Here is a 72089-nt window from a genome sequence, read left to right on the forward strand (position 1 = left end):
CCTCCAAACCCATTTTATTGTAAGCATCCTGCTGTACAAGCCATTTTGTAAGCCATTCATCATATTCACAAATGAGGCCTTTACTCACAGAAAATTTTGAAGAACAGAAAGTTCAGAAGGAAAGTCTAGGTTGCCTAATTATGTGGTCACTCCGGGGTCTTTTACACATACTGGTGCCACTGTCATCGCAATGTGTCCTTCAGCAAGTATCTGCATGTCCATAGAGCACAGCCAGTAAGGCGTGCCTTACTTGTGTACAGTGCTTTAAAGCCTCCAGCTCTGCCATGCTGTAAGAGATACCTGTTGTGCTGTCATCTCACGGTCATGGGCTGCTGTGCGTGTGTGTTTGTATGAACATATAACTTAAAACAACCAAACCCAGGAGTCAGTTCTAGGAATTAATACAGCTCGTGTTTCAGCACTGGAATTGCTATGTTTGGACTAACTTCCTGGGGATTTTTCCAGTAGTTGGTTTAATCAGTCTTGCTGGTAGTCTGTCAGCCCCAGGCAGCATTTCAGCAGAGCGTATTAGTGAAACATAAAGCTGGAACAACCTCTGAGGGCCACGGACAGCAAACTGCGAGGCTGTCCCAGCTTGGCTGGTTCTGCAGAGGCATAAATCCACTGTTATTTTCTCCCTTCATCCCTTCTGCACTGAGCACACACCAAATTCTGGGCTATACATAGTGCCTAAAAGTTCTACCTTCTCCATGCTTTCCTGTTAACATCCAAGGGAGAGGATTTGGGGGTTTTTTGGAGCTCCCTCAAACAGGTATGTATAGGCTTGGCACATAACATACGCACACATAATCTACATTAAGCTATAAATTTCAAGCACCTGATTAAAATGCATATTGTTAAAGGAAGGCAGAATTTAGGGCCTAAATGTTTTGATAAAGCCTTCTGTAAGATGGAGCTTAATTCAATTTTTTTCCCCTTAATGATATAAATCAAGAATAACTCTCTGGAAGTCATATCCTAAAAAAATGGATGTCATTGAGCATCTCCCATGAAAATAGATAGCTTTAATTGAAGAATTTGGCTTCAGTGCAAAAACATGAAGGTAGAAATCAACACAAATGAGAGGTGTGTGTTCCTGTGGGAATAGTCCACTTTTTCTCTGCATACATAAGATGAGGTTCTCACTTGGACACATACAACCAAAACTGGATATAAGGAAGAAATTTTTACGATGAGGGTGCTGAAACACTGGAACAGATTTCCCAGTGTTCAAGGTCAGGTTGGAGAGAGCTTTGAGCAACCTGATCTAGTGAAAGATGTCCCTGCCCACGGCAGGCGGGTTGGACTAGATGATCTTTAAAGGTCCCCTCCAACCAAAAGCATTCTATGATTGTATGAAAAATTACGATCTCTCTAAGTTGCATGGATTCATCCTTTCCCACCAGCTTTTCTCTGGATGAGACATTATGACAGCCACGGGATTCACCGAGTTGTACAAAAGATCTTTTTTGCTACAGTGCCACTGGCAAATGGACTCCCTCACCAAATCCCATGTGTCACAACTCATTTGGGGCTGGGAGAAACACTTCCATAGTTTTAGGTATCTTTCCTCTGGTTTTGGGCACTACCAGAGAACAGACTATAGGGTCAGACAAGCTCCAGGTCTGATCTAGTATGGACATACCTGGGCAGTATAGATTTAAAATTTCCCACACCACACTGACGACCCTCCTCTTCACGTGCTCACAGTAGACTAATTCCTCAGTAGCTTTCTTTTTAGCCTCTTTGTGGCAAACGCTCATTGCCGAGTGAGAGGGGTTTAATGGCTTGGCACGAGATTCAAGAGGTGCTGGAGATGTCCCTGATGAACTGTGATTGAATGTCAGCAAGCCATTAGCTGAGATTGTTTATTTCACGCTGACCACTTTATTTCCGCTTAAACTGTTCCATTAAAAATAAATGTGCTCTTCAGACACCAAGTGGGCAGTCCTCGCACAAGGCTCGCTTCGGTGCGAGGCCCAGCAGCGTGCGGTGCGGCTCTGCGGGCGGCACCTGGCTCAGCCCCAGCTCTCCTGGCTGGGAACGCAGTCGTGGGCTACCACGTGCCCGGGGCCAGCCTGGAGCGCTGCCTTGCCAGCTCAGACACGGCGATGTCCTTTCACACTCACAAGACCCTGGCACGCCTCTGTCCAAAGAGCTCTGCATACTTGGCAGCCAGCCCACTTGTGATTTTCCAGTGGCACGTGTTCAGTGACTGCTGCCGTTAGCTTTGGCAGATGCAAGGAAAACATTTTTGTAACCCTGGAAAATTCCCAGTACTCACACTCCATCTGACTGGTTAACAGCATCCTCCTCCAATGGCATCTCTGGACTGAGAAGCATCAAGGAGCATAAGAAATAGGCTAGAGACTTAGAAAAGAAGGAAGAAGGGCAGGGAGAGAAGAAGGAAAAAAGCAAGGAGCATTTTTTTCTCTCTTCAAGAATTTCACTATACTATTTCGTATTCCAGCTGTTCAAAAGTTAATAGTTGGTCCTCAAAACCATGCTGTTTTTAAGGTATGCAGCTAGCTTAAAAATCAGGCTCTTGATATAGCTGAGATTCCTTTTCATTTGTCTTCTGATCCTTTACCTTTAGGAGGTGACATTTGCCAGCTTTTCTCTGCAGTCTCAATGGCTAGAAACCTACTTTCAATTGCTGTGAAAGCTGAGATCCTCACATAATCATATGACTCCAGAAGCTGGAGATAGAAGTACATTTTGTCCCACGGGACCAGCCATCAGAGTGCTGGCAACACTGCAGAATTTCCCTGGAGAGCTCAACCTGCTGTGCTTAATGTCCCAAAGATAATGTACAAAGTCTCAGATGAGCTGAAGGAGCAATCTAAAGGTCACATTCAGCCCCATGCAATGAACCAGCACAAGTCTATAGATCATGTACCTCTCAAGTAGGACCCCTCCATCTAGGCAATACTGACATTCATGTTGACCTCAAGGCTGGATTGAATTTCACTCAAGGTACATTCAGAAGAGCCAACAGCTCTACTGATGACTGCAAAAGTGAATGGGGGCAAAATCTCAGAACTAGAAAAGGATTTGGGGTTTGGGTCGTAATCTTTTTTTTATTATTATTATTTTTCCTTTCTTTCTGGTAGATGGCTTATTCCCCCCAAACCTCTCTTGTGTTGACCAAAAATTGTATTTAATTCAGAAAGTATCTTTTGGGTGAAGGTAATGGTATGATATCTACAGAGAAGAAAAAGGTATGAACTATTTTGATTAATATGTTACATGTATATATAAATACGTGTCTAGAAATAAGATTTCATTCTTACATGTCTTCAAATAAAATGCTGTAGTTTTTTCATTTGGAAACCATGTTTTATTCTGAAATTTGCCTTATTTAATAATGAGGATAGATTCAAACCTGATCAGGCACAGAACATGTCATTTTGGATCCGACAAAAATCTTCAGCTGTGTGTGAATACAATGTCATTTATTTCAACTTGCTTATTAAGAAAATCAGTCCTCGGCATGGGACTCATCTCAGACTCTCTGACGATGCAGAAGATTGCCCAGGAGCCTGTGGTTACCCAGGGCTGGAGGCAGCAGATCCCCCCAGAAACTGCACCCTGCTGCTGCAAAGTCATTAATGACTTTGTTGCTGCAAGAGCTGGTTTGGGCAGCGGAGGTCACATTGTGCCCAGCTGCTGCGTCCTGCTCCAGCTGGTGTGAGGGCACATTGGTTTGAGCCAGAGCTTGTGCAAAAGCTTGCAAGGAAGCAGGGGGTGCCTATGAATTTTGTGATCAGCTGGCAGTGTGTTTTCTGGATTACTGTGTTAGGGTAAAACACCCAAATGCTCTTGCCGATAGCCCTCTCACGGACATCAGCGGCATCGCACCCAAGCAGAACCTACTTCTTTTAGGATGCAAGTTAGCTCTTTTTACTAAGGAAAGGAAAAGCAATAAGAGGCTTGTCAATGTTTGGGTTTTTTTCTCCATTATTTTCACAGCCAGATAGAGGGTTTCTTTATCTTCTGGTTTCTGGAGCAAGTTTGGACTGAAGGTTGTGCCAAGGATTGGATCTCTTGTCCCCATTTAGGTTGACAGGTCTGGGATGAAGGGGCAATGCTGCAAGAAGAGCCCTCAGCTACTCTGAAAGTCCAGAAAACTGCCTTGGCAGCGCAGTTCTGGGGAATGCATTTGGTGCAAGTACTGAGTGGGCATTTAGTGGCATGTTTCGCCTCCCTGATATTTTCCCAGTGCCTTTCCCATGGCAGGGGATGGGGTAGAGTGCCCCAGCACAGGGTGGAGTGACATGCTTGGTTGTGGTTTAGCACAAAAATAAAATGCAGCACGATGGAACACGCTCAGACAGGAAATCACTTATTTCTTTATGCAGCTGCTATGCACCAACAGCAATGTTGGTGTTGGATCTTCCCTAGCAGAAAGAAAAAAAGTAAGTAATTTCCACAAAAATAGGGCCTGATTCCTGTACGGATGAGTCGTTGCCTCACTCTGGAAGGTGGTTTTTTACAGCCCCTGCGCACAGACCATCAGCTGCCAGAGGTGGACAGTTGTACATTTATCTTCCTTTATCTACAAGATACACAGCCCTGAGTAAGGAAAAAAAATAGTGATTTAATTCTGTTTGGTTGAACCCAGTAAGAAACAAGGAGGGATTTTCCAATAGCACTTGAGGCAGTTTCATTTCCATTGCCCTTAAGACAGAGATTTATAGTCCTGTCACTTGAGGGCAGCTGCTTGCACTCTTAACTCCTGTGCTGCCTTTGTGGAAGAGGGTAATAGTCTTCAGTGACAAAAAATCTTCTCTGGTCATTTCATGTGGGAAAACAGGATTTCCTAGCACCAGAGTTGGCTCAGTTGTAGTTTTCACTGCAGTCATTGTGATTCCTCTGAGGAAGATGCTACACTTTCTGCTCAGCCCACTGGCACAAAGGACGAACCTCATCTTGGCGGATACGTGTGTGTTTGTTTCTTTTTTCCCTGGCAATTTGCTCTCCCTGTGTTGCCGAGAAAAGAAAAGACAAAAAGAGCTATTGTTTCATCAACCCTTTCTCCAGCACTGCAGGGCATTTTTGACTTCTGAACAAAGTGGGAGCAGGGAGTGTTTTTGAAGTTATGTGACAGCAATTGACTGTAGAGGAAAATCAATGCTCCCCATCAAACCAGCTCAATAGCCTCGTGTGCATCACCAGCTGTTTTGTTTCCAGATGCTACGTTTTGGTCTAGTAATGTTTCCAGTTGTCATTATCAACCTGAGCTCTGTGTTTTACCTGCAAATGTTTCAACTTGGTTGACATATTAACTGGCTCAGGTTAATTCATCTTCTTTAAAATGTGTGGAAAAGGAGACCTGCACCAAAGAATTGGGGATCCCTTGTGAAATGGCATACCAGAGACGAAGCAATGAGGTACAGACGGCGGTAACGTGCATCTACTGACTCAGTGGGATCTATGTCTGATTTATAGTGATTTATATGAGACCAGAGTCAGGCACAGCCACCCTGGGTGTTTTCAGGCCCAAGAGGACAAAATCTTGGGGCCGAGATGGTGCCTCTGTAGATGCCACATGCCTTGGACTCACAGCTCCTGGTGTTTTTTTGGCAACTGCATTGCAGTTCCCTGCCTTGCTCCTGGAAGCAAAGGATGAAGCAGCAGCAGCATCCCCACCTCCTCCAGGGTTTCCTATTCTTGTTTAAAAAGTAGGAGTTTCCTTTAAAAAAATCCTATTTGTTCCTGTTTGTCTACATGGTATCTCTGTCCCCTTTCCCTGAATCCCTCCCATCCACACCTGCCCTCCCACATTGAGCCCGTACATGCCACAGTGGCCTTGCTGGATTTTTGGGCAGTGGCCAACCCGTGCTGGCTTTTTTTCCAGGAGGCTGCCACAACCCCTGAACTTGTCCTGGTGGCTCCCTGCGAGCACCGGGAGCTTCATGAAATCCCTCCCCGCAACTGTGCCCACCACAAGTGTGCATCCCACCGCTCAGTCCAGCCATGGAAAACTTGCTTGCATCCCCTTGCAGACAGGGTAGGTTGTAGCCAGCGCCTGCCTGGGTTGGTGGGCACATGTCTCCAGGGGCAGAGGCACACCCACACATTTCTAGCTAACCACTATCAAATTCAGCTTAGTCTCAGCAGTATGAAGTTGCCCAGCAAGACTGAGCTGCACATTGACCTTCCCCTGCCTGAAATCACTCCTCTGGGTCTTTAAAGTCCATCTACTTTCACCAAAAAGAAACGCGATCAGTGAGAGAACAGCAGTCGTACTGCAGCAGCGGTGGCGAATGACACGGTGATGTGCACGACTCAGGGACTGCCTTGTGCACTTGCTGCGCAGTCATTTGTGCTGCCACACACTCTCCAGGGGACCCCGAGGTGAGGACGGCGGTAGCAGTGTCTCTGCCAGTTGGCTGTCAGCTGGGGACCAGTTACCCGCCTGGGAACACAAAGGGAGGGAGATACCATCCCCTCCCCTCCCACCCACAAGTGCCCCAGCACAGGAGTGAGGAGGCAGGTAAGAAACCTGCTTGGATCATAATGGGATGTGTGAAAAGTGCTCACAGAATGAGATGGCCCTTCACATAACCGAGGCTGGAGCTAAAAACGCTGAGATTGATTGATACAGGCTTCTCCCACAGTGCACAATCTCACCCCATAGTGCCAAGTCTGTCACGACCCAGACTGGACAGACCAGGGAGTCGTGTTTAATTCGAAATTCCCTCAGGCTAAATTAAGGTGAAATGACACCAAACGATCAGTTAAAGATTTTATTCATGACAGAAGCAAACCGAACTGGGGAGGTGTGGTAGTAGGTGGCAGGGTTTCTCACAACAGGAATTGGCATAAACTACTTTTGTAAACTGTGTAACCTTATACATCAATTCAGGGAACAAGGAGATCCCTCCCGTTGAGTCACAAGGTTCAGAGCAGACCCCCTGGCTTTCCAGACTCCTCCTCAGAAAAGGGTCTAGGGGCGGCTGGATCTACTCTTAGTCTCAGACTTGGTCAACGGTTTATATCTTGAAACGGATGAGGTGCAGGGATTGTGGAAAAGGAAAAGGAAAGAAAGAAGAAGACAGAGAGAGAAAAAGGAAGAGGAGAAGGTTTCACCAGTCCAGGGTTGGTTCAGTCAGCCAAGGGGTCCAGTCCTGGTGGCCTTGCACACCTGGGGCTTCAGTTGGTGTCCTTTTGTCATCCTTGCCCCTCCTTCGGGCGGGCACCCGAACTCATCAGTTTAATGAGCAGTTTGTGGGCCTTTGGGCTTGGGGGTGGTTTGTGGAGTAACTTCTCCTTCCCTGCAGACATGGCCATTGTTTGAACCTTGTATCAGAACAGGGACCTGTGCACCCTCCAGCATGCCCTCCCCCTTCTGTTGCTGATGTCTGAGCTGATGGGCTTTTCACCTTGGTTCCGTGTTGTGCAGGGTTTGTCTTTGAGCAGAACTTGGCCCACCACAATGTTTGAGAACTTAACTCTTTCAGTCTCTCACAAAGTCAGACAAGCAACCTAGCTCTATCATACTGCTCAACCCAGCTGTGAAGGCATTCTGTTGTCACCCTTATGTCAAAAGACATGTATGTGCTGCTGTGCACATTGGATTACTCCAGCAGGTCCCAGACTCCAAGAATCAATGCCAGCCTGAGAGTCAACCTACTGCTGAGCATGAAGGCTTCACTGCAGAGGTGCAGCACAGACTCAGGATTGCACTGGTGGGGACATCCTCATATTTTTTGTCCTTTGAGGAGGACAAACCCAGTCTTTTGCTCCAGGAGATGTCGATTCTGGCTCTTGGCAAGATGCATTTCTAGATCCTAACTAGAAGGTTCCTGTGTGGGTTTCTACCTAATTTCTTTTATGATTAGTAGAGATTATGAACTATTTCCCTGTAGAAGGCCTCATAGACCTACCGAGAGAAAATGCCCCCAAAAAGCAAGGAGGCAGGGAAGGGGCACAGCCTCTGCTCAGGTGGCATTACAGTCAAGAGGCAAAGCTAGGTGTGATACACTGAGCACCCTCTGCAAGCCCAGCACCGGTTTCCAGTCTCAGAAACCTAAAGCAGATCAGCCTCATAGCTGCTAGGTTGGGTCTGGAGTCAAGGCAGCCTTTTTCATACTAGTTTGGTTGTCAAAATAAATATTCTAAATAAATATTAGTCAAAATAAAGATCGTCCTTAAAAGAAACCAGTTCCATCTAACAACAGAGGAGTTCAGAAAGCTGGATGGTAATAGTTATTTTATGGATCCCCCCAGTTTGGTTGCTGAAATGAACTTTCTTACCATGTTTTTATAGAAAGCAAAACTGAGTTAAGTAAAATAGAATTTCATGCTATTGCTATTGGAACTGGGCCTATAGCATAGGCTGGATGTAGGACTGCGCTGGACATCCCAGGAGGCAGGTGATGCTCTGCAGAGCTGAGGTCAGGTTCATCTCCCAGGCTGGGTGCTGTGGTGGCCTCTGGGCAGGAGCTGGTCTGGGCTTCCCTCCTAGCACAGCGAAGCCCGAGCCTGAAGGGACCACGTCAGCCTAGTGTACAACTGTTACTATTTCTTCCACACCAAAGGTGCGCAGGACAACCCATAAACACACAGAACACAAGTTGACATTGACTTGGCTTCAATGGCAGTATTTTGGGCTGCAAAATTACTTTATTTGGGCTGCTCTGCTCCTCCGGGCTCCTGCCAGCATGCTGCAGGTGGCCAGCGGACCCTCAGGCCCAAGCTCAGGTGCCCATGGTCCCGGTTTCACCCCTCCCGCCATCACACTGACTGCCTTGGGAGCTTTGTGGCTCCAGGAGGGTGAGGATGAGCCTCCAACAGCCCAGCCAAATCCTGCTCCTGTGACTTCCAAGGACAGTGCCAGCAGGAGCTGGTAGACAGAGACTCCCCATCGCCAACAAAATCCCAGGTGATGAGGAAAGCCACTGCATCGTCCCAGGTCTCAGTGGGAGGACACGTCCCTCTTTGCCTGCTGTGGGGGGACGTTGGATCCCCAGCCACCCCTCAAGCCCTGGGGGCAGGTACAGGCACCTGCCTGATCTGGTTGGGCACTGTGGTTTTGGGTGACTCTCTGAGCTAAGGTCTGGGTGCCAAGCCAGCGTGGCTGTACCAGGGGCCATGGAGAACATCGACAAGTGTCTACCAGCGGTATTGCCCAGCAGGAGGAGGACACTGGGCTTTGGTGTGAGCTCAGTGCATAGATAAACTAATTACTAGGTAAAATGCCGACTACAAGAGAATTAGGAACCGCATGATCCAATGATTGATTAAACTTTTATTAAAGGCATCCCTTGTTGATGGTCTTTGGATTCAGACTGGATTTACTCCAAAAGCTCTAGGGACTTACATTTTTTATGGCAGTGAATTTTTTATGACCCTTGAATTATCTGTTTCAGATGTAGAAAAGCCTGCAGACCTCTCTCTCTCTCTCCATTATATTTATTAGACATGTTTAAGCATACTGCTTTTGATTCTTGGCTGTTGTTAATCACACGCAACTCTGTGAACTTAAAAAAGCCCACAATGCCACTTTAGTCCTGGCTATTCAGGAAAATGTTAGGCTAAGTAGCAAGGAGGCAAAAAAATAAGCGATGGGTGATTTATTGAAGAGCAGGCATTAATTCCTCATGAAGGAGCCTTATACCCAGCTGCCAGGGAGAGCACTTCGGAGGTGATCAACTGAGAGTGAATGGTTTTGTCTTTCTGGGTTTCAAACAGGTACATCTTTTGCTCCAGCTGGGGACCTGAGCAAGGGCAGGTTTGCACCGATTATACACTTCCTGGTATTAAAATGTTGTTTCAGCCCTAGGAGGTTAAAAATCAACAGCAGCAGCTCTCAGGAGGACTTGCAGCAGGATGCATTACCAAGCAATGAAGAGGAAAGGCAGAGCCACTTAGTGTCTTCTCTAACAACCACAAACCAGCACATTAATTTGGTACTTAGGAATTTGAATGAGAAGGGCACAGCTACACACAACCCACTTGGTTGCAACCCCAGTGGATTATGAAATGTGCTGTGCAAATATAAGTCATTATTGTTGCTTTTTTTGGCCCTAAGCCACAATAAAAGATATCTGTGATGAGGCACAGTTTCATGCCTTTGGTGTGCCATGGGGCTTAAGGCCAAAGGCAGCATCATTTCACCCAGCTGGGAAGTGCATTAGTACCTCTGGAGAGTGTTATTCCAGGATGAAGTCTTCTTTTTTGTTTTGGTCTTAAATAACCCACTTTTTCCAAAATTAGGATGAATGTAATTTTGTGTGCTTTCTCTCTTGCAGAAAGCAGGGGGAAAAAAAGCAGGGGCAAAGAAAGACAGTTTACTCACCTATTTTTAATTATTTCCTTTGGTTTCCCCCACCCGCCAGTTATTCCCAATATGTTTCCTGGACAAAAATAGCTTTAACAGAGGACAGGATCTTGACTGGACTTTTATCTTGCTCTAAACATGCCTCACAGTAGTTCCAGACAAGAATACTTCCTTTTCGGGGAAGAAAGCAGCAGCAAAACAGTAATAAGCCTTCTAAGGTTAGTAAGTGTTGGTTAGTAAGACCAACATGTGCCTTTAGCTTAATATTTGTTCTTTTTTTCATTAGACATCTTGCACTGCCTTTGGTGAAGAGGGAGAGAGCCAGAAATGCTTCCACCTGTTGCTTTGAACCTGTGCTATTCTGAAAACTGAAAACAAACCCATCAAACAGGGGCAGATCAGTAAAGCAAGTATGAATAAAGGCAACCCAACATCGCCCCAGCCCTCCCCGCACCACGTGCAGGCTCAGGCAAACCATGCGGTGGCTGTGTCCCACCTCTGAGCTGCTGGGAGAAAATAGTCATGAGGCAGAAGGGGCTTCTGGATTTCTAACCAACATTATTTTTGCATCATGGTACTGGATATATTTATTTTGTGTGCAGCTCTTGAGAGGAGGTAACGGCTGCATGCTAGCCTGTCCAAATGCAGAGTTCATGTGTTGCATGACCGTGGTTACAGCCACAGGTCAGGGAGCCACTTGAGCCCGTTTCAGAAGAGATACCTGTAAAGAAAGTGATGCCATTGCACAAGGTCAGCAGTTTATTCCAGAGCACAGGCATGAAGCCTCACCCCCTTCATCCCCACCTACCCTGCAGCTTTCCTGCCAGGGCTGCTTACCAGTCTCCTCCTGGGATGGTCCAAGCTTTCCACATCCCAGAAATATGAATTTCAAAGCTGTTGTGAACTGATGACCACAGTGTGTTTTGGATTAGGTCAGTTTAAATACTTTGGTTTTAAATAATGCAAAAAAGTTTCTTTTTAATTTAAATTCTATTTTTTTTTTAATTATTACATATTTTTTCTATTTTTAAATTTCTGATTCTATTTTTTTTAACTCTAAGTGTAGAGAAACTTCATATTTGAAGAGTTATGCTGACAAACTCAGCATTTCAGCAGTTCCAAAACTTTTCTAACCAACTATCAAATGGACAGATTCACGAAAGCAAGCCTTTCTGCAAACTGTTCTGGTTTTAGCAAACTGGCATTTTTTAAGGAAAAATGTGCTTCACAGGAGAAATTCCAGTTCTCTTTGCCCAAATTATTGTATAAAGGCTTTCATAACACTCAAAGGTCAGTTTGTTTTCTCGGAGAAAGCAAGTTCATATTTTCTTCCACTCGCCTCCTCTAACTTGAAAGGAAATAAAAATAGATAAACAGTCTCCTGGTGGTAAAAGTGCCATTTTGTACTTCTATAAGCACTTTATACATTTGAAGCACCATAGAAAAAGTAATCAAGTGGCTTAAAACTTCTGCGGCTGAGCCAGTGAACCTGAAGCCGTGGAGTCGCTGAAGTCCCAAGGCTGAGCCATCTCGCCCTCGCTGGCTTGCAGAGGTCGTCGTTGGCCATCAGGCTGCGAGGAGCTCCAGCGTCCCGCGGCTCCACGCAGGCTGGGCGGCTGCGCTTCGCTCAGCAGAGCCCTGCCAAGGCTCCCAACGTGCAAAAATCCCAAAGCTTACCTTGAACTTGGGGGTCTGCTGGGACGAAACTGAGCTCTCCTGCCCCCGGATTTACCCTTGGTTTTCCAGAGCCAGAATTTCATCCTGGCTGGAAACCCCGCTTAAAGGTCAGGCGTGCTCGCCCGCCCGGCACGTGGGCGCAGCGGGACTGGGGCGCGAGCCAGGTCCCAGCATCCCGCCGTGAGGCACCAGCCGGCTGCAGGGGGACACTGAGCCAAAGGGTTGGTGGCACGGCCGGCACCCAGGTGGCAACTGCTGCCGGGGCTTTTGGAGGGTTGTTGGTGTGGCGCAAGTTTGCTGGGGAAAGAGGATAAGCTCCTCAGTATAAAGCCCTTTGCAGTGGGAGATTATTCATCGCGTCAAAGAGAGGATGGGGAGCGGCTGACGCCTGTCCACACGCAGCCACCTGGGGAGAAAAAGGGAGGTTACAGAGGACTTGAGCTGGTGAGATGTGATGCCAGGAGGATGCTGCTACCGAGAAATCACATCTACAACGTGAAACGCATTTGGAGGGGGAGCTGTTAGCCACGGGAGCAAGGGGCTAAGGCACACCTCATGCCGTGTGCCGGCAGGAGCGTGCCGTGCTGCGGCCGGCAGCCCCGCGTCCCAGCCCCTGCACTGCTGGGGCCACGCCACTTAGAGACAGCCCAAGTAACTCGTTTCTTCTGAGCCTTGCCCTGGTTGCAAGAGGTTGTCTCTGTTTAATGAAAGTTAAAGTTCTGGCGTAGACGAAGGAAGCCGCAGTTTTAGCACAGCACAGGTGGCAGCAGGGGAATCTTGCAGGTAGTTTTGCAGGCTTGACGTAAAGTTATAGCTGTGGCTTATTGCTCAGCCAATTAATTACTGCATCTTTAGTCATTCGTGAATGAACAGCCGCACTCAGGGTCAGGGTCTCTTTGCACTTTGAGATAAGAGGAGATGTAAAGCACGTTGCATGTAATGCAGCAGGGCAAGCAGGAGAGGAGCAGGCAAGAGGAGGACGATCAAGCTGCCCATTTTGAAGGGCAGGGCTTGCTAATGGTGTCCAGCTGCCAGACATAGGTGTTTGCAGCAAGCACTGTGTTAACGCTGGGAATGGTGTAGTGTACGCAGAATATATGATATGCTGTGAGACCATTTGCGCTGAAACCACTGAGTCACCAAAAGGCATGTGTGGGAATTACATTTCTTGCTTTAAGCAAGACACTGTTTGCTTGTTAATGGGACACATGAAATGACATCCAGGCTTACAGACAGACTCTGCCTGCTTACAGAAGCAATCAGGTCAGTTTAAAGAAGACTGTCCGGACTTTTCCTGGGTACATGCTTATTCTCCTGCGTCTTGGAGGAACATCTTTGAGGGCATTTCCAAAACTGTTGTTGATGCCCTGGATTGCTGATGCTCCAGGGAGATAAACTGCTCAGAAAATGAATATAATTTACTGGGTATGTAGGGTCTGCTCAGCCCCTTGCTTGAAGCTCAGGGTATGTACTCCTTCCCACTCAGCATGTTCCCAGCAGAAAAGTCCCAAGTCACAAACAACTGAAAATAGCAAAATGATCTCATAGATCAGTTGCTAAAAATACAGAGAAGAGTCTAGTTACAAACACTGTGGCCGGGTGGTTTGTTATTCACCCAGCAGAGGAAGGCATCCTGGATTCTTCCACTTTCAAAAGCATTTTTCCTTTCTGGCGTTGCCTGCTGCCCTTTCCTGACCAGCACCGAGCTGACACCAGCCCGTTAGAGAGGAGCTGATCCAGGAGGAAGCGCCAATGAACGCGGCAGTAGCACAGCGCATCTCTCGTGGGCCACTGGCTCTGCCAACACCTGCCCATCACCCAGGGGTGCCCTGTCCTGAGCCTGCACCAACAGGAGAGAAAAACCTCACACCCTGTCCAGAGACGGCAGGCGTTTCACCAAGGGAAACAATCCCCGTACAGACACAAGGCAGGTGCAGTGGTTTTGACCAGAAGCCTGATGCTGCCTGAAGACCTGATGTAGTTTTGACCCGAGACTGCTCACTCACCTGCAGGACTTACCTGGAGCTGGGAGAGGAGCTGCTCCAGGGTCTGCTGGGCTGTGGGGACTGAGAGGTCCCTCCTGAGAGCAGCATCCAGGCAGCAACTTCTGATGCAGAGGACTCGCTGCAGGGCCCAGGGTGGCCTGGCCATGCTGCTTGGCTTCAGCTTGGCACCTCCAGGGAAGGAGTAGCGTGCTCAAAGTGTGCTCAGACAGCTCCAGTTCCTTCCCACCCACCTCTGCTTGGACAGGTGTGATAGCGAAGGCAAAGTGTATTTTAGCAAGTCACAGCCAAGATTTTGGAAGCTGAAAGGTCACTATTGAAAGCTATACAGTCCTTGCCTGTGCTTAACAGCGTGCCAACAGCAGTGTCTGTCCCTCTGGCTTTTCTTCCATGCAGACCGAGACATCTGGCATCCTTGGAGCAGCCGTTTCCTTACAGAATCCCTTGGTCTGTATGACTTTGCTCTCCCCAAGCTTGCAGCTAGGTTGACCTGGAACTTGGTTTTAAACACAAATGCACCTTACATGGACAGCTCAGCCCGGTGGGAAGCACCTTGCATGCTAGATGACGATTGCCAGTCCCTGCTCATGCCTGACCGAGCAGGAGCAATGTAGAAGAGGAAAATACACTTCATACAGAATCCTTGTTTTTCCCCGGGGTATGCTGGGCATTTGAGTGGAGTTTCCACTTCACCCTTGGTTGGTTTGCTGGCTGGTTACTCCCCACCTTCTTTTTGACATTATACTTCTCAGATCCAGACCTGTGTTGTATCTAACTCAGCAGTTTAAATTTCATCCTGCCATCACCCATACATTCACTCTGGAAACACTAACAGCACAGTGGCCTCACTGGCCCCAGATTTGGACCCTGCTGCTCAGGGCCACTGGCCCCAGAGGCTGGGAGGACAGTCTGGCAGCTCTACCAGAGGGTAGAGGAGGAGGAAGGAGACCGTGGGGTTGCTCCATGTCAGTGGCTGTCCTACACAGGTGGAAACCACACCAGGCAGAGCCCTCTGCTACCCTGTGGGGGATTGCACAGCCTCCAGGGAACTGCACGTTGAGGCTGCAGTGGGTGTGCAAGTACTTCTGTAGACGACTAAAACTCTTGGCTCCCCATGAGTAAGCAGGGCTGGAGGAACCCAGGGAGGCAACCAGGGCAGACCCTGGGAGGTGTATTATGGTGCGTTATCTCTGTTGCGCTATAGATGATCCCCAAATACAGCACATATTTACATCTGGGCTGCTCTAAAAATGCATAGGTTCCTCTCCCAGAAAGGTCTCTTGAGCCACCATGGGTTGTCAAGTCCTGGCTGAAGCAGTTCAGTCTTTGAGCTTCTCCCTTCACAGAAGACGAGCTCTCTGTGCAGTTACCTGGCACCTGCAAGCTTGGGAAAGGCCAAGACTTTCTTCTCCAGACCCTTGTGGAGACCCATTCTGTAGGAATGCCCAATGTCAGTCAGACACAGCACACCACCTCACCTGCTGGGTGGTCCTGCTGCTGACAGTGGCTATCCCACTCCTGTGCCCACAGCATCCCAGCACCCCAGAGCCCTGTATCCCTTTCAAACAGAATTCCTCAGCTTGGATGATAGCATTCCTGGCTTTCCTTGAAAGGCAAGCAGACCCCAGACTCATCCTTCTATGGCCATGTGTGCATTATCTTCAGGAAATCAGTGCTGACAGAAAACCACCTAGGTACTCTTGTGTGTATCACTACCACTGGTGTAACAGGGGCTGGGGGCTGGCTCCCCCTTCCCACCAGAGAGTGTGTATCACCAGCTTGGCCTGGACCGTGTGTATCTCAAGAAGTTGTGCTTTCCCTTAAAAATGTTGTTCCTTTCCTGTCTTTTCCTACCTCATCAGCATTGCTCACTGTTTTGTAGTGACTTTTGGCACATAGACATGGGTGAACACTACATTTATATTCATTTCAGAAGCTTTTAAATGTTGCTGGAACAGCACACTGGGGACATATCGTCAACTAGATTTAGGTCCATCACAGCCATCTTCCACCTTCTTTATCACCACCATACACGGGTTTTAATTTCCTAGAAGTATAGCTGCAAGCTGCGTGATCACCTGCCGGTTCTGTCCAGGTGCCGAGTGCCTCCAAGTGCCCTGACCTGCCTCACCTGGGACCTCTCCTCCTTGCCCCCAGCCCACGGCCCAGGAGCCTCGTTGCAGCTCGGCTGGAGCCCCGGACCTGTGGCTTGGCGAGTTTGGTCCAACACAGACATTTGCCCGGGGACGGATGAGCTGCCAGGTCTGGGCTCTGCCAGGCAGGACAGTCCCCTCTCCTCCTGTGTCTTTACCTAGCTAACACACAGGTCCCACTTCTCCTCCAGGGCTGTGTTTTCTCCAGCCAAATATTCCCAGCACATTCCTTACCTAAAGACATTTCTTTTCATCATTAGGAATTGCAGTAGAAACCAGGATTTGGCTGGCAGCACTTCCTGCTCAAAGCTAAAGGGAGAAGGACATCCCAAGTGGAGAAGGAGATTGTCCTTAACCTTTCAGTTCAGAGCACTTTACCGGCTAGCAGTAACAAAGGGAAATAAATAGGGCTTGTGACTTCATTGGTGGGATTGCAGGTCCGTCGAATAAAGAAAACAATCATAATGCAACGTTAATTGCTCCAAGGCATTAGTACAGCACTGTGTTTGGTTTTAAAAACTTGTGCAATATGTAACTGCCAGCTAATTAACTACATGGATTAAAACCTGGTTCTTTCACTGATCTCAAAATATTGATCATTGGGAGTCACCAATAAACATGACCACATTTAGCAGTGATGCCAAAGGGCTGAGGTCTTTTTGCCACAATTCAGTTTGTTCATTGGTGAACTAGACAATGACATAAAACTTCTGCTGATAAAGTCTGTGGAAGACCTAAATTGGAGGGTAATAAAGAGGGACAAAACCAGGTTACTGTTATGCAAACCTGACTCGCCTGGTCGCAGTCCCATGACATCCACTGGCAGGTAGCTAAATACCAACTTACACAAGACCAGAGACAAGACATGCAGACTGTCTTGGCAAGCAGTAATTCAGAGACAGATTTAGGAGTAATCATAGATGGTCATTTCAGTATAAGCTGCCAGTCAGGTGGTAGCTGAAAAGGCTGCTTACACAACCCTTTCACGTATAAGATGAAGCTACCCAGAAGAAATAGGGCAAGAATCCCTGTATGCAGAGGTTGTGAAAGATCATAGCCTATGAAAGATCACTATTAGTATGTCTTTAGTCTTTATGGACATTTTCTTCTATAGATAGAATATATACATCTGTCTATTCATAGACAGATTTGCATCTTTGTGTAATATATATATATGTACAAATACTTATATGCATAGTATAATGCATGATCCCTGTATAGTCAGTATACGTAAAATACCAATTGCCAGTGCCCACTTCATGCCCAGCAAATATGCCAGGGGAACCTCAGCAGTTTCAATATACCTTCCTTTCAAGTACAGAGGTGACCAGGTTTATCTATGTGTTTTTTCGGGACATGAGACATGTCCACAGAGTCTTGCATGGGGTTCTAAAACAAATGGCTCTTTACTCAGAAGTACTGTGGTATCTGGTTTAGTTCAGAGTTCCTTGTTGACTACAAGAACTTTTTTGGAGTCCAAGGATGAGCACTGTGCAAACTAGGTTCTCTCTGCCTCTAGTCCACATCAAATTTCTTGTGAAGTGGCTAGTGAGGCTGTCTCTTTTATAATGCCCAGCTTTCCTGTTCATGCAAGTCCCCGAGAAGCATCACCAGGTGACAAGCCTCCCACAGGTTGGTCTGTCAGTTGGTAACTGTTCCTCTTGAATTCAAACCTGAAGAGCAGATTTGTCCTAATGGCTAGCTGGTTTTCTTACCCCAAGGTACTCCACTGAAATAGATGACTGTCAACACGCAAATAAGACGGTAGAATCTTGCCAGCATTGTGCCGTTCACCACTGAGAACTGTCTTGCCCCATGGCAAAGACAGCAGGAGAACAAGTATCAGTTTCACAAATTCCCTGAAATGTCTGAGCCAGATTTTCCAAATTTTCAAAAGACTTTCGATCTTGTGGACAAAGACACAGAAAGATCAAGGGACTGGATGCTGAAGGTGGACAAACTTTTAAATTACAGTGGAAGGAATGAGTTTAAGCTCCTGGGGAAGACTCTGCATGACATGTGCAAGAGAAAGGCACTTTCCTTGAAGTCCTTTGAAAGAGTCAACGGGTGTGTGGATAAGGGAGACCCTTTTAATATAATTTACTTTAATTTCAAAAAGGCATTCAACAAGGTTTCTATTCACGTCTTGAAGGAAGCTAAGAAGGTTTGAGACATGAGGGGAGGTGCTAACATGGATACAACATTGATCAAAGATAGAAAACAAAGTAGGAAAAATACTCAGCTTTCACAGAGAGTGTGAAACTCCACTTAGTGATCTGTGCTGGAACTCACGCTACTCAACATGTTATTAAACAATCCAGAGAAGGATGAGTAAGTAGGTGACAGTTTGCTGGAGGTGCTGAGTTACTCAGGGTAATAAAGATGGGAGCTGATTGTGAAGAACTGCAAAAGGACCTTATGAAACACAACAACTGCAAATTAAAATGGGAGATGAAATTCAGCATAAACAGATGTGTACAGGAAAAAATAATCCTAACCTCACGCATGAAGGGATGCGTTATGATTCATCTACTACCACTTAAATACAAATTCCAGGGGTTATAAAAAATAGCTTCATAAAAATGTCAGAACAAAGCTCAGTAGCACTAAAACCAACCAACCAACCAACCAACCAGAAACCCAGGCAATTCAAATGTTAGGCAAGAACAGAGATTGTAACACAGAGCTTTACCCCATTGTACAAAACTTACACATGGCTGCTTGGTGAGAGTGGTACTTTCCAAATTCCATGTGTTTTAAGAGAGTAGCGGATAAAGAGAGTGACTTCAAAAAAGCAACAGAGACAGCCTTAGCCAACACGCATCTCGATATCCTTGCCTTTGCTGCAGTGTTATAACAACCATCTCAGTGACAGCATTTATGTCTTATCGATTGACTTGGGAAAGAATTATTATATGCAATCGTATCACAACCTGCAAAGTCACTCCCTCTTCTCATGCTGGTTACAGCACACCACATATTCAATAACCATATGATTTCTTGTCTCAAAATGCCTTTGGGCAGCACCCCATTGTAACAGTGAAGAAACTAATGAAACTCTTTCCAGGTCTTGCCTAATCCAGTACAGGCTGTGAAAGATAGACCAGGGATTCAACACATGCATGCTTTCTTACAACAAAACAGCTATGGGAATAGTCTCCACGGCTATAAGCAGAGATGGAGTTGAATTAGGCCCACCCAGCCCATCAAAAACGCATTTTTTCCTTTGGGGTTCATCGTGGCAGCAGGATGGATTATTTCATCGAGTGTTGGACTTTCCCAGCAGCAGATGCAAGACCCAACATTGTGGTCTCTATACACTTGAGTACTTCGTCGTGCTATTCTGTGTGCCAGTGCAGCCTCTCTGACTGATGGAATTAACTGTGTGTAAACCGTGTGGAATCTGGCTGGGACCGGTGAGTCGAGAAGCAACTGCAGAAACCAGGCTAAAGTGTTTGAGTATTCAGCCGTGTTTTATTAATTACTATAAAGATTATAAGTGTATGTTTCAGTATATGTTTTTTTTTAAGGAAACCACTTTTTAAGGGAACAAATTCTTAGTTTTGCCAGATTCTCACATGCCTATTAACATTTTCATGGTCACAACCAAGGACATGAAAGGCAGCAAAGGGACAGCTTCCTCATTTGGTTTTAGCGTGTGAATCTATTTGCTTTTGTCTGAAGGTGTAAAGATTGCAAAACCTTGTACAGAGGCGAAATCTTCCTTTTTATCTTCTGGAGATTTATAGTTGCAATAACAGCAAATAATGGTCTTCAAGCAACAGTGCTGGAGGTGAAGCTGCAAGAACCACAGTGAGTGGGAAGAACAGTAGCTTTAATGAGGTTTGTCACTGGCATTTGGCTTAACAAGTAGCTACAAGCCTTGAAAAATGGATTAAGGTTAGACTGGGGCACATTAACAGACCACTGCTTTGTTATCGCAGGGACACGGCTACACTCTGTTTTGGTTGAACAGCCTCAATGTTTTCACAGCAGATTACAGGATAGACTTGAACCTGCTCAGCTGAGACAGAAATCACAGGGAGGCACTCTCACCAGAGGGAGATTAGTTGTCATGCTCTGACCTTTCTGTGACTTACAGACATATCTCTACCCAAAGCCATTTCGCCCAGAGATTATCCTCTTAAATTGCTGGGGTATGTCATCCTTCTGACACATCCAACAACGAGCCACAATTCCTTACGCTTAATATAGGGTAGCATCTTTTGGAATAGGGAACACTTCCTTGAAAGGGAAGGCCATGCCAGCCTTGTTCTTTACAGCCAGAAAGCTGAGGAAACTGCATCCCAAACACTCCGAGAAAACAGCTTTTTTCTTCTCCCTTTTGTGGGAAAGGGAAGGAAGTTTCAGACCGATGTTCTTCATTTTACCTTAGAAGATAAAAGGTTTAGAGTCCATACAGTTGGTTTGATGTGAGTGGGTATTACTTTTATTAATATTTTGGTGATATGAATCAGCCATTATAAGTTTCCTAATCTCCTTTTGTATAAAAGGGCTGACGTGAAAGCTTTAAATAGCTACACTAATAACCTAAACTAGTGACAAAGAAGTAAGAATGTCGAGCCCTCAGAGCCTTCCGTGCATTCTTATCTACCCACTTGAATTTCTTAAGTACTGTAATTACAGAAAAGTCTGAAGCCATTTTCAATAATTTATAATTAGCTGGCTACATACAATATGTTTATTTGACACAAGCATTGGAATAACTACAAAGAAACAGAGCCTCAGATCTCATAGCCCAATATTAATCAATGAAGCATAAGAAAATGTAAGTAGTTACACATATTAATAAATCAGAGTATGCTTGTGTAAATCTATCTAGTGATCTAGGAACAGCTTGAATTGGTTTAGATGCAATCTAAATTGCTGGAAAAAAAGGAGTTATACAACCCAAATTTTCTGATTTTTTGGCTCAAAGGTAAACAAACAATAAACTTGCCCTTCTACTTCAGAAGAGTTGTGTAAGAGGGAAGTAAAAACATTGCTGGAGGCATGATGGCTCCCTATCCGTCCTTAAGAGACCTCTCTGCTCCAGCCAGGACTAGGAGAGAGGACAGCAATTCTGATTCCAGGAAGCCTCACCATTGAAAATGCTAGAAATTCTATTAAAAAAGCAGTTAGGAGTAGTCAGATGAAGATTAGTAAGGAAATGATATGGAACAAAATATGTTACTTGAGAAGAAGTACTCCCATATCCTTTGAATTGGTCCGGATTATGTTACAGCAGAAATCAGGGTACCTTTCTACAACATACTGTGCCACAGGAAAATACTTTTTGGAAATGTTGTATTGTTAAGTGCTTTTCATCCCTTACCATGAATTAAAAACAAACATCTCTATATAACTGTCAAGGGTGTTTTAAAATCATTAACGAGGTCAGCTGTACTAGTAAAATGGGAAAAAACCAAACATAACATCCATGGTTAACAACCGATTTCAGCCAGTGTGACTTTACAGAGCATCTTTCATCTCAGTATGTCCTTATTTCTGAGCATCAGGTTATTTAGAAGGCATACAGCTCTTCACATAAGGTGCCTCTATCCACCAGGCTTAAGACAAGAGGATCACCTGTCACTCAAGTGTTTACAAATTTCACAGAGAAGGTCTGCACCTACAGGACCCCAATGGGGCTCTCATGGACAAAAAAAGCCGTATGTGACCAGGCTGAGACACAATTACCATTGCTCAAATGCATCCTCACAGTTCCTGCCTTCGGCAGCTCAGCACAGGTACTATTTTACTTATTACAGTGGAATTGGAGGATGTAGGAAGAGACACATTTGCGAGTCCCTTGCCTTCTCCCTGCACAGTCTGAGGCCTGGAATTTCCCTGCAGCTGCCCTTGCCCCATGACCTGGGAGCCTACCGTGGCACGCTCGCCGGGGGCAGTCGCTCTTCACCTGCGCCAAGGCCGATTAGAGGGAGGAAAGCTGGAGTGTTGCAGCTGGAGGTTTACACCAGCATGGAAAGGAGGAGGAGTACACACCTGCCCACCACTTAGGCTGTGCACGTTCTCTGTAAACATCACGTAACAGAGACTTTGAATTCAAGTGCTAAAGGGCCGTTATTGTAGGCTACAGGAGCCTCTTTCTTACATTATAGTATGACCTGAAGGGACCAGCAACAAAGGACAATAAATAATCTTTACACTAGGTGCCTCATACACCCATACTAACAGCATCTCTGTTTGCAATTTAAAGTTACGTAGGAGTTAAAAGTGTAACGACTTCTAATTATGAAAATCCTGTCCAAAGGGACATGAGAGGTTCTCGCTGTTGAAGAGCTGACATTATTTTTTGACAGACACTGAAGTCAACTGAAGGCTGCAACATCTTTGGTTAATTTGCTTTTAAACAAGCATTTTTAGTGGCTTTAGAGGTAAAATTTAAATAATGAATCTTTGTTTGAGAAAGGATTATGTGAAATATAGAGAGTAATTCCTTACATCAAATTCAATTACAAGCGGTTCATTTTTAAGCACAAACAGGCACAGATGTGCTCATACCCCAAAACAACCAAAGCAAAAGAGCAAAGAGAGCCCACTTTCCCTTCTCTTCTCTAGAACTGAGCTGACTGTAGATTCAATCACTTAGCCACAAACTGCACGCAAGCCAACGGAGCAGCTCTCCTACGGAGGACTGCAAGGACAACACAGCTATGGTCTGGTCCGTGTTTGGCAACAAAGAGCACAGGAATGAAATCTGATGCCCAACATCACAACTTTAAGACACAGTCAAATGGCTATTATTTTCACTGCCAGAACTAAACTTTATTTCCATGTGTATTACATACTGGTATTTGATGCCAAGTACATTAAAATTACTTTAACAGAGGATTTAAGTGAGGAATATCTATTCTTCACTAAACAAGTTAGGAAGGAATGTAAAAACCTATAAGAAAAAAACCTGTTTAAGCTTTGTTTTGATTTTGGCAAACCAAACAGTTAAGTACTCTTCTGTTCTCTCCTCAGATCTTCCAAAGTACCAAAAAAGCATCTTTTCATAATCATGCAGCTGAAGAAAAAAAAATAGTCTTATAAAATCCATTTCTTATGCTAAATATGGTTACAAATAACAGTATTAAACACAAAACTCCCAATTCCTATTTTTAAATACAAATACTGTATTTATATTATGAAATGGGGATAATTAAAATATATCAATGACTACAAATCTAGTAATTTAAAGCAAACTTGAACATGCTGTTTGTTTTCATGTGGAAGAATTAGGATATTGTATGGTTCAAGCACTGCAGTAATTTCTGTCAACCCCTTGATGCCCAGAATGTCAAACCACCAGACACAGAGACATGTATTCAGGTCTGAATAGCACCAGGTGTTTCTCTTTTTCTTTTAAAGATATTAACATTTAATAAAATGAGTGATGTGACAACCTTCTGAAAGTGACATGCACAAGTAGACAATTTGCTTCAAGTCTCCAACTAATAAGCTAAAAGTTTTAGACAATACTGAACAATTACTAATGTGTTTCATGGTACACAAGAAAACAGTGCTTCCACAGTATATCCTCAGTTCTCAAGTACAAAAATATCAGTTATGGATAGTCAATAGTTATCAAAATTTTTTATTGGTACAGAATGAAAGCAGCATTTACTTTATTGTTTTTTAAACCATACATCATAAAATTCCCTAGTACACATGTGGAGGAGTGAAATAGGCTCTGTACTATTTACCTGCTACTGATCCTAGGTCCAGATTTAAAATCTTTCCTGGCCAAATACAAACAATATCATTAATAGCAAAGGGAAGGCAGTTCCTCAGTGTGAAAGGTCAGCATTTAGAGTCTTACTAAAGCACTATTTTTGAAACAATACATCACTTAAATGTATAATTACATACACTACAAGTGGAAAACAAGTTTTTATTAACAAGAACTATTGAGACTGGGCATAAACATCTTAACCACAAACCCTGGAAATATTATGGGTGCTTTGATGTGGCCCTTTTTGGTGAGAGAATAAGAACAATGAAGTATGGCTTTTCAGTCTTCCTTTAAAAGAACGGTTTATAAAATTTTGTAGGCTTAAATTATTTTAAAGTACCCCTAACAATTTTCTGTAACATCATTTACTAATTAGAAGCATTAATTACATCAGTATATTAAGCCATTGGCGGATAGTTGATCACCAGCATAACACAGGAGCCGTTTGCTTTTGCTGTTGTTTTTAAGTAAGGGAGGTACTTTTCTAGTGAGAGCCATCCTACGGTACTATCAAACATTTCAGAGGTTACTACATAGCTTCTCAAATAAAATCCTCAACAGTTTTGTTTTCCAGCAGATATTCAAATCAAGCATATGCAGAGAGCAAATACAATCAAGTGCAGACAGTTCAAAAGTATCTCTCAAACATATTGTTTTATAGTTACCCTCTGCAAAATAAAAGCCCCTCCTCACCTCAATGAGACAGGGCGAGAAGGGGAAACAGGTCTGCCATTCATGTAGGAGTTTGGCTAGCATAAAGTTTTATTAAAGTTGTTAACAAAAATAGTTAAACATTTTTACAATTTAACATCCAGTCTGACAAAAGGCAAATCAATGAAAAAAATACAAAAAAGTAAAAAAGTGCACTACCCAGTCCAGTATTTTGCTTTAAAGTCATGTCACTTACAGTATATGAAAAATAAACCCAGAAGTGTAATTACTTTAAAATACACCGCTTCCATATTTCAGTATTTTACACATATATTCTATAGTGGAAGAGGAGATCTCTTAAAAACTTTACTCTTAAAATATTGAGGTGCATACGCCAAGTGGGATAGACTTGGCAAGTTAAGTTGCAGTAGAGAATCCTTTCAAATTTGGCATTTCATTTACATACCTTACCGTGCCAGCAAGGTCTGTAGTACCTAAACCTTCTAGTAAGAACAGTCATTTTCTTCAATGCAGATTTACTAATACAGACAACTACAAGAAACAGTGAGGTCAGCAATTCTATGGGTTCTTAAGGAGATACGAGTCCTGATTTAGTCATCAAATGGTACAATGTCACAATAAACTTTAAGGCCATGTTTTATTTGCTGATTAATGGACAAAAGGCAATGGATTTCCCCCCCCAAATATTTTCTTGAAAGTCTGTGCTCATAAAAATCATGAAAAGTTGGAAAGACTTAATTATTGAAACTTTAAATATATTTTACACAATCTTGTTTGTACAAAAATACAAGTTAAATATAAACATAAAGCAATCATGATAATTTTATGTAAATCCATTTTGTGATATTCTGTTATATATAAAAAAGTTTCTCAGCTCTGTCTCATTTGTGAAAAGATCAATACCAGATTGAATCACTACTGGCAAAGGGCCCTAAAAAGCACACTTTAGCATTAAATATGTTTTACAATGTAAGTACCATTTCCTGATTTCATCTTTTCTAAAGACTGGCAAAAGATAGGGCAGTATGTCCATAAACCAACAAATAATTTGGCTACAATGTCATAAAACACAAACACACAAATCTGTACAATAAACCCAGTAGCTATGCAGTACATACTTGTTACACACACATACACAGACATGGAATGAAACTTAGTGAGACGCCATTTCTAGTTCACTGTTCTTCAGCCTGGCATTTTGTCTTACTTCATCAAATGAATATGACTTCGTTACCTTTCCATTCTTAAATACTGTATGAAGGAGATCCTGCAAGAAATACCACTGTTTTAGCAAGAGTGATTTGGCAAATGAACAAACAACATAGGTTACACAAACTCAAAAGCAAGCACCCAAATCAAGCCTGGTAAGACTAAAGCTTTAGACTGTCAAGATACTAAATTTTTACAGCTTCTTCTGACACTTTTCACTAATGGTTAGACAGAAGAAAGGATTTAGGCCATCCAGTGCACAGACAGAAGCTTTGTACTGAGTGGTCCTTATCTGTCCACATCTGGCCAAAGCCAAATACACACATGCTAAATATACCTTGCTAGAGCAGCTAGTAAGAAAGGCGACACTCAACGAATTAAATACAATTCAATTACAGAGGTTTAAATGAAATCTTTATTTCCTCTAGAGGAACTGTGAAAAAAAAAACATTAAAAAATTTTAAAAATGTTTCTTCACAGTACCCTTTGTACATATATTTTTTAAAACAGTGTATCACAAAGTGCTTGCAAAGAACACACAAAGAGCAATAAGCACAGCTTTGTACAGAAAAGTCAGCACAAAAGCAACGTTGACCGGTTGCTCTGCTTGACCTATTGCAAGGACCTATGGCTTTAGGGAAACGGACCCACGAAAGAGTACATTTCCCTGTTGTTTTCCAGGAAGCCCCAGAATCTGTACCACACAAATAAACCTCTCTAATATCCCAGGGCAGAAACTTTATAATTAATTATTTCACCTATCAAAAACAAAGGAACTATATATCACCTAATTTCAGAGCTGCAGTCTTGTGATTTGTTTTGAAGAGGTTTCTCACCATTAGGGCCCTCCCTCTCTACATATATATACATACATGAATGTTCATCACAAACATATGTACATGCAGATGTGTATAACTCGGAAAGTCTTTTTTCTTAGATCTTTGCATCCAGAGCACGTTATCTACAGTATACATACTTCAAGACAGAAAACAGACTGAGTTATCTCAGATCTCAGTTTTATGCTTACTGTTGCATAAAACGGCATGCCTAGTAGTACCCCTCTGCCTAGTAGCACAGAAATGTGCTTCTGTATACCAGAAAACTCAAGAAACTTCCAGCTTTTAAAGGCTGAAGTGTAATTTGATAACTGATTTTCAGTTCTCTTAAGTCAGGAAGAGACTCAACGTGCAGTTAAACATTTAATTGCTTGCACACTGAGAACATAAGAAGTATTACACTGAAAGTCTGAGATTGGCAGAAAGTTTGTGCTTATTTTACTGAAATAGCTTTTCATTTTACAATCGTGAAGAATTAACAGGGAAACTGAATTCCTGTTTTATATTTACCTCTTTGAAAATTGGGCAACTACTCCACATACAGAGCATTAACCCCTGAAGGAACTATTTAAAAATCTCAGTGGGGAAGTAGAAGCAAATTTAGTTACATCTGTCCCTCTCCCACCTCCAACTTAGGTCACTACTCAAATTGTGCAATATAGCTCACACAAAACTACTTGGCTAGCATATATTCTGCAACATTGACACATTAGTTTTGGGAAAAAGCAGCAATGTTCTCTTGTTTCTGGAGACAAACAAAAGAGAAAGATCCCTAATTGTAAAGCCTGAGCATTCTACTGGCATTCTAACATTCTGCTGTTACTGAATTTGGCACTGGGAACAATTCTGAGGTAATAAGATGGGAGTTGGAAAAAAAAAAAAAAGTCAATCAAAAAATAAATTCTGAAATTAAGTTATAACCTGCTTTTTCTTGGTCTATTTTTGCACCAAGAATGATGTACTACATTTTGGAATTCATACCTGTCCATACTCTTCAAGATCTCCCTTGCCTTCTTCAAGTGTCACATAATCTCCAGCAGGTGTCCTATGCAACGACAGTCGTCCTTTCTTTGACCTTTTGTTTGGATCAGCAACTGGATCCTTGAAGACATTTACCTAAAATGAAAAGAGTATTTTTTAAAAAGGAATGGGCTTTGTGGGGCTTGTGTACCTAATGCAGATGGCGGAACAGGAAATGTCAAACAGGTTTTCAAGTGGGGAGGCCTCTATTGAAAACATAATGTTAGAAGTTGTACCAAGACATACCCCGAGACCGTTGGTCACCACGTAACTACACTTGAAGGAACAGTTTAAGAGATCTCTGGTTAGTTTCTGCAACAAAGCTCCACCAGATCCAAAGGCAATATTCTCAATACTCCATTTATTCTTCTTCATTCCCTCCACAATCTAATAAGAAAAAGAAAATTATGATGGAGCGTACTTTTAGTCCATGCTATTTTTCCATAAAAATATTATTCTACTTAAACAAGATGCTTTTACAGACAATTAAACCAACTAACATTCAGTTTCCAGGAGATGTACATAACAATTCTGTCAATACTTGGCACGTTGTTTGCATTTTTATTTGTGATTGCAGCATGGCATAATTATAGAAAGCTTTTGCTGTAAAACTATTATCATGCCAGCATACATACTTCCCAAACTAGGGTAGCACAGTAATGCAATGCCCAGACAATCAGAGCTCTAAAGAAAATAGAAGATTTCATGGGAATATTGTAGAGCCTTCCGATTTCTCAGAATTATGGGAAGACCACAAAGCATAGCTTATATCCTGAAACAAAGCAGTCATCTTGCTCATCAACTCCAGAAAGTTATTACCCACTTTGACCAATGACTTCAACAGAGCAGTTCTCCTGAAAATCACATTGACTAGGATTAGATTAGCAATTTCAAAGATGGGTAATGGAAACACATAAAGCTGTTCAAAAAGTTTGCTTTGCCACCTTCTCAGGCAAGTACAGATCAATGTGAACTGCGCTGCTATCATCAGTCAAGTCAAAACTTACCATATCATTTCCCCCCACCCTCATTCTATCCAGACAAACATGACATCCTCTAGCCTGGAGTAATGGGTGCTAGTTTAGTCATGCTCATAAATGGCCAAGATTTGTTTCCCTGACTCGTTACCCTTATGACAGCCTGAAATGATGGTAATAGCCCCAATAAAAGAGTGTTTGAACTCCTACGTCCTAATCATTTTACTAACAAAGGTGCGCGAGAAAACTTCAGAGTGGGTGAAATGGCAAAACCCCATCCATCCAGAGAAAAGGAAAGTGAGAAGCAGAATGTAAGGACATAATCTATGGGGAAGAGTGCAGTTTCAAAAATCAACATAATCAAAATCTGGCAATCTTTTGTGCAGTCTCATCCCCCTGCATCGAAAAGAAATGCCAAAGTAACACTGAACAAGACTGTTTCAGGAGTTACTGTTGTCAAGCCATTTTTTTTAAGGGACAGCTAAGGCAAAATTAAAGTTTCATTCATTAGAGAAAAAAAAAAAAGAAAAAGAGATAATTCCAACTTCAGACAGTGGCAAACGGGTAGCCAGTGTAAACAAAAGAGCATACTAGTATTTTTTTTAATCCATTTAGTCACATGCAGACTGTCTCTTCACAGATACTCTCAGTCGGAATGCCTGACAAGAGGCCAGCCAACAGAAGGGGTAGACTGCAGAGCCATAACTTTTTGAGGGCATGCTCTCAACACCTTCCCACTACATTTTTAGCAGAGACTTCCTCAGCAGAGATTTCATCAGTGAGTTTCCATCATTTTAATGGTGCCAGCTTACTCAGCCTCCTCCAAGAAGCCAAGCAAAAAGAATCTCAGGCCCTACCACCATGACTTTCACTTAAGGGAACCCTTTGGAAGCTTTATATCCTGAACAAATACCCCCTCAACATGTGACAATCCTGCAAATTTTGGCAGTGGTCATCATATCCTTTCAGACAGTGACCATGCACAAAAGGAATCTGTATTTTCAAGTGATTAGGTTCTCCTGGAAGCAGTTAAAAGGGGTACTCAGGGAGGATAAAGGATTAAAATTAATTAAATTCTCCCTTAAGCAACTCAGAAGTAACTGAAGACAAAGGAAGGGTAAGAAAATGGATTTGCTATACCCTTTCCTTAAGCATAAGGCTTAATAAATAGTACCATAAGAAACCAGACTTGACCGGGCCCGCATATGGACTCTGCTTATCTATGCTGTCTTTTCAAAAGGCAAGTATAGGTATACTCCACCGAGACTCAAATCAAGTTCTGTCCAGATGCTGACCAAGCCTGAGCTAAGGTATTCCACTCCTTTCCTTACCCAGTTTTATAGATCAGGTCTGACACTGAACTCCCTTGAACATGCCCACAAGATGTAGCACAAAATACCCGGTATAAACAACATCCTACCAGGGCACACGATGCTTAGACTTCACGTTCACTGATCCTTGTGGGTTAACAGATGCCAGTACAAGTATAGTATAGCTGGGCCACAGCCGCTTAACCTTCTTGCCTGGGTGAGAAGAAACGTGAACCCTCTCTCAGCTAGTGTTCCTGCTCTCGTTTACAGACAGCTTGCTCACGTTGTGCCACAGGCACAACTCCTCACTTACCCTGGGTGGAGAACTGGCTTCCACCTTTCCACTCTCTCCCAAGGAATTTTTCCTTACTCTGACTAATCTTTGGCTAGCGAGGGGAGGAAGGAAAGGGACATCGAGACTAAGCTGGAAGAGAGCTCTGACTGTACCAGTGACGTACAGCAGAGGCCCATCCTTAGCTATGGGGAAGAGATGGCAAGCAGCAGCAGTAACAGGGAAGAAGAAAAGGGGGAGATCTGAAACGACTAAGCCTCCCCCCAAAGGAAAGCAATACAGAAGAATTTCTTGTCTCACACCTTCAAACCTATGCAGGCAGAACAGTTCAGGTGTCAAGGTTCTGACCAGCTTCCTCTGACCATCATGAGCATGATTAATGCATCAACTGTGACTCCAGATTAGAGGATCTTCTTTGAATAAAAATTTAAAAGACATCTGGAAATTGAATGTTCAAAGAAAATCCTTTGAAAGTGTAGTATATTGTGGAGTTAGCAGATTGGAATGATTTTAAAAAGTGAAAATGCTAGAAGAAAGTCAGAAAAGGTTCCTTACCTGTTCTACCAGCATCCCCTATTAAAACAAAGAATTTTAAAATCCAGTTTATATTCCGAGTTGTTTTCTATATTCTTGTTTCAGCTAGTTTGGATACTTAAATAAGACTGATTGGTCATTACTCATTCTAGATTTTCCTATGGTACCCGTTACCTTCCATCTGATACATAACAATAAATCATGCCTAGAATCTAAGACTGATATGGAGTAATTAGAATAATGACTTGCATAGGCTATGAGAGGGGGGGAAAAAAGATGGCCACAATAATACATTTATATTTGTTCATGTAAGCTCCTTTTTGAAAAGGATGAATTATACTTCAGGGTTGTGTGTGTGGTTTTTTTGTTGTTGTTTGGGGTTTTTTTGTTTGTTTGTTTTTTTTTTTTTTTTTTTTTTTTTTTTTTTTTAAATGGCAAGCTATTACCCAGTCTTCCAAAAGTCAGCATGGTAACCTTTGTTTTGCTGACATAAGAGGATAAAGAGATCCATGAAATTTAAACATGACTAAAATTGGGCTGCAAGATCATGGTCTTTTTGCTCCAACATAACTTGCTGCTGTCAAATCAGAAGTGTCTCTTTCCCTCCTGCCTGCTTCTTCCAGCTGAAAACAACAGTTTATTTTCTCTCCTGTATTGTGCTCGTGAGTACTGGCCTCTTTTTGGGGCCAACGTAATTCTCTAAACCACAAATTTGATCACTTTTGGCTGAGTTAGTTTGCTGCTACATGTGCCGGCTAAATTACTTTAATGACCAGCACGGTTCAATGACCAAAGCTGACACGAGGTGCGCAGCAAGCTGACAGAGTCAGGAAGAGAAGAGAAGGCGGCCGCCAGGCAGCAGTGAGTTAGGTCTGCTCTGTATGTCTTGTGGAACTGGATCTTCAGCTCTCTTCTACTGTGTAGTACAGGTAGACTGTTCCTCATCATCAGTTACAGTCTGATGAGGAAAATATGTAAACAGGCAGATCATCTGAACAAAGACTTGCTCCTTCTGCCTCTTAGCCTCTCCCATTAGATGCTGAAATTATTTTCCTGCTCTATTTAGAACTTAGAAAGCAGTGCATTTCTTCCTCTAATGTACAGATTTTAAATACTAGTTTTAATATTTTGATTACTGTTGATGCTATGAGCATCCTTGAATTTTGTCCAGTGTAACTTTCAGAAAGGAACCTTTGAGTTCCTTACAAGAAAGAATTCATAGTCCAATTTCTTTCCCGTCATGACTCATGAAAAATCTCAACCACAACATACTTTGCCTAACAGGGGCATCAGTCCTGTCAAACGGTTGTCAAGAACAAGCAGAGGTTTATTAAAAAAAAAAAGTCTCTTCCCCTAGTATTTAATAAGACTTTCTTCCAGCTATTAACCTCTCATGCTAGTGTTCTGTTAAGCACATTAGCACAGTTCTATATTCTCAAAAAGCCACACTGGACAAAAAAAGATGAAGTAAAATAAAATTTGCTTTAAAGGCTATTGGATGAGGAACAAAACTGTAGTGCGTGACTGCACTACAGTTGGCATATCAGGTAAAAATCTCAACGTTAACTGCTCTCTAAGGATCTGCGTGACAAATTTGAGTTCTGTCTTTGAGGTTCACATTATGTGCCCACGTTAGATATGCAGATAGTTTCAGACTAACTAAAAAACAAGCCTGATGTCTCTCTTAGTCCTAATTTTGAGAAGCAAAATTTAAATTAAATTTATCCAACTTATTTCTGTTTCTGAACTTGAATACAGCTGAAGATCAATGATCCAGGACAAACCTGATAAAGTCAAGTCCTCCTCCTTTTACATGCCCCTCATCATCTGTAGTTACTGCAGCCTGTACCTTTGTAAACACATTATATTGTTTACTATCTCCATCTACTCAATAGTGGTGAATTTGTAACTAGTTTCAAGCACACAGCATCTACTAAATAACCAATTTTTGTTTTGATGAAATTGCACTTTTGACTCAGACTACAGTCTAATCTGTTATACATATTTTCGGGGCTTTCAACAATCCTTATTCTACTAGTTGCCAAATCAATGAACTCACTTCCCTTACCCTTGTTTTTAAAAAGTCTCCTTCAGAACTACACCTTCAATATTTGAGTGCAAGCATACTTCAGATGGTACATAACTAATGAGCCAAACCAGTTAATTACTACTATTGATACAGCATAGCAATCAAGCAGTGTGCCTTAGATATCAACGAAAGGACCAAACACTGCCAGACATTGATCTGAATTAGACTTGACAAGCAGGGCGAAAGCAAACAAAAGGAGAGACAGTGGGAGGAGAAGGGTTACAACAGAGGGATTAGGAAGTGCCTTTTAGTTTTTTTATGCATCTTAATAATTCCCTGTGGAGTTTTAATGAATTTGTTTTACGCATTAGGATATCGCTGCCAGTGTCTGGAATGAAGGGCAGGGTGGGGTCAGCAGTCTCTGCTGCAATATCTGACGAGTCATAACAGAGTCCAGATTAAATATCAACATTGCCACTGTCACCCTGACACACAAACAGGATCTCCTACCTCTTGCAGTGTGTTGATATCCACACCATCCCCTTGAATAACTCTGAGATATGGTGGCAGCAATTTGTAGCCTTTTGAGTTCTCTGTAATGGGGAACTTCTTCCCTAAGATCTCCAAGACCTATTGAAAAGAGAAGGGAGACAGTTCAAAATAAAAATAAAACCCTGCCATTCCAATAAAGAAACAATTTCCACATTTGAGTCACGGTGACTCTCTCAAAAAAAGAGAAAAATCCATAAATATACCCACATATCCTGGTCTAAATCTATCCACATAGGCACACAAACAAAAAGCATGCCAGCCGTTGTGGTGGAAGCCATTAGATTAAAGCAGTCACAGACCATTTGGCCTTTATAAACTTGTACCCAAAAGCTAATCAGAACCATGTTTCCTTCCCTTCTTTCTTTGGTTGCTGCAAGTTTTTGCTATTAAATGTGCAACTGAAGATTCTGCTCTTCTTTTGACCTCCCTTAAGATGGTGGATGAGGCTTTCAGTTTTCTACAATTTTGTAAGCCATCAATAATTAAAATGAAACACTTCAGTTAGGAGTTTTTCTTATCAGCTCTGATAAAGATTATTCAAAGTGATATGTCACTTGTCCCAAAGAAAAAAAAAAAAAGTGTTAAAACTGTATGGATCTAATTTGATAGAGTACCAACATAACTAAAGTCCGCCCTACTTCCTTATTAAAACAGTACTGACAGCTACTCAAATTCAGAGGTATCAACAGCTTTTATTATAGAACTGCAACAATCATTACGCTCTGTAAAGAGCTACAAGGCAAGATGCATTTTTCAACTTGGAGGTCGTGTGCCACTGACTTAAATGCATGTCTTACAAAGGGCAGAATAATACTAAACATGCAGCATAAAATAGTGAATTACATTAATACAGGACATCAACATACCTAAACTTGGTGGTAAGAAGTCTTATTGGCCTGGCATTTATTAAGACTCAAGTTATTTCCTATTTTATTTGTTATTAAGTGATGAAAGTTTCTCTTTATACAATCATTCCAGCATTATTAGACCAGCAAAACTGGTAACTGTTGTAAAAGCTTCAAGAACAGGTTTGATGAAAAAGATTAAACTATTCAGACTGCAAAAGAGTTTCCATATCTATATTGAGATAAGATAAACGTTTACATTTTTCATAGGTCCAAATTATCCAGCATCAACTACATACCATGCATACCAAGTTAGAGCATTATGCTTCCTATGTTTGTTAGCTGGTTATTACAAGACAAACAATTGCCCTTCCCAACCTTGTATATGAATGACTTGAAGAAAGGATTACCTTTAAAACAGTGTCAAGGGGATTCCCAGAATCTGGTCTAATAATAAGTGGTGCCTCTGGACTTCGGGCTTCAATTATATGCCTTAAGTCATCACCCCATATTTTTTCACAAGCATTGTAAATGTCGTAGCTGTCACTAACCACAGATACAGGCACTGAAGAAAACTGTGTCACTATGTGTTCAAAAGCATCTTTTTCATGATCTTTCCCCCAAGCTGTTATTGTACTGTAAAGTCAATTGAAAAATCCATATTAGAACAGCATTTATATGTTAAATCACACATTCTATATTTCCTACCAGCAACAGTTCAAGATAATGATAGGCAATATGATTACAAGACAGCATAAACTATGTGTTTATCAGCTCTGTGTTGCATGGATAGTAAATATACCATATACTAAATAAACAGCACCCTGGATTTATCTTTGGCAACTCAGACGAACACTTGACACATTAAACTTCTTTCACATGTAAATGTGAATTTTTTTTTTTTTTTTTAAACATTTGTGATAGAGTTTCTCTTTTAAATCTGAAAATCAGACAGTTAGGGAACTACAGATCCAAGAACAGAACATCTGCTCTGGCAGCTTCAGACTACCAAATGGGAAGTAGAGAACTAGCAGCTTATGTTAGAAAAATCTTAGAAGAAAACACGTCTATTTTCTTTGTTAATAGTGATAGAAAACCATTATGCTCACTCATACAAACATTCTTCTAGAGGAACCTCAGGGCATTACCCTTGGTACAAGGGTACAGCCAAGCACATAAAACAGAGTTGCTAAGAGAGGTAATGAGTTACTGAATGTCAGTGGATCTGCAGTAGCTGTTCTGTAGGTAGCTGCCACAGACCAGCTGACATCACTGACTTTAGTAACTTGTGTGTGAACACCAAATAACGCTCTCATGCAAAGCATAGGTGTGCAGTAAGAGCTAGCGGGCATTGAATTTGTACCGTAAAATGCTAGCATTAAGTACTGTGTAGACAAGCCCCAGATCACAGTAGTGAAGATAAAAAACAAAATTTGTTTCAGAGCAGTGGGGCAGCCCGAGGAACAAACCTGGTGGAGCGCCAGAGGCAAGCATCACACCCACAACACAACCTCGTATTGCAGGTTGTGGAACAGTAGAACAATTCTGGAAAGATTTGGGTCTCTTGCACGAAAACCTTTTCATGTATAAACTTGGAAGGGGTGACTGCAGTCTGTATTTGGCAATGAGAACTTGAACTAAGGCAGTTTAAGCTGTCTGCTTTCATCCCACTACTTCAATACGCTGTGCAAAAGATGCTTGTTCTCTGACTCTGTGTGTTTGCTTCCATTACAATGAGTTCTACAGTTGTTTGGGCCATCATTTTTGGATTTAACTGTGGTATTAAGCTAAGCTAAGATGTTTCAGACAAACTTTGTCTACTGATAAAGCAGGAGTTCTAGAACAGCACTACAGCAATGGTCCAGAAAGTTATATGAAGCAGTGTTCCTTTAAAGATGATCACTGTGATCACCCTATGAGGACTATTCATGTAAGCCTTTCTATTATCTGTCTTGCAATCCTAAGTGAAAATATTCACTATTTAAAAGCACTAGATTTTGTACTAGATAAGAAAATAACCAACCATCCCTTCCTTTATATTCTGCTCATTTCAGTATGCAGACATGCAAGTGAAATCCAAGGATTTGCATTCACTCCTGACCTTGTACAGGATTGGGATATAAAAAAAATGAGAGCGCCTGTTTGAGATCAGTTCCTTACTCTCAAAAAAACTCATTCACAATTCTTAGTGAGAGATCAAGGATTTACCATTGGGTGAATTAGTTATACTGATGGGAAGCTTTAGAACAACTGCCTCTTCTGGCAGAAGAACATGATCTGGGAGAGTCCAGAATTGCAACTTACATGGTTTTCCATTTTAAGATTTTATCTTTAAAACAAAATTTAAAAGTTCATAATGTGAATCCTCAATATCTACTTTAACCTGCAAGCCTTCAAGTCCATTCTAAAAAGAATCATCCAAATTTACTTAGATGCTGATAAGAAGGTCATAGTTAAAAACATTTAAAACACATTTATAATTAAGAACAACCATGCCACTGTTGCGCCCCTAGAACATACAGAGGCATCAGTATTGAACTTCAGCCTCAACAGCTGGATCAGTCATGGCTAATACTGTATAAGTGAAACAGCTTAATATTTCTGGATGCAAAAGATGGACAAGAAAAAACTACATTTTGTTAAACTATATTTAAAAAGGCTTTAATAGCCCAGTATCTTACCTGTGTTCAGCAGCTGGAACAGAATATCCTGGAACTGGATCTTTTGTACCGTAGTACTTTTTAATTAATGCAATTCCTGCTACAGTGTCTGTTCCTTTGAAGTTCACCAAATGAGCTGAAGCTCCTATTCCTGCAGTCTGAAAAAGATAAAACTTCCAGTTGCCACGCCAAATATAGAAGCCTAAATCCAGTCACCGCCTAGCACTAGTTTGTAACAGCAAACCGCTGACTTGGTTCCTGTTTCACCAATACCCTCTGCATGCATTTACACAGGAAAGACAGCTTCCACACAGAAGAAAGCTCTCCTGGACTAGTGCTAACAGTTCAGACACGTACCCACCCCAGATCTCCCCCCTCCACCACGAGTCCAAACACAGTGCTCTATGCATTCACAATTTCACTGCTGAACTGGGACACAATTGTTAACAGATACACGTTACAATCCTTTATAGTTAAGAACAATTAGACTTCTCAAATCATTAGACAAGTAGCATTACCTCTTGTGAAGAAACTCCTCTGTAGCCGAAGTCATGCAGTTTATACTCCAGTCCTTCTAAGCTGCCGGAAGTCTCTAGCAAATATTTGGCCAAAATCTTTTTTTGCTCTCTAGAGTTTGTAGCCACTGTGATCGGATACCATGACTGCACAAGAATAGTCTAAAACAAAACCCATCACATTATTAGGTTTACATTTGCTTAGGACTTAAAAATCCCCACTTGGCATTTAATCAATCAGGCACAAAAAGGTCTATTTATTTTCATCACCCATTCAGAAAGCCCTGATGCCTCCAGCAGTTTGCTTTAGGGCTAAAGTAGTTAGCCTTTACAATACCTTTATAAGGTAGGCCAGGTATTGACTATCTCAGGAGTTTTCACTCCCAAGCTACAGACACACGATTCCCCCCAACCTCTTTTCCTTGTGGATAAAAGTACTGTTGCGAATTTCCTGTAAAATTATTACAATCTCTTGCCAGGCAGTGGGAAAAGGTCTGTGTGAGAGCACTAAAAAAAGAAACCAGGCTTACTTAAAGCAGAAAATGAAAGCTGCCAGAGATTCCCCTTAAAGCAATATGGGATTCAGCCTTTAATTTAAGTGCATTAATATTTACTTAGAAAAAACACGTTAACTTTCCAAAACTGACCTCAATCCAATTTGTGAGCCAGTAGCACTCCGGATCTGTGTTTTCTACTGTGAAAAGAACATTTCCTCTGGGAATTACAGAGCCCTCAGGAACAGCCTTTATTTCTATAGGAAGATGGCCATCGTATTTCTGTGTAAGAAACAGTAATATCGTTAGACGACAGGAAAGATTGGGACCTTCCCCTCCTTTATTTTACTGCAATGGATAAAATTCAGTCTATGAGTTTACTGATAAAGCTTTTTTCTTCTTAATTTCTTTCAACTCTAAAAATAACTTTGTTTGTACACCCACCCGCCAGCCCAAATAAATAAAAAAATCTGCATTTATCAAAAAAGGAGGAAAATCCTGTAGCCTAAAAGATAGTCTCCTTACCAAACCAAACGATGGTTATCAGTTGTATTCCTTGTGCAAATTGAGTCAGGAAGGCTTAAATATTCTGTGAGTTCTACTCACAGAACAAGAAATATTTGCTACTCAGTTTTCTTCAGTGCTTTCACATGAAGTAAGCTAAAAAAAGTTTAGCTATTATCTAGGCCTTCAAAAAAATCCCTATTTTTGCTTAGTATAGATGTGTGCTTTGTTAATTTATTACAGCAGGATCCATTCAATATGTATTTTAAATAATATTTCATCATCTCAATTATTCACTAAGCATGAAATCTAATCTTAAAGTGTCATTCTTTTGTCAAATTCAGTCTTTCATCCCTGAAGGACTAAAATTTGTGTGAAATATGCCTTTTCAAAAAGAGCAAGTTGCAAACAGCAACTCTAAAAGAGTAATTACAACTTTCTGACAGAGCTTTGCAAGCTAAACTGATAATATTTAAAATGTTTTGTATATTAATGTTTTTTGACAGAAAGCTTCTCATGAGATATTTTTTAAAGGCAACAAAAATTGCATTAATTCAGAGGGGGGGATGCAGGAAGGCTTCTTTTGACTAAACCAAAATGGAACAGAATTAGTTAAACCACATTAAAACTCAGTGTGGAGAGACATGCAGCATTGAAAGTGTATTAGTTCAGTTTAGCCAAAGAGGGATCAAGATTACTTTAAATACAGATGAGAGCAGTTCACAATGTATAATGTAGCTTAAACACAAATATGGATTGAATTCCTATCTGTAGTTATTTGAAATGGATGCAAGTCCTCTACAGACCTCTCCGTAACTCCCTCTTAGAAAACAGTGGTTTTATTTACCTTGCTGTCATTTGCAAGATTTAGTTGAAATTTACTTTTTTCTTGCACTCCTTATGGTCCACCCTGGTTGCAAGATGACATCCAGACATATTCACAGACAGATGCCACCATAAAATACAGTCAGGGTATCCAGGGAAAATTAAATGCAAAGAACTACAAATTGTGTTTTCAAGCGCCAAAAATATCCATTCACTAGAACCCACAATGAAACTTAGCTTTTAATTAATCTGCAGAGATTAGAACAGCTCTGATGAATGCTATTCGTCTGAATCTGCTGCTTTTACTAAGAAGAGATGTTTGCAATTACTTGAAGACTGACACCTTTTTAAACAAAAGGGGAAGAGGATAATTGTGGAAGGACTTAATTTGGAAGTATTTGTGTGTCAGAAGTGCTCAAGCCTTGTATTTCATAATAAAATTCAATGTAAGTAGCTCTGAAAAATTTAGGAAACAATGGAACAAAACATGTATTTTCTGGAACTATTTACACACACAGGACGTTGTAATGGTTTCTGCACTAGAATAAAAATGGTTATGATTAGTTACAGAAAGCAATGTAAATGATGCAGGCAACCACTAAGCACTATATTACATATGGAGACTTGCCAACAAGCCCCCACTTATATAGCTGGCTGACGGCAGCCATAAATCCTTATTACCTGCAAAGCCGTATTTGGCATCTGAAAGGATGAAAATCACTTTTCTCCAAGGAACTGCAATTATATGATTATTCTTTGACAGCTGCTACTCCCTGTACACTGAACATAAAAAGCTAAATTTATCCAGTCTTTACTATCATGGTGTCCTGGTTTCAGCTGGGATAGAGTTAATTTTCTTTCTAGTAGCTGGTATAGTGTTATGTTTTGGATTTAGTAGGAGAATAATGTTGATAGCAACAACTGAAAACATCAGTGTGTTAAGTAGTGTTTAGACCAAGTAGAGGATTTTTCAGCTTCTGATGCCCAGCCAGCAAGAAGGCTGGAGGGGCACAAGGAGTTGGGAAGGGGACACAGCCAGGACAGCCGACCCAAACTGGCCAAAGGGGTATTCCAGACCATGTGACATCATGCCCAGTACATAAACTGGGGGTAGTTGGCTGGGAGGGGCAGATAACTGGGCATCGGTCAGCGAGTGGTGAGCAATTGCACTGTGCATCACTTGTTTTGTATATATTTCAACTCTTATTATGGTCATTTTATTATTATTATCCTTATTATTTTCTTCCTTTCTGTTCTACTAAACTGTTCTTATCTCAATCCATGAGTTTTACCTTTTCCCTTCCGATTCTCTCCCCCATCCCACTGCGTGCGGGTAGAGTGAGTGAGCAGCTGTGTGGTGCTTAGTTGCTGACTGGGGATAAACCATGACACGGTTAAAAGGAGAGACTGCTGTATTTATTCTACAGATGATTCATAAATCCTTCATTATCTCATACTATTCTCATAAATTTTTACCTCCAGAATATAGTTCCATCCCTTTTCATTGAAGACATCATCTTGAAAATGCTCCCTATATACTTCTTTGGCTTCCCTGATTTTCTCTTTGGTCACCACTTTACCTGTGGTTTCAGAAACAGATGAAAGCTTAGAAACTTACAACACTCGTCAATTTATAAAATAAACAACAAAAAGGTTCAGACACAGAAGTCACTTTGCCTCCAACAAAGACATGGAGAACCTGTCAAATGCAGTACTCTAGCTATGTTAAAACCAAATTTTACTTTTATTTTTTATATAGATTAGGATGTCCAAGAAACCAACAATAAGATACACTTGTGGTCTGCAGGTGACTCAGGAACAATTTGCGATTATTACTCTTTTATGACGGTCAAAAACCCGTCATGAGTTTTAGTAGCAGTGCTTTTCACAGAGGAACGTGACAACTGTGCAAGTTGGCACAGGCGACAAGACATAACCAGACTACTACAAGGGTTAAGCTATGCTGCTCCAGGGAGAATCCCTGTGGAGAGGCCTTACAAACAGTCTTTAATTGACCACCTTGTGATAGGAACTGACAGACTAACCACATTATTTGAATAAGCATTGCTACTGCTGTAGGACCAGTCATCTACTGGAAACATTAGAGAACAATTCTCAGATTGCTAAAGAGAAAAGAAACAAGATTATCAAGTGTTTGATTATAGTGGAATTCCAATCTTTGGCAGAATTGGCAGACACATTTATGAATTGCGGATCAAGACAAAGATATATAAGCCATACGACTAAAGCTTTCCTTCTAAAGCTTGGCAGAAGACAAGTTGCATTCAGGTCAGAACAGGTGATATTTGCACATAATGCAAAAAAGCAAACAAAATCTTAAGCGTGCACCAAGGAATTTTCAGATGTTACTCTTAAAGTTGTCAATATTGAAAACACTTTCACATGTAGCTGCCATATTCAATGATCTAAGCTGAATGGCAACCAAAATTTAAGGGAAATTAAAAACATTATTAGTTTACACAGTAAATAAACCAGCAAATACAGGCTAACATTTATATTCAAAATGCAAAATGTGTTTTCCCTCTAATCTTCTATCTTCTTGTGATTCTATGCAGTCTTGCTCTATTTCCATTCATTTCAATTTAGCCCACTGAAGCTGGGATATGAACACCTCTTTGTTTTTAATAAACCATTGGTATAAATAAACACAGTAGAGAGGTGTCTGAATTAAGAAGTCAATACCATTTTATGAGGGTGGACATCTCATTTTCAGAATCACATAAATAAGATCTTATGCATGTCACTACCTATGCTGTGCCAAGGCAACCTGGAATTGTTTCAACTGTAAGGCTCCAGCCTTGAGAAAAATTAAGATATTTATTTACAGGTAGAGTTTTACTGGAATTTGAGACAGTTACCTTTTAAGTATTTATTCAGAATGTACTGCAAACCATAAAAAACAGTTTCTTCATATTTCACTTTCCTTAATTTGGAATTTTCAGTCTTCTTTTCACGACATTCAAAGTAGGAATATACTTTGCTTGTGTTAGGTGGGTATTGCTTGTAGTGTGTAACCTACATTAAGAAAAACTTCAGTAAGAGCTCAAAACATCACTGCAAAACACAATCATATTTGTACGTTAAAGCTGAGAGTAACTCCCAATGCTTCTGGACTATTGTTATTTATCCCTTCACACTCCCCGCAGTAGGTATTTAGGGGATTTCCCCTTCTTTAGGTGCCTTCAATTTTCAGTTCAAAAGACCGTCTTCCCTATCTTATTCTTTGCTACTGTGTCAAGCCTTTCCCCCTAGAGTAATCTTCACGGTCAGCTTTTCCGCTCCCTGATGACTTTGCTTTGATTAACGGGGAAAGACTCTGGTTAGGATTTTGGGAGCAGCACTGAGCACCAACATGCCAGGTCAGTTCTCATTCTCCCGCACTCTGGCCAAGCCAAAGAGCTACAGGCAGCACTAAGTTGCCTGCCACTACCGAAGCGGAGGTACCTGCTTGTATCTGATTGAAGTCTTGAAGGCTACAGTCACGTAGTTCAAATAAATGCCACCCAGGCTCAAGAAGGCGTTGACGACGGCCTTTACCCAAGCGTCTCATTCACCATGAGCAGAGTGGGTTTCCCAAGCCCCGGTTACGTCAAATCCAGCTTACAAACCTGTTACTGTCAGTAATGCTGTTAAAATCTACCTGAGGTTTGTACCTTCCCACAAAGTTTGCTAGATGGACTTTTTTTCCAGTCTTTGAAAAAGGTCATGTTCAGCACAAAGGAAGCACGAAAAGTTGCAGCCTGTTAAGTGTGTATCACATGGAAACTGGTCATATGAACATACAATGTTATGCTGGATTCAACCATAACAGCTTTTTTTAGCTAATGATAGTAAATCTACCCAGAAATTTGAGTAATATATCATTTGAAACAATTACACTCTAAACATTAACAACTTAAACCTGCAAAAATTTATCCCCTAATGTGTAAAAAGCAAACTCCATGCAAAACCCATAATTCCACATTAAACAAAAAGAAAACACAATGACATAAATTTCATACTATCAGTGATAAATTATAGGATACATAAATCAGCTTAAGGCATTTCCAAAGGTGAAGCTATCAAAAGTTTTCTTAGATTATGACGAAAAGTCTGTGAACAAGCCTATGCATTCCATAAGGGAAAGCTGTTCCTACGGCCAAGTAAAGCACCATCATACATCAGAACAAAACTCAAACAGGTGTGAAATTCATGTCTGAATTTTTCCAAAACCCCAGATTTATAGGTTAGAGCATGAGTTCATTGTAAGTTTCTTGCTGTTACTTCTTACTCTAAAATCACCTTAAAAATGTTTGTTTATAGTATCACAAGGAATTGGAAAAGGGATAATTTTACCACTTCTTCCTTATTGTCCTGGTTTTTCAAATGTACCTCTGACACTTTCAAAATAAAATATTTGAAGGTTTTCCTTACCTGTATTGCTAAACCTGTATATTAAAGGATTTAAAAAATACAGTTTTTGTTTTCCTCTCAAATGCCGTTTATAGTTAGTATTTCACTCAGTTTGGACAATGAACTAGACTGCTCAGCTGAGTTTTTCAGTTCTCCTATACCAGCACAATGCTGTTACGGTTGTGTTTCCAGTGCTGCAAGGAAACATTCAAATAACGAAAAGGTCAATTTTCAGATCTTTCCATTATCTTTATTTGTATGAAGTTTTCAAGGCCAATCAAATAAAACCCAAGCTTGTCATTGCAAGTTTTCTACCTTTACTTCAAAGCACTGCAACACAGGCATTTAATGGAGCACTAACCTATTCTGTTCCAATTCCACAGCCACTCAAAAGCAGAACGTTTAAGAGTAGTAATGTTAGACCCAAAGACAAAACCTGGCTTTTAGATTTAGTTCTAGCTGTTAATAAGTGTCTTAAGAAATTACAACACGTCCTTTCCTAGTTCTACGCAGAACTTCCAAAAACGTAAATCGCACTGCCAGCTCACAGAAAAGTCTCTTCAGAATATCATCATGTTTAAAGGAAAAAAAAACCCAAATAAAACAAAACTTAACACAAACACCCCCTAACTCCCCTCCACTTACTGTGCAGCAGTCAAAAAATATGCTCCATTTTACATGTCTAAGGGGAATTTGAACACACACACACAACTCCTTTACAAAAAATTGTATTAAATGGACTCAGAGAAAAAGACCATGTAACAAATCATTAGAAGGTTCATTTGCTGTAAAGCACAGAGCATAGAAACTCCTTCCTTCGCACCTTTGCCACTCAAGTTACAGCAACTGTATGAAAAATTTTGCTCTTTTTTATGACTGGGACTGGACTTTAAGTTGGGTGTTTCTTTAATCACCTGGGAACTCTGTTTCATCTTATTGGCATGCTACAGCTTCATGATTTCAGAGTAAAAGCTCAACAGAGAACCCACTAGCTTCAAGTGTACATAGCAGATGTCCCAGGAACAATTCCCCAAACCAATATCTGAATTCCTTGTGACAAAGCTCTAGAGCAAACCAATGTAACACTGTTGTTCTCACCACAACAGTTCAAGCAAAACAAAGAAAACTACATCTGTGTGAGACTGCCTGCTCAGATTTCTTTAAAAAAGTTTAATTATCCAACTTACTGACTATGGGCAGGTTGCTGAAGCCGACACCTATATTATAATGAAAATTTGCATAATCTTCAGCTACCGTCTTTAAAAAAAAATTTGACTTTTGCAGTTCAAAGACATCTCCTCCAGCTAAATGCTTCTCTCTCTCAAACGGGTTAGAGGCCCAAGTTAGCTTAAGGTGTACGGAGCACACATCGAGGTGGTGCCACCTCTTCCCATTGCGTTTCAATACAGGGGTTTTTGGGGGACCTCCCATTCTAGCTCTGCTTTGAAGCACGATCACAAAGCACAGTGCTCTGGCTGCAAATCAGAACTTGAGGGCTGAAGTCAGGCTGGAACGCTAACAGCCAGATTTATCCTGTATGTAGCATACCTGGGGAAACAGCTACTCCAGACTACCTTGCTGGCAGTTTCAACCTAAAAAAACCCACTCAAGTTCCTCAAACATTAAAACACAGGTGTAGCTAATTTTTGTGACATTAAATTAGAATCTTAACCTGAAAATATATACTGGCTAGTGTCCAGAAAACAGTTATTTCTAGGGATTCAAACTGAAATAAAAATGTTGTGTATGACAGAAATGTGATTTTATCAATTAAATTGCTTCAAGTACTTGAAAGAGATAATGAACTAATTTTACAAGTTACATGTGTAACATTCAATTATATTCTTCGCACATTAGAATCCATTAAAACAGTGAAAAATACACATCCCTGGCAATGACAGTATTTACATCTAAGCAAACTTTACATCTGTAATTTAAAATAACTTGTGCTTCTTTTGAAGTTATTAGTTTTATCTATAAAGCTGAAATACCCTTTGGGTGTCCGCAAGGCTTCTCACAGACTACTCAGTATTTAAAGACACAATTGCAATCTTAAAGTACCACACTTTCCAACAAGCACATGCTGACTAGCAGCATGCTGTATAGGTATGTGAGAAGTCAAACACAAGACCTACATCCCCCGTTCACTTATCTGGCCATCTGTTTTGCTTCCAAGCTCTCAGGCAGGGCACCATACCTAGCAGGAGCATCTGCCCACAAAACATCACGGCAGCTCTGACCATTAGCTGGCATTTCTGGACTTCTAGGCCATGGGGAAATAATATCCATCCACCATAGCGATGGTCAGGAGGTTTGGCGTGTAGCGAAATGCCTGGTGGTAAAAAACAGTCTGAAAAAGGATCAAGCTCTAGGGAGTGGGAACAGTTCACAGGAGACACAAAGAATGCCACTGAAAACAAAAAAACCCAACCAATCAAACAAAAAAACCCCAAACCCAACACAACACTACAAGAGACTTGGACAATGAAAACTACGCCTTAGAAAATGCCTGAACTTTCCTTGTTGTCAGATGAAGTTTTGCATCTTTCTGTATTCTAAAGAAGAGTGGAAAGAACAATCAGTGACAATATTTGACATTTATTTTAGGTGACTTGCAGATCAAGACAGCATTGATATATCTATGCTTTCAGTTAGGGGATGACAGAAGCAGGACTTGTACAGGCGGGCTCTCGATAAGTAGGAGTGACTATGAAGCCAGCAGGAAACCCCTTCTCTACAGAAGAAAAAAAAACCCCAACCAAAAACCAAACAAAAGCCCCTACTGGGATTAAGAGACCCTTACAATAAAATAGAACCCCAAAATATCTTCAAAGGCCTTTTGATATTTAGTTCAAAGGCTGTGGTTTAGGTTTTGTCAACAAAAAGCATGACAAACAGCCTTGGAAGAACCACCTACAACAACGTTACGTACTATGACTGAAATAGAGCACTTTTATTCCAGTTGTGATCAAATTTCATCCAAATAAAGGTACATTCTGAACAAAGAATACCTCCAGAAGGACTACATCTACTTAACTAAATCAAGTCAGCTATTTGAGAAAAACCATGAAGCACAAATTGCATTTAGATCAGCCATCCAAAAAACTACCCCGAACACTAAGGGTTAAATTTTAAGAAAAAGGAATTAACAGGTATTTATTATAAAACAGGGATGACTGAGGTAAAAGCTGCATTTTTATAGGCTAGATAAGAAAAACTTTGTCATAAAGCCAAATAATCTCATAATCTACAATCTTTGTTGGACAAGAAATTGCAGCGAAATGGCTCTAAAAGGTTATTTAAGTCTATACAACTCAACCATTTGAAAACATAAGAAAACTAGGTCTGAACCCGAGTAGAGAAGTGAGGCATGGCGAAGTTCCCCGTCAGGGGTTTATTCCTGGAGCTCACCTAGGTCAGATGGGTGCTAACATGAGCCATCGGAAAGATGCTTCTAAGCCCTGCCTACAGTGAAGGAAACAAACAAAACCCCAAATATCGAGCCAGCAGGATCTTGCCTGCACCATAACTTTACGAGCGATAAGATGATACCGGTTCAACCGAGATGATATTTGAACTTTCTGGAGTTACTTTGAAAAAATCTTCAGTGCAAAGTGGGTACAGAACAACCCAGCTTCTGAAGCCACGGCACCGTACAGCCAGAAACATGAAGAATCAGAGGGACAGGTGGAAGATAAAGCCAGGAGCAGCACGGCCCTGGAAGCCAGCAGCGGGGCCCCTCAGCTGGGGCACTTCAGGTCTGCAGCAAGTAATCAGGGCCCGAGGTATGGGGTGGTCACTGTACCGCAAGCCTTGTTCATACACTGAAGTGAGCTATATCCTTTCCACTGTGGATGAAAATTGACGGTAGCCTGGTTTACGTGACAACTGAAAATGAGAGCTGTGGTTGTAGGGCACAGTGTCAGAATGGCTCGTTGATGCTGGAAGAGATACATCTGGGGGATCCTCACTCCCACAGACAACTTACTGAGTTAGATGACTGACTTCAGTGGTGCTTCTGGCATTTACACCAGGGAGACTTCTGTGAAGCACCTCCAAGATCCCCACTAGTTACGGAACATTGTGGAAAGACCGCTTTACCTAAACCTTTATGAGGCTCAGCCAATGGACAGGTTAAAGCAAAGGTTGCCAATAACCTATGTGGAGAACAACATCGTTAACGACAATGAGGAGATGAACCAGTACTTGGGAACGAAGGAAATGCTTTATCAGATATACCTCACTGGGATGAGACATAACTAACAGCAGTTATAAGGTAGTGCTGACCCCCTTCAGGGGAAAAAAAACCCCAACCCAACAACACAAAAAACCCACAACTGTGACTAGCAGTTATATTCAACAAGGATGCTTTTGCACCTTTCAAAGCAATCATAAAAGGAATGCACACCACAAACAAAGGTGGAAATGAAAACCAAACCAAAAGTCAGTGTGGTTAAATGATAAGCTTATTTGAACAAAAGAGAAAACGTCAGAAGAATCAAACTTCAATAACTCAACAAAAAGGACATGCAACAATAGCTGGTAAAGTGCAAGACACTTGAAGTGAGTTAAAAAAAATAATAAAAAAAAATATCTAAGAGTCAAGTACAATCTTACTATTTTAGTTATACATGAGCTTCAGATTACCATAGGAAAGTAGCCTTAGAGAGACTCCAGAGCACTTATTAAAAATGTGTAAGTGAAGCATAATACAGATTAAGATAATATTTAAGAACTAAAGTGAGAATATTGGGAGATATCTGCTCTTATGAGATGAGAGGGACAAGCTAATGCAGGTTATGACTGAAGGTTGATCTTTTACCACTTTTAATGTCTCTATTCTAGTTCATCCATCATCTTTTATATGTGTATTGAAAAATAAGAGGACCAGAGGTGAGCAAAGAAAAGAGATCAGTCAGTACTAAGAAAACTAAGGAGAGCACATGCAAGCAACTGAATTCCTATGGAAGCTGCACATTATCAGCAGAGATGCTGTAAATGACCACGTCCACATTCATTTAAAAAAACAGGTCAAGTGTAAGCACTAGAACTGAATGTATTCTAAATTGCTCAGAGACAATACAATGTTTAAGAAAAGGTAACACTTTACAGCAGATTTCTTTACCACTAAAAATTTCTGTGCGTTTTGCATCCAAGATTATAATAAAGAAGATGACAAAATGCCTTATGTTTACTGTTTACACATTTGCGAATAGTCAGCTGTACTGCCTCATGTACTGCTACAAGTTTCCTGTTCTTTAAGGAAAAAAGAAAAACATTTACCTTTTCAACAATGAAAGTTGCAATGATTCTGGAAGGGGTTACTTTCCAATAATTTAAAAATTGGCTGAATTCTGTATAGTTGCAGTGTTCCTTTACAGCAATGATGACTCGGGGTTTGTAACAGGACTGTGTGACTGCAAATCAAAACTTGGAAGATAACAAAACTAGGTAGAGCGAAGATTGCTTCTTATGAGGACTGTGAGCCAGAAGTTTGCAATGCTTTTCCACTGACAGAATTACAGGAGGTAAGAGAACACATTCATACCCCCACCACAAGATTTTAACTTAAAAAAACCCCACCACATATATATACATACATGGGCTACTGAAAAGAATATTTTGGAGTCATTAAGTACTAGTCGAAATCAATAACCTAAAGAGTACTCATGTCTCTTCCTTGCATACCTCTAGCCTACTAAATAAAGAATATACAGGCTGTCAGAGCCTGCAATAAACACACACTCAGGTGCGTGTATTCAGAAGTAACTGCTCTCCTACCTCCATGCAGAGTAAAAGAAGTCATTCGAACGACAAATACTTAAAATTCAACATGTAAGGCATACAGAGTTAAAACATATCTTTTAGGCTTGCTTGAGGCATCCAGAAAGAACTGAATTCTGAAACAGATCTCATTTACAGTCTAGATAGCAAGTCAGTTCCTCCTATGGGGTAATTGCATGGCAGTTTATTATAGCTATGAGCTTAATTATGAAACATTCCAAGCAACAGTAATAGATTCCATTGGTAAAAGCAAAATAAGCTATTATTACTTTAGCGAACAAGGTTCAGTCCTCATTTTGATAGCCTTTCCCCACTTGCAGCTCATGGTCCATCCCACCCAGGCCTGGCACACGCCAGTCACTGGGGTCTTCCGACTGCTGAGCTGATCCTCCCAATACAGTTTCAGACTACACAAACCCTGGAAGATTTCTTGTCTGTGCGGAAATAAAGAAACACGGGATAAACAGAGCATTGGGAATCAAAGAGAAAGAAAACGGAGAGGTGGTGTGTCAACAACATCAGACGAATGAGGAACTCAAGGGCATGGACCTTTTTCCTTGGGAAGCGCAATGAGTGAACAGAACCCTCACCGTCACAGAGGGACGAGACTGCAGGGACTTCTTGGTATGGACACATCATGCAGCATCAACCACGAGCTTCAAGGAGCCTGCTGATGACCCCTCACTTGCAGCTTTCTAGCAACAAGGATCTTAACTTCAAATGCTTCCCTTTCTCAGTAATACTGAGTCACGAGCAGAAAACTTTACTATTAAAAGTGTCACTGCTATACTGGACATTCACACAAAGAGGTTCCTCCCGATAACACCACATTGATGAATCTCTTGAAAGTCTTATGATCCCAAGAATTAAAACGACTGCTGTTATTTATCAGCAGGATGCACACATACCATACCATGTGCCCACACCCAGGCTCTGAAGGGATGGCATATAATACCCAATACACAGGAGGAATTATACTCTTGAGGGATTTGGAGGAGCTCAAGAATACGCAACAAAGTATACACAGGAAGAAAAAAAACCCCCTAATTGATGTAAAAACATTTATCTTGTTATGGGGGTTAGAGATAAAGTGGACAATTTGAAGGCCAGCTTCAAAATTGTGGAGTGCTTGTACAATTCAGTAAGCCCCAGTTCATAATGGAAGCTCTGGGTCCAGCATGTAGCAAGTCTCTGAAATTCACCCACTGGGAACTATTCCTACCTAGAAATACCCAGTACACTAGAAATTAGCATGATACTCGGCTGTTTTTCAAAAACAGCTTTTGAGATTTTGAAACTAAATATCTGATAATCTTGTCTGATTTAAGAGGAAGTGTCCTATGATGTGTCCATAGACAGGGAAACAGTTTAGAGGGGGCGAGGCCGGCTTAACTGTCAACATAGGCACTAAACCAGTAACCAGTTTTCTCTCCACACCAGATTTCCAGCTGTAGAGAACTGGGACACTGGAGCTAACACTCAAACTAATGAGTTGTGACAGATATGACCCTGAGACACCAGAACTTTTTACTCACGGACAGCTGCCTAAGCTAGGGTTGTACAGTTTAGGGTGGTCTGCACATTTATTTTTCTTTTTCCCCCAAGCTGTTTATTTCCACATGACTTTTGTCACCAACATTAGTTTGTATGGATCAGCATCTACTGCGATAGGATCACCAAGTAAGCCTCTGAACCGATACATGTTTTTTCTCAGAGTCTGAATGTTAAATACAGACAGTACTGCACACAAACAGATGCTACAATTCTGATACAGCAGAAATATCTTAAAAAACCCTAACACACACATAAGATCAATTCTCATTTTTGTTTTAATTGCTAGTAAGAGTGTTTGGTAACTCCTGTAAAAAGCTTAATGTTGCAAACTACCAGATATTTTAGTGCAATTGTTACTGAAAGTGCTCTCACTAAGTGTGTTTCATTGATTAGGAAATGCCAGTGCCATCCAGGGAGAAGATAAGTGATGTTTGCTCATATTACCTAACAAGATAAAAGAAGCTACTTGTTTAAGCGTTGTTGTTCAAAGATGCCGGAGTTCCTAAGATTTTGAAAAAAGCATACAGGAGGGGAGACAATTTGAATAGTCCTAGCAAAGCAAAGTAGACAATTCCAACTGTTTTTAATATAATACAAAATGCTCCTAGCTGCCACAGAAAACCTCATCCAAATGCAGTTTCTAACTGGGAAAAAAAAAAAAAACCCAACCAACAAAAAACCTAAACCCAAAACCAACTCGGGCCTTTACTTGACCTCTAAGATTTCTACCACTCCTGGAACGTTGCCACACCATCTTTCCTATGAAACAGCAAACCTGAAGCAAAGTGGTCATCTGTCATCCCAGCGTTCCTCACTACCACTAATCCTAGAGCAGATCCAGTGAAATTAGGAAAAGCAGTGTGCAAATTAGGTTTAAAATAGACACCATTTAAACCCAGGCCTACAGTATTTAATGTGATTAGTCTCAGACACGGAAGAAAAGTGGATCTTCCATGTTTGAGTAAGTTTGATAATGAACACTTAAACATAGTTCTTAAAGAGCACTGTAGCTAGATTAAGCCCTTCACGAAAGCAGTTTTGTGAGCCCTCAACAGCAGTGGTAGGATGCTCTGACTGAGCTGCTCCGAGATTTATCAGCGTCTTCCGGGGTCTTCCAACACACCTTCCCAGAAACAGCAACAACAAACGTTAAGAATTTCTTTGCAAAAAGAGCATCTTTATGTAGCGTCATGTAATAATAATATCACAGAGGAGCTGGGACTGCTACAACAGCACAAGCGAGCAATCGGAGCACACTGTGAGGCTTGTACTTCGGTAGTTAGCCGGTAACAAGACCTGGCCGTGACATGGTATTTGCTTTTTTTCAACCCTTCTATTTAGAAGCCGTCGTCCCCCCAACCCATCTGAGGGGTCAAATCTTTAAAGAGCTGTAACACAGTAAATGCTTTATAGTCAGGACTGTTACTGTAGTTTTGCTGAGGGCACCAACAACCTCTTTGGCACTGCAACGCAGCTCCCGAAGGCAAAAAAGTTAGTTTCTCAGCCTGGGAGACAGCCACAGGGTGCCTCCGTAGGACCGGACTCGGACGCTGGCTCTGCCCAGCGCCGAGACGCCGTATTAACGCTCCCACTAACGCAACGCTGCGGGAGGAGGACTCGGGCCTGGGCGCACTCAGGCACGTCGAGAGCGTCTGGGTGGGAAACCACCGGATCGGAGCGCGGACAGCCAGCGCGCCCGCACTTGGCCGTTGCCGTCAGGCAACGCCGTTTTCAAGTAATTTCCCGGAACGAAGGAAGGGCTGCGAAGCGCGGCTCCCTGCTCTGGGCGAACACCTTGCCTGGCGAATCTGACGCCGCGATGACCAGAAACTAAGCCGAGGACCACAAAACAGGCGCTCTGGGGCAGCCGGCGCCTCGGAGCACTCTGCACCACAACCAGGCACGGAGCCGCAGGCGGGCCGCCGGCCGCCGGCACCGTTTCGCCGCCCGAGCTGAGCGAAGCGGGAGAAACGAGGCACGGAAAAACGGAGTCACGGCTCTGCCCGCTTTCCACCCTCCCGCCCAGGCGACATGTGCGCCCGCTCCCGTCCCCGGCCGGGGAACGAGGGAGGGAGCGGGCCAGAGGATGCTCGTTGGCGGCGGCGGCGGCGGGGGCGGGAGGCGCCCCCCCACCCCCCACCCCACCGCCCCCACCGCTCCCGCCCCTCGCGCCCTGCCCTGCCCCGCTCCGCGCCTGCGGGACGGCGGCGCCCCCCTCGCCCGCTTTCACTTTCTTTTCTCGGCCGGCCCCCGGCGGCGCGGCCCCGGGCACCCCGCGGGGCAGCGGGGGGGGGGGGGGGGGGAAGGGGGACAGCCCCCCCCCCCCCGGCCAGGCCTCCTCCACCGCCCCCCCGAGGCCGGGCACCCTCTCTCACGCCGCGGGGCGGGGAGGGGTGGGGGGCGACCTCCCAGCCCCCGCGCAGGGGAAGGGAGCCGCCGGCGGCGACGGAGGACGGCCCGGCCCGGCCCGGCGGCCGGAGCGCCCCGGCGCCAGGCCCGGGGAGTCCGGTGCGGCGGCGGCGCCAGGGCGCCCGCAGAGGTGACCCCCTCCCGCCCAGCCGTGCCCGCGCCCGCGCCCACCTTGTAGGAGTCGGTGGCGAGGAGGATGTTGAACTCGGCCCCCGCCGCAGCGCACTCCATGTCGCCGAGCCCGGGGAGGCGCCGCCGCCAGCACGGACAGGACTGCGCCGCGCCGCCGCCGCCGCCGCCGACCAGGCGCTCGGTGCGGGGGGCGGGGGGGGGAGCGAGGAGAAAGGGGGGACGGGGCGGGGACGAGGGGATTACGGCCGCGGGGCGGGGACCGCGCGCGGCTTCCCGCACCGCTGATTGGCCGCGCGTCTCCGCCGCCGAAGGCGGTGCCGTGAGGTCACCGGGCGGGTGGGGCGGGGTCAGGGCGCCAGGCAGGCTCTGATTGGGCCCGCCGCCCGGTCGGTGCAGGGGAAGGGAGGAGGCGGGGAAGAGCCCCTTGCCCGCACGTTCTCTTTCACTGGGTTCCGGGCGGTAGGGCGGGGGGGCGGAGCCGGCTCGGTGACGCCGCTGCGCGGCCGGTGCGCACTCTCTCGCCATTGGCCGGCGCCGCGGCGGCATGCTCGGCCGAGCGGCCGACGCCTCCGGCGGTCGGGCGGAGAGGGAGGGGGGCAGCCGGAGGGGCGTGCGCAGGCGCGGCGGCCCCCGGTTTCGATTCTCTGCGGCCGCCGCCTCCGGGCGGCGGTGACGGGAAAAGGCGGGCGGCGGCCTCAGCCCCTGCGGGGCGCCGGCCCGGCCCGGCCCGGCCCTGCCCTGCCCAGGCGCACCCCGGGGTGCCGTGCCCAGGGTCAGCCGCTCCGGCGGCAGCGAGGCGGCCGTGAGGGAGGGCCGGCTTCCCGCCCGCCCTCGGCCCCCGCGGGCTGCGAGGAGCCCCGGGGCCCTGTGCCGCGCCGGGCCGTGTCGGCCGGCGGCGGGGCTGTGGGAGCTGCCTCGGGGGGAAGGAGGTGCCGGCCGCCGCACCGGCCGAAGCGAGGGCAGGGCTGGCCGGCGGGGGCGGCTGCGCGGCCTGGCCTTGCGTGCTTCGCCCTGGGGCGAAGGGGCCCTCTGTGGGGAGGGCAGAGCCCCTCGGAATGAGGCGGCTCCGAGGGGCGGCACGGGCAGCGCTCACGGCGTGGCTGCCAGCGCTCTCCTCCTGCCAGGAGAGGACAGCTGCGGCAGCCCTGGCGGACGCAGTGTCCGAGCTTGGGCCGGGGCCCTTGGGGGTGCCTGAGGAGGAGAACGGAGCAGGGGGCGCCGTGTAGCACCTGGAGTCAGTTTGGGGAAGGAGGGTGGAGCGGCTCGGTGGAGAACCGGGGGAAAGTAAGAAAGCGGGCGTGAGCGCTCGAGGAAGAGCTGCGGTTGCCGCCACGTGGAGAACGATGGCTGACCAGCGAAGCGTGGGAGCTGCGGCTCCAGTCGGGCCTCCCGTTACCGAGCGCTGGGATTGCCGTCTCGGAAGGGAGTCCCCGGCCTTCCAAGAGCATCCAGATCTCCGTCCCTACCTCCACCGTTCAGAACCGGTTCCTCCAGTGGAAGGATAAGATGCTCTTCTGTAGAACAATTCCTCCTAGCCCTCTTTTAAGCCCGTGTTGATCTGAAATGACGTGTACAGATACATACGCTTTCCAAAAGCTGCCTCTTATACTCCTCGTAATTGTAATTGGTCTTCTCATCTGTGTAAATACTTGGTGGTTTTGAATCATATTTAGCTATTGTTTGAATTGTTCTGTGACGATAGGAGACATTGCTTCCTTTGGAGCAAGTAGCAAATACGGTTTCTGGTACGATCGTGGCTCTTTCGTGATGGGAAGATGGTATTCTTGCTCGCTGCTAATTAGATGTATGGAAAAATAATAACGTTGAATATTGACCATACTGCTGATTAGTACTGCCTTAAAAAAGCTGCTTAATTAGCCTTTTCTGTAAAACCGTTGGTCAGTTAACACCTAGATTGACATTTGATGATCTACAAATCCAAACCCCAAATTGTATAACTAGTAACTGTTTATTAAGATGATTCAGAAAGGATGGGTTTCACCATTCAAGACTTTCACAGAAATACGAATATCCAAGCAAATTGAGAAGAATAAGGTCAGGGATGGGATCCAGATATTTTGGGCCTGATTCTACATCGATGGGTCCTATTTGACCCATAATTGCACTGTGACCCACATTCTCCTTTTGATTACACTTCTGTGCCCCTGTTGACTTCAGTGTGCTCTTGCTTTATGCCATTTCATGTGAGAGAAGCACCAGTGTTTTTATTTAATTGTGACTACTTACTATTTACTTACTGTTTGAAAAGAAAGAAGGAAAACACTGACAGCTACTAACAATAATCAAGCTATATGAAACTACTTTCATTAGTTTTCTCAGGAGGGAAGAGGTTCCCATGGAGCAAGAAAAAGCCAGTGAAGCAGTTGGAAGCATTAAGAGAGTACGTATATCAGGAGTTTCCTGTACGCTTCTCTCTGCCAGCTTATCTGTGTGCTCTTCTGCAACAAAATCTGGAAGTAGCAATGGTAATTGCTGTTATTGCTATTATCCACCACGAACTTGCAACTAACTCTTCTTGTCTTAGACTTTTCCTCTTGCTCTTGTTCAGTCCCATGGACACAAAGTTATCTTCTTACTGTTAGTTCCCCATCACAGCAAAAAAAGTTGAAATTTCCATTTTCTTTCACAGGGCGCTCTGTAGCTCTTCTCCTTCTTACCTCTATGTCTTGTTTGTTGCTGCATAGCCAACTTGGTCTACCCTGTTAAATTCGCAAAACTTATCTTAAGGTGCTATTTACGTGCTAGTCTAGAAAGCTGCTCTACCTTTTTCCACATACTTCTTAAATGTAAAATGATTTTTCTGAAGTTGTCTGGACTTGACTCCTCCTTAATTCCTTTTGAGGATTCCTTCTGTGGAGTGTCCCATCAATGCAACAACATGATTATGGGATAATCTGAAATTACCTTTATATACAAATCTCCCTGGTTTTGTCCCAAAACTTTCTTCTATAATGTCGTTTACATCAGAATTTTCCCCCTTATCATGTCCTTTATCTGTGTATTTTTCATGGGGAAATTTCTCTGCTGCAAAGGACAAATCTTCATTTTCATTTGGAAAGTCTATTTTAATATAAGGCAGATTAGTAAAAAAAAAAATATTAAAAAAAATTTGATCAGATCAGTCTTTTATGTTAAGTGTTGCAAGAAATTAGAATAGCTGGAGAAATACTACAGGGCTTGTTGTGTTTTTTTAAAAAAATGACATTTCTCGCTACAGAATTCTGCTGATATATCTTCAAGCCTTCAATAGAATAATTAATGATGATTTGCTCAGACAGAATTTTTAATTGTCAGCATCTTCCTCCTCCTCCTGCTGGCTCTTTCTTGTATCTTACGATGTGCCAGAACTTGAATAATGGTTTAATTTAGCTCATATGAACATATCTAAAGCTGTATCTGTAATGAAATATTTTAAAGTTAGGACACTTCAGAGTATTAATAGAAAATGGTATTATGCTAAACAGAACTATATTAAATCACAGTTTGCTGGTGAAGAGAACATATTTTAAGTTTGGAAAAAATTAAATACAACTCTTGCAGCAGTAGATGGTGGGAGTATAGTTACAACGGCAAAAGAGAAATAATCCCAGGAGCCTCAAACACTTGATTCCTGTGCTGTATTTGTCATCTGTTATCTGTGAAACCAACTTTGGACTGTTCATCTGGCTTATTGAAACCAGGATTTGTAATGTATGTGGGGCTTAACTTCTCTTTTCAGATGAACAACATCAAGAAATCATGTTGTTCAATTTAAATGCACGTTCAGCTAAATTTGTTTTGACACCATTTAGCCTACTGATAGAATCAGCGTTCTTCAATAATTCTAACTTTTTCCTTCAGCATATGAGAGATTTTTAGAAGTACTCATTTTAGATATTTTTAATAAACAAAGCTCTAATGATAGGTTTAATAATTTCATATTACTCCAGGGCTATGTTTTGTTCCCCAGGGATTTCTGATAAGAAATTATATTCTGCATGGTAGAAGTGTCCAGTCAGCATTTTATGTATATAAAGTCTATAATGTAGTCTGCTGCTGTATTTGGAGGAAAGCTATCCTGCAAATATGTTCTCAGCCTGATGTCCTAGGAGGTATACAAGGACAGCCAAATTGAGATGGATATTACATCCATTCTTCGATCACTATTGCAAAACTTGATATTTATTTCATCTAGCTGTGAGAGTCCCATCACAGATGCATAGAAGATCTATGCGACTGAAATTTCTGTACACGCCATGGTTATGCACAGAGGCTGAATGCTTCCCCGCTAAAGAGTTTCTGGTTCTTTTGGTCAGTAATTCTGAGCCTGAACCAATCCCCCATGCTCCTTTTATCTTGGTGATAATTCCAAGGCATACTGACAGATTAAATGTCAACGTTATCTCTTAATACTGTTATTTTTCTGGTGAAAGAACAGAATTTTAGCTGTACTCCTTTGTGCTTTAGGTTTGGTGCAATTAGTACTTATGGTGGTGTTTAAGCTTATAATGATTGGCACCAAGTCCCTGGGTGCCTGACAGCCAGGTTGGTATCGCTGAGTTTATCAGACATCTTTCACTCTCTACCTCGGTGCATACAATTCTTTGCTGTGGAGCTATGAGGAAAAGAGAGTGGAGCCTGTAGACTTTTTTTTCAAGGCTAAGTCTCCTAAATATCCTTTTATCCTTCCTAAAGCTTCCCATCCTACACCATTCTGCAGTGTCTCAGGGTTTCCTCTGCGTTCTTGCAGCGTTCTCTCACCTTGGATACCTGGCTGGGACTCCAGAGTTAATCAGTACATAATTGGTTAAGATCATCTAAGTAGATTTTAGTGGGCTCAAGAATTTAATTCTCATTGCTAAACAGTATCCATCAGTAGTCCTGTTAAATAGTATCCCAATCACAAGGAATCATGGAGAGGTAGATTATTTTGCGTAGAAGTGAATAAAAAAATCCTGACACGTCATTTTAAGTCATATTCAGTGAATGAAGCAAGCCTAGTATTTCCGCTTTGTAGTTTATCCAAAGGCTTGTGTAGAAGTCTCTCTTTAAAAATTATGTGATATGCAGACTGTATAAATAACTGACTATGATATGTATGAAAAATAAAAGAGAAATTGCTTTATGCATTATATAGGACAAGGTTAAATCCAGTGCAAGATTCTCTTTACAGGAGATGGCAGATTCTTCTGGTGAACAGTCACACTAGATTATATGTAATTTGATATTTAGATCTTTTGCCTGTGCATGTGTGTGTGTATATATATAAACCCCCTAATATTCTGTTGAAATACTGCTTGATGGTCTGTCTACTGAAGTTCCCGTTCAGTCCATGGCATAGCAGCCCTTTTCTGAACTCTGCTACCAAGAGGGTTTTTATATGACTGCAGATCCTGGGTCAGCACGACTCACACCTCAGCACAGCTAACCTTCAAATGTTGGTCAGGTTTTGTGCTTCTGAGTGTGAGTCACAGTAAGTCAGTTTTTCTTTATACCTTCTTAAGAATTGTATCTTGCCATTAGGTCTTATCTTTGCAAGTCAATGCATGCATTTCTGCTGGGAGCTGGGCTTTCCAGACATGCTGTGAGACTTCTTGCCTTGATTTTTGGAAGAGGTGAATTTCAGATTGTTACTATGGCTTTGTGTCACAGCATGTAAATTTTTATTTCTTGGCATGCATAACCAGTACTGAGGTTTTTGCATGTTCTTCAAAGAGTAACAGAAGTTCAAACACTTCATTGTTTGGAGTGATGTGAAGCTAAGATAACGAAAATGCTGTCACACAGGTGGATGAATGCCACAGGACACCCTGAAGTTTCCTGCGTTACAGAGATGCCTGACTGGTTCTGCATAGTCGCTGTGGATCCAGCACAGGTTACCAGCTTTGGCTGAGTCCTGAGGCTCCCGCCACAAAGAACCTCTCAAAGCGGATCTGCTCTGCATTTTTTTGGTGCTTAAGATTCATCGTGAGCTGGATGGCAAGTAAGTGTTGCTCATGGATATTTGAGTTCATCTGTCTAGTACCAGCCTGGATCAAGAAAGACCTGAGCAGGAGCTTGCTGAATCTAACATGGCTGCATGAAGTTAAAGGTGCTGGTGTTGCACTTCTGAGTTTTCCTGGTTTTGTACTGTGGTCTGGGTATACAGTGAATGGAGCTGGCTTAGGTCAGTAGAGCTTATTCTTCATGTTCCAGATCATATAAAAATGGCTAAACCACTTCCAGATCTGAACCAACACCAAAGGCTGTTTAACCTTGTTTGTGCAGCGCTGCACCTGAACCAGTAAACTTTGTATTGATAACCTCAGTACGTCCATGGCACAGTTAATGTGCAACTGAAATAACCCTCTACAGCCGTTTAAGTTATGGCTGTGGAGTGTGGGGGACAGTGCAAGAAGGGACCTGACATGAATATGAGACTGGATCACCTGTGCTTTGCCCACACATCAAGGTTCCCAAACATCCAAACAGCTGCGTTTCTTTTTCTGTTAAAAACAAGTAAGCACAAAGTATTTTCTTTGCCTCCCAAATCAAATTTCCTCCACTTCATTACAGTGCCCTGAGGCAGTTCATCATAATGAATGCATCAGGCTTTTACAGGAAGAAGAGTGAAATATTTCCGATAAATATATTTCAAGATTCAGAAGTACTTGTAAATAGTTTCTTCAGCAGTGTTTGGCCAGTGGAGAATTTGCAGTGTTATGACATAGTGTGACGATTTTACTGCTGTCTGTCTAGAATAACATTTGTAATTTAATCAGTTTTTACTCCTCTGGAGTAAAACAATAAATAGTGAGTCCTCTGGAACTGAGACCATTTCTAGTTCTAAGTTTGTTTGTCACCTGATGTGGCGAGGACTGATTCAAACTAGAGTCTCTGCACTAACACAGTGTCTGTGGGGCATGATTGAGCTTTGTATGGTGGAGGAATAGGAGACCTGAAGCTAAACTGATTGATTTTTGTTGTGTATTTCACAATACACAGTATGTATTCAAATATGAGAGAGAGATGTACAGTTGTGTAGCTAGGTAAAAATACAAGGTTGACAACACTCACTACACCACTGAGTTAGCAGAACATGCGAAGTTCAACCACACTGCCACGGTTGTGTCTGAGGACCAAACGATAGTTGTCTGGTTTGGAAAGACAGAAGATGACTTTCTAATGATCCAGGTCTCCATGTTCGTTCTAGCAAGCTGAAGGTTATATTTCTCTTCATTTGATTTCTACCTACCCGGGAAGAAAAGAAAAAAACCTGGAACCCCCTAGAAACGCTGCTTGCCCAGAATTTCTGTTTTCACTGTGTAGACAACATGAAAGATTATACATATTTACTGATTGCCCAGTGTCTGTAATATTTGTACTGGTTTGTGCAGGATAATACCTGAAGCAAAACAAGATAAATGAACACATTTGTAAAAAGCAGTGGAGCGCCAGACACTCAGCTTTTTGCTACAACCCATCAGTTAGAGGACTTGCAGTTTCGCAGCTTATGACATCAACCAGTCCCCTCACATGAACTTCAGCCTTGAATTGTCTTTTCTCTGAGGTTGTGTTAACATGCTCAGACACTTTCTACTTAGGCTTGATCCTGTAACATGCAGTGCTTCTCCAGTGAGCCCTCTGAGCTGCCACTGACTTTAGTACACTCAGGATCTTGTATACTGTTTCTTTAAAGAGAGGAAGAAAAGGAATAATTTATTTATGCTCTCCGAAGGAATGGGATGGAGGGCAAGCTGTACTGAACAGACAGTTTTCTGGCAAAAAAATATCACAAGGTTACAAAATCTGTTGCACTTCAAGTGTCAAGAAATGCAATTTTTTTCCCCTTGCACCCTTTCTAAAAGGGAACTGGGAGGTTTATCAGGGAAAGACCTTGCTCCTGCTGTTTCTGAGGAGTGTGAATATTTAGATTATAAAGGGATCAGGACAGAGCCCCACGCATTGTCCATTTTCATAGCAGTTCATCACAGATTATAGTTTGACTAGGAGACAAATTACGACCATTTCATTCAGTCAGCAAGGGTATTTGTAACTGTGGCTGGAGCTGTGATACTGCATAAGGATGCAGGGACGTTCTGCTAAGTCATCCTAGCTGTAGGTGAGAAAACCCGGCATACAGATGCAGGATCATTTCTGCTCACTCAGTGCTGGTGCATGCAAACTGCTGCTGGACGGTGTCATGGCTTTTGCTTTTCCTGAGCAGAGGTGGAAATAGAATTGTCTAGGAGAACACCTTTGAAACCAGGGAAATTCTCATGGAAATTTATATTTCGGTTTGTATTCTGTTGCTTCTTAAGGTAACAATGAAGGGAAAAGGCTTGAATTTAGAATATTAGCCTAAGCCCATAACCAGCAAAAACTACCTCAGGTGCTTAAATTTAGGATGTTAGCAGTTTATTGACTTAAGCAGGATGAAAATCAGCACATTTGGTGAATAATTGCAGAGGTGATGAAGTAGTGTGTGTGTGCGCGTGTGTGTGCACTCATTTGTGGAGCTGGAGATCTTTCTTTTTGATGTCTCAAACAGAAATGATCCCTGAAAAAGTGTTATTTCTTAAAAAAAGTGGTGTTGCACAATATTTGCCCTGTGCAAGGCACTGTGCTTCCCAAGATCTCTGGGGACTGATTTTACTCTGTGAAATGCAGAGTCACTGGAGCAGCAGGCACCCTCCTGGAGCAGTGCCCCACAATCCTTCCCATGTAGGTGAGATGTAGGTTTCTCCTGCTCTCTTTCAGACCCAATCCATCTTCTCCCTAGGTTGGCACGCAGCCTCGGCTGACCCACAGCCAGCGGGTCGGGGAGCTGGGCTGGAGGGCACGGGCTGGGCGCATCCGCACGGCCCCTTTCTGCGGTGCTGCCGTTTAAACGCGTGGGCAGTTTTCTGCTCGCACTCTCCACACGGGAAAAGATTGCAGCTGCATTTTGTGAGAGCTTAATCCCGTTGGTGCGCACGAAGCGCGGCCTAGAACTGCTCTCTGGATGTCAGCAGAGGGATGTTGTCTGTGGATGCTGACGGGCTGAAGAGGGGTAGGCACCGAAGCAGTCAGGCTGCGGGCATGCACAGTAGCAAACGGATAGGCACGAAGAAGGTCTTTGGGCTGAACAAATAGGCACCTACTACATTACTCAGAGTTTTTTATGAATGGTATGTTTGGATTTAGGTCCTTTTTTTTCCCCATTAAATTCTACTTTACTCACCTTTGTCCTAGTTTTAATTTAGTGCTTTGTAATTAAACATGAAATGAAAACTGGAGATCGGAGCCTACTGTGGCAGGAGAAGAGGAGACAAGGATGAACTTTATGCATCAATTTCAATACAGATCACACTGATGCATAAATTAAAAAAACACATTACCTCAAATTATGAGGTGCTAAAAGAGGTGCTGAGAAGTGGAAGGAAAAGCTGCCTGAGCCTAGTAGGAAGAGAGATGGCAGGCATACCGTGTAACGGCTTGTGCTGCATCGGGAATCAGTGTGGGATCCCAGTTTGAGCTATTTGATTTGGATTGCACCTACCCAACAGATACCTGTAGGGTCTGGCTTTACCCTTTCATTCTGGCGACATTTGGAGAGTTTGTCAATCTGGTAAATTGCACTGAACTGAAATACGGCATGGCCCCCTGCACACAGTGGTTTCTTGCCAGCTTCTTTTCTCCTCCTGGTTTGCCAAGCTCCCTGAATTCAGTTCCTGCCGATAGTCTCATTTCTTCCTCAGTGCTCTGAGAAATGAACCAAATAATTAAAACACACCCCTGAAATCCACACTTGTTTATAGCTAGTCCTTCCTCTGGGATCATTAGCAAGGTGTCTTTTATATTTCTCTCTCTGTAAATTTGATCCTGAGATCTCAAAGTTAGTGGAAACAGGAGTGAGCTTTTAGATTGCTGATTTTGAGGTATGATTTCTGTGTCAAAAGAGCACTGGAGTTGGGATGAAACAATAATCAGATCTCCGGCAGTATTACTTTTTAAACAGGGAAATGAGATAATCTTTAGCAAAAAAAAAAATTAAAAATCCAGCATTTAGCTTATCAGGTAGCAAGTAATAATCATTCCACAAATATTTGGGGAAATTTGGGGTTCAGTGAACCCAGTGAGGTGAATAGTTGGCTTGTGACAATCCCTGGTGTCAAATGAAATGTGAACCTTTCCATAGCTTCTGTTAATTTTACTATATTGAACCAGCCCCTTCCTTATGTTTTCGTTTTCTCATTCATTTTGTCTTTCTATCTAAAGCACCCATTTTGCTGCTTCTGGCAGGAGTTTGTTTCTTCTTGCCGGGGAGGCAGAAGGTATCCGATGTAGTTTTTCTCTGCAGATACCTTCTTCTATGGTTTACATAGTAATGTTTTCTCTCTTTTATAAACTGATCATAGTAGTGGAACTCAATCCACATTCCTGTTAAGAGGATTTATTTCCGTGTCACTTTATATTTATTAGTGTTTATGTATTATCCAGTCACCTAACTTATACTGTCACAAAGATCTGCCATTTGATAATAACTTGATTCCAATTAAAAGATTTAAATTTAGAAGACTGTAAAAATTTAAATAACAATTAACTGATAAATGTTCTGCAATATTTGTTAATCCCAAAGGTCTATTTTACAGAGACAATGGAAATGCAGCACTGGAAATGTGTGTGTGGGGAATGTCTGAGTGTGTAGCTCAAGAAACAATGTTCTATTTCAGGCTAAAGTACTAAAGAGTCAAAACTTTTCCTCCAAAGGGAAATACTGAGAGGACAGTGAGGGTCAACTAATTAGCATGGAGCAATGGAAAAGAGTGGGAGTGAAATTAAAGATTGAAAATAAACGATCCAGAAGACAACAGTGAAAATATATATGTAGAAGAAATGGTCAGTTGTCCCTATTTATGCAAACAGTGCTGGAGTCATCTTCCCCACACCTCCTATGAATCATGGCTATGGGGAGGTTCTCAGGAGTCCACGAGATCAGGAAATCAACAGAGGAGTTGTGTCCTAATTTATGTGTTGAGTCACACTGTGGTACAGTGGTGTTCTGGCTGCTGGTTATCCAGTTGAGCATCTCTTCTAGCATATCAGCTTTCCAAGAGGTGTACCTGAGATTATTTAGTATGGTAGGCAAGGCAGGGTTAGGGCAAGGAGGACAGCTATGAAGTTCCAGTCTCATATGAGACCTCCAGATGCAGTCAGGAGGTGGTATCCTTCCAGATTCAGATCTGGAAATTAGAGGATATTCCTGGATGCAATGGTGTACATGTAGACTCTCTAAACATTATGTTGCTTTGAGCTGGTGAGAGAGGAGATGCGTCAGGAAGGGAAAAAGGTGAGCTGAAGTCTTGGCAAATCCTGAGACCATTTCTTTTCCCACCATTTCCTGTTGGATCTCAGGCAACAAAAACTCTCTGTGATAATTCATAGAGCTGTCCAGGCTGGAAGAGACCTTGGAAGACCTCTAGTCTGGCCTGCTGCTCAAAGCAGGTCAATAAGGAATTCAGACCATATTGTTCAAGGCTTTGTTGTGTCAAGTCTTGAAAATTTCCAAGAACAGAGGTTCTGCAATGCCTCTGGAAAATTTGTTCCAATGTTTAATTATCCTCCTAGTGATTCCCCTGTCCCCCCGCCCTTATATCCTGCTGGAACCTTCCGTGTTTCAGTCTCCTTGTAGGCACTGGAAGGCTGCTATGAGGTGCTCCCTGAACCCTTCTCCAGGCTGAACAAGCTCAGCCTCACCTCATAGGGCATGTGTGATCTGATCACGTTGGATGGGTCAAGATTTCTCAAGGGATACTTGCCTCAATCCTCTTCCAAGGAGAAGATAGTTGTTTGCTCTCCTCTCTAGGCACAACAGCCCAGGAAACCTTGCTGGTGAAAACTGAGGTGAAGGAAGCATTGAGGAACTCAGCTTTATCTGTGCCCACTGTCACTAAATCACCCGCCCCATTCAGCAGCAGGCCCACATTTGTTTATTCTTTTAAAGCTAATGTAACAGTAGACGTTCTTGTTGTCCCCGACGTCCTTTGCAAGTTTCAACTCTAGCTGAGCTTTGTCTTTCCTGGCATCATCCCTGAGCACCTGGGCAATGGTTTAATATTTCCTTTGCAAGCCTTTGTCTGTCCCGTCTGTCTGTCCATCCATCCATCCATCCCAGAACTCTGCTGGTATGACTGGTCTCATACTGTCTCAGTGATTCCAGTGCTGTCATAGCTCTGTATCCAGATGCAGAGCTCTAGCTGCTCCTGGCTACATGTGTTTGTGTATGGGCATTTGAGGGAGCCCCTTTACACCTATTTTATCCTTCCCAAGGGCTCACTTGCTCCCGTCACCTTGTCTCAGCTACTTACCACCAGGACCTCCCTTGCTTAACTGCAAGCTGTTCTCACCATCTTGTGATGGTGTATCTTGTTTCAAGTCCTCTTTACCAGTTAACAAGCCTGCTGCCTGTTCATTCCCTGTAACATGGGGATGGTTCTACTTTTCTGTCTTACCAGCACATCATAATGATAAATACATGAAATAATTGGGAGCAGAGCTGGTTGAAAAGAGAAATATCTGCCTTCTGGGAAACTTGTGTGTGCGATGAAATTCTTTATGTTAGAAACAAAGGTAGAAATGTCAATATTTGTTGTGGAAGGATTTGTTAATAATGGTTTTAAGATAAACATTTTATTAAACACAGTCTTAAAAAATGTTGAAATTGAGGCAGGGAGCTCAGCTTCAAGACACATGCCTCAGCTGCAGTGCACAACTTGGATGCTCTGCTTGGAGCCTGAGCAGGATGAAGGGAACTGGGAGGGTGGAAGCCCTGGGAAGAGTGAATGAACCTGGAAGCTTTGCAACCAATGGTTGCAGGGTTTCTGGGCTCCTCACTCTCTGTCAGAGCACTAAATAAAGCTGGGTCATCCATACCTTTGGGGTTTCCTGGAAGCCCAAGCACACTCTAGCCTAATAAAAGTGTTGGAAACAAGCAAGATAAGGTTTTATTTCAGCTTCTCTTTTTAATAAGAAACTCTTTAAAGCCTATATGTATTCATGAGATGTGTTAGGTCTAGCTACTCAGTCTTTCCTACCTGTTAAGTCAGAAAATTCCCCAACCGGTTGCTCAGATAATGCAGGCTATTGGGAACCCAGGAAATGGTGGTCCCTGTCATCCCAGCCAGAGATTATGGAAGACTCTGAATGTTATGCCGACCCTGAAGGAAGGTGGCTAAAGTGCAGTATGTGAATCAGCTGTTCCCCTTTTACTGTGCACAGACGGTAACCTCTTTATGAAGACAGCTGACTCTTCTTGATGACTCTCTTCTTCAAGTGAGCTGATTGAAAGACCCATCAGAATAAGGAATGTAGATTGCAACTGTAGGTGTCCCGCTTGAAGGACACTACAAGCAATGGAAATACCTTTGAGCAATTGCTGTAGCCACTATTTCCTCTGATTGTCGACTTCAGATGAAAGTAATTCAGAACAGTTCTGGTTCAGGAGGTGAGCTCACGATGGTGGGACAAGTCTGTTTAAGCAACGCATACTGAAATCTTTCTCCATATAGGTATTTCTGTGTACTTCTTGAGAAAGATTTTAAAGTCTGTAAATTTGTCATAAGGAGCCAAGAACTTCCAGTACTCCTCTGAATACTTCTGCAAATACTACTGTGATTTATTAATGTATAAAAGACTATGTTGAATTTTATCTTCTGTGAAATTTCTGATCTACAGTTGGGTTATCTAGAATATCATAGTGAATCAGTGAATTCCTGCATAGATTTAATACTCTTGATTATAAGTCCCTAGGGAAAACCTGGACTTCACTTAACATTTTCTGAGCAACACTTAGCAGTTAACACAGAAGCAATGCAACTGAAGTGCTTTAATCTTCTACAGCTCAGGTCTGTGCAGCTCTACCTGGCATTTAGTGGCAGTCATGCAAGTACAGATGCTCCAATTTTTAAGGGTACTGCTTAGCTGTGTGAACAGGGAAGGTTAAGAATAACCAAGTTAAAATCCTTGGGCCTTGTCTCATTCTCTGTTACCCTGGTATAAAATAGGCATAAACATGCTGAAATCAGTAGTAGTTACTGCTATGTAAAATGGGTGTAATGATTACAGAATTAGGCAAATTTAAGCAGATATTTTCCCCTCCTCTGGTTTAAGTAAAATGGATTATCAGATGTGAACTCTGATTCAACAAAGGCATAAGACTACATTAGCACAACACCTCAAAATGTCTTTTTTTCTGATCCGTTTCAAGTTTGGTTGAATCGTAACAATTAAATCCTTCAAAGATCAATAAAGACCTGTACTCTTAACAAATTTCTTTTAACTTATTGGATAAAACCAGATATTCAAATAATGAATAAAACTGCTGTATGTCACATTAGTGTGACTGTATATCATATCAATATCAAGCCTGTCACATTTAATCTTATTAAGCTCACAAGCACTGGGTTTCTCAGTATTAAAAACACCATCAGGGGCACTAGTAGATTCTTATCTTCCATGGACTAGCCAGTGGACAAGATGAAAGGTATATTCTCATATTAAATGGACTGCATTTTTTCTTTTAAAGTGTCAGTCACTGATTGTTTATGCCATTATCAGCAGGTCTTGCATTATAGAATGAAATTAAGTGTCCACATCATTATATTGGCATGTACACATTTTTGGAAGGTTTTGCTTTTGCCATCAATGCAGTTAGATTTTGAAAACATAACTTTCTTTAATGGAAGGATGATTACAAACATTCTTTGGTAAATGCCTTTTTATATACCTCACACAAACTTTTTTAATACGTTATTTCCCCAATAACTGAAATTTTACATTTTTCTGTCTCCTGCTGTAGCCAGATCAGAAGCCCAAAGAGTTTTGAGATGAGAATAATTTTTTCTCTGTGGTTTTTTTTTGAGGTTTTATTATCTCACAGAGATTTACAGATTATGTTTTTTTATAGTAAGAATATTAATCCAACATTCTGAATACATTTCCCATCTCTTCAGCTTAATTGGAACAAAGGTCTTCAGGTTATTTTTTCACATATAGTCAAACACTGCTACGTGGTTTTGAAAAGTCACTTCAATTCAGGGAGAATTTCCAAATATATGAGAAATTTTGATCAATAAGGTGGTAATCAAAAAGAATATGTTTTTTGCTTCTATATCAGTCTACCCTCCCAAGATCTTAGAGCCATTTAAACATCGAAGGAATGAAATCTATAAAAAATATCAAGTAGGTAACTTATTATTTTCATTTAATAAATTGGGAAATTAAGGCATACAAATCTGTAACCATTTTTTAAATGTCTACTGGGTTTTTGGGGGGCAGACTTTGTCCCAGGCTCTGGGTTCAGAACAGTTTATAGCATTTAATTGTGTTTAGCCCTTGAATTTTCAATTCCATGTAGTCATCTGGAAGAGTTAGCATTTTTTGTGGTGCCTTCATCACTGTGTGTACCTTATTCTCCAATCACTCCACTTTGTTGGTGTTCCTCCACGACCTGTATTGTAGCTCAAAGAAGCCCTCCACTCAGCAGCTTGCCGCTAGGCCCATTGGCATGGACACTGCATTTTGTTGTTTGCTGTCATTCCTTCTGGGTTTTTTTGCTGTTCTTTTTGCTATCTTTAATCCTTTTCTTTATCCAGTTTAAATTTAGGTTTTTACTTTTTTGCTTCTTCCTTCTCCTCAAAGGTAGATGTCCCAGACTTCATCCTCCTACAGAAGGAAGACACCAGGTTTAGAAATGATGTTGTTCGTGTGAGGCTATGCTGAAAGAAGGGCGTCAGGTTTTGCTGTCAGGAGGATTTCCTAGCATCAGTGCTGGAAGGGATGCTTATTGGCAGCATATTGGTTCAAGATTTAGGGCAGTAAATCTATGGTCAAAGGCTTGTCAAAAATAATCTCACTGAAGATGATCAAGATGAAAGCTTCGACTAAGAGTTCATCATGGTGCCACGTGTAGTTTGGCCTTCATATAAGGCCTGTCATGGTAGAGGAAACCTGGGACACCGGCTTGTCATTCCCATCCAAGGTCAAGAACAGTGATCTAAGTGAAGTCTGTCCAATGGAATCAGGAAACAGCTTCCTTCCTCTGTCATCACCATCCTCAGTCTTCATGCCATGGTTCTTGACTACCCAGAAGCCTAAATTCGTGACTGCTTTGCTTTGCATAGTTGCTTCAATCCTAAGAAAAGGGACAGGGGAGCATGAGTGCAACAGACTGTGAATGCAAGTGTTTTCCAAAGCTGTCCCAGCTATTCATACCGCTGTAGACCATATACAGACAGTAGAGCATGCTGGGTTTGTTAAACAGGAATGTCCCTTGTTTGACATCAGATGGAGACGACTTCTGTGCAGAAGCCAGCTACATCACATCAGACACTCTGATTAAGACCATGCTGCAATAATTGTGTTGGTTGTGTACATTGTGATTGCAGTTCTGGGAGGAAAAATTGCTCTGAACAGCATCCGCTTTCACTTCCTGCCATTGGCCTGGTGTCATGGTGTTACTGTCAAAGTGCTATTGCAGTTACATTTACTCTCCTTACATGGGAAAAATCAGTGCAGCACTGTCTTCTGCACACCCCCTTTTTCCTTTTACAGAACTTCCTGGGCTACAGTGTCCCTTCTTCATCTTCCACTAGCCTTGGAAAATGTCTACCTGCTGTCAGGCCACACTGGCATTCCCACGAGTCCAAGCAACCATCAGCAGAACGATTCTAGTGGTATGCTAAAAGAAGAGGGAAAGGCTGGAAGAAAATGGTACTTTCTGGTAAAACAAAGCAAGATAGGAACCTCTTAATTCTTCACATAAACAACCCCCAGGATACACAGACAGTTGTAAATCAGCATGAGACCAGCGTATGTTGGAGATAACTTCCACTAAAAGCCCTTAGAACTTACTCTTCCAGTCCCTGCCTGAACACAGAATCCATGGTGTGTCACCAGGCTCACTGGGAATGGACCACAGAGGCAAATTCCAACAGCAGTGAGAACTCCATAAAGTTTATAGAATCATCGAATAATTCAGGTTAGAAGGGACCTCAGGAGGTCTCAGAGTCATCTATGGGATCAGACTGTGTTGCTCAGGGCTTTATTCAGTTAGGTCTTGAAATCCTCAGAGGATGGAGGCTCCACAACTTCTCTGAACAATCTGTTCTAATGCTTGATTGTCCTCATGGGGAAAAAGTTTTTCTCGGTATCCAGTCTAGTACAACCTCTCTTATTTCAATTTATGCCTGTTATCTTTTGCTCTTTTGCCATGGATCACTTAGAACGTTCTCTTCTCCAGAGTATAGAAGCCCAGCCTCTCCTCATGAGGCATGTGCAGCAGCCCTTTGATCATCCTGAACCTCCGCTGAGCTTTTTCCAGTTAATCAACATCTCTCTTGTATTGGAGGGCCCCATAGTGATGTGGTATTTCAGACGTGGTCTAATGAATGCCAAGTGAGGTAATCACTTTGCTCATCCTACTTGTGCTGCTCCTGTTAATAGTCCCCAGGAGGCTGTCAGCCTTTGCTGCTGGCGTACGTTGTTGGTTTATGTTCAGCTTGCTGTCTGCCAAGACCTCCGGGTCTTGTTCAGCAAAGCTGCTCTCCAGCCAAACAGTGCCCAACCTGTATAGTTGCAGGGGGTTCTCCAGTTGCAGGTGCAGGACTTTGCATGTGTCCTTGTGGATTTTCAGAAGGTTCTTGCTGGTCCATTCCTCTAAGCTGCCTAAGTCTCTCTGAATGGCTGCTATGCCCTTGACCATACTGTCTGGTTCTCCCTCCTGCCCTGTCAATTTGCTGTCACCTGCAAACTCTCTGACAGTCCCTCCTTCAGATGACCGGTAAAATTAATGAACAGGGGAGGGCCCATGATAGACCCCTGCAGCACTCCACTTGTTACTTGCCTCCAGGTATAGTACTATCCTTTAACCATTAAGACAGACCATCCAACCAGCTTTTTCCATCTAGTTGTCCAGCTATCCGGATTGTAACATCCCAACTTGGATACAAGATTATTGTGAGATGGCATGCCAAAAACCTTGCTAAACCATGCTGACTGTTCCCAATCACGATCTTCTCCTTCATGTGCCCAGAAATGTGCTCCAAGAGGCTGCAGTCCGTGACATCTCAAGGGATTGTAGTGAGGCTGACCATGCCCTTTTTGAAGATGGGTGTAATGTTTGCCTTTCTTCACTTGTTGGGGACTTTCCCCAACCTTTCAAAAATTACAGTGGCCTCACTACAATATTAGCCAGTACTCTCAGCACTGTTGGGTGCAGCCTGTGTGGTCCCATGGAAAAAGCTGGGAAAATCCATCCATCCATTCAATTGGGATGGATTGAATTCTAGCAAATCATTCCTGGCTTGATTGCTGGTAGTTCTGCTCCTTGAACCCTGCTTTTCAACACAGGTGCCCAAGAGACCTTGTAAGTGAAGTCAGAGGCAAAGGTGGCACTATGTACCTCAGCTTTTTCTGAGTCCACTGTTACTAATAGCCTACCCCATTCAGCAGTGGTCCCATATTTTCTTTGTTCAGCCTTATACTACTAATGTAGTGGTAGAAGCTCTTCATATTACCCTTCGCATCTTTTGCAAGTTTCAACTCTACTTGAACTTGGCTTTCCTAACCCCATCCCTGTGTGCCTGCACAATCTTTCTAAATTCCTCATTTCCTGCCTATCCCTGCTCCCACCTCATGTATG

At 42.6% G+C, this 72089-nt stretch overlaps 1 protein-coding gene across 5 annotated transcripts; it reads right to left on the reverse strand.

The window, feature by feature from the left end:
* Positions 1 to 22883: 22883 nt before the first annotated feature.
* On the reverse strand, positions 22884 to 53608 carry NAMPT (nicotinamide phosphoribosyltransferase). Of its 5 annotated transcripts, none has more exons than XM_049813714.1 (14): positions 47538 to 48940; positions 43571 to 45881; positions 42811 to 42897; positions 42016 to 42172; positions 40613 to 40716; positions 37961 to 38089; positions 37317 to 37475; positions 36820 to 36956; positions 34549 to 34774; positions 33252 to 33371; positions 30734 to 30751; positions 27846 to 27986; positions 27561 to 27695; positions 22884 to 25801 (listed from the first exon to the last, which is right to left on the reverse strand). In XM_049813714.1, the coding sequence occupies exons 3-14, from the start codon at positions 42862 to 42864 to the stop codon at positions 25688 to 25690; spliced, it is 1494 nt and encodes a 497-aa protein (XP_049669671.1). In that variant the 5' UTR covers positions 42865 to 42897; positions 43571 to 45881; positions 47538 to 48940; the 3' UTR covers positions 22884 to 25687. The 5 variants fall into 5 exon arrangements, with proteins under 5 accessions (XP_049669671.1, XP_049669673.1, XP_049669670.1 ...); XM_049813716.1 differs by having other exon boundaries at positions 43571 to 43743; positions 45747 to 48940; XM_049813713.1 differs by having other exon boundaries at positions 43571 to 49568.
* Between the last annotated feature and the right edge of the window lie 18481 nt (positions 53609 to 72089).

The sequence above is a fragment of the Accipiter gentilis genome, chromosome 11 (assembly GCF_929443795.1).
Source record: "Accipiter gentilis chromosome 11, bAccGen1.1, whole genome shotgun sequence".
Classification (NCBI taxonomy): Eukaryota; Metazoa; Chordata; class Aves; order Accipitriformes; family Accipitridae; genus Astur; species Astur gentilis.

Coding starts and splice junctions, on each gene's coding strand:
- NAMPT (XM_049813712.1), bottom strand. CDS start 53,527: ATGGAGTGCGCTGCGGCGGGGGCCGAGTTCAACATCCTCCTCGCCACC. Junction 42,173..53,467: donor TCGCCACCGACTCCTACAAG/GTGGGCGCGGGC, acceptor TTCTTAATGTAG/GTTACACACTACAAGCAATA. Junction 38,090..40,612: donor GATGGAACTATATTCTGGAG/GTAAAAATTTAT, acceptor TTTCTTACACAG/AAATACGATGGCCATCTTCC.